Source organism: Giraffa tippelskirchi, chromosome 2, assembly GCF_054371585.1.
Source record: "Giraffa tippelskirchi isolate mGirTip1 chromosome 2, T2T-mGirTip1v1.2.pri, whole genome shotgun sequence".
NCBI lineage: Eukaryota > Metazoa > Chordata > Mammalia > Artiodactyla > Giraffidae > Giraffa > Giraffa tippelskirchi.
This window is the reverse complement of record NC_137276.1, coordinates 162,331,000-162,403,088: the sequence shown is the minus strand read 5'-3', so window position 1 is coordinate 162,403,088 and position 72,089 is coordinate 162,331,000. Positions and strand designations below refer to the sequence as shown.

At 45.0% G+C, this 72,089-nt stretch overlaps 1 long non-coding RNA gene across 1 annotated transcript; it reads left to right on the top strand.

The window, feature by feature from the left end:
- Positions 1-21,345: 21,345 nt before the first annotated feature.
- Positions 21,346-39,734, top strand: LOC145538788 (uncharacterized). Its single transcript, XR_014077247.1, has 2 exons — positions 21,346-22,780; positions 39,698-39,734. It is a non-coding gene; the product is annotated as an uncharacterized LOC145538788 (long non-coding RNA).
- Positions 39,735-72,089: the final 32,355 nt, after the last annotated feature.

The window sequence follows — 72,089 nt, the reverse complement described above, 5'->3', positions numbered from 1 at the left end:
GACTGCCTTGGGTATTGACATGGCATGGGCTTGCAGGGAGGATGGGAGTCTCTGAAATGACACCGTTTGTTCATGGGAAGATCACAGCCCTTCTCCAAACTAGTTACCCTGAGGCCAGCTGTACTTCTCTGGCTACTGATTCAGCTCAGCTTCCTTTCAGCCTGAGCTCTTCCCCTGCTTCCGTCTCTCCATCCTCAGAACCCCTCCGATGTGCCCCGACCCTTGTCTGTCCTCCCCCAGTCTCTACCTGGATTAAAGGCAAGTGTCTGGGTCTGCCAGGTTGCTGGAGCACAGGGACCACGTGCCTGCTTCCCCTCCATGCTGCCCGTGGTGTAAACAGGGGTCGAGATGGTGTCGGGTGCCTGAGCTGGGGAGGGGGTGACTGTGTTGTCCCCATCCTCGGCACACAGCAGTGGCTCTGTGAACACTGCTAAGCAGCAGGACTCGATCCCCAATAGGTGCTCAGGGTGGCTGACCCCCTGCTACCTAGATTTCCCAGGGCCCCTTATCCCAAGGGCAGGCAGGCTCTAACTCTTTGGAAAGGTGTTTGTATTTCCCCTAGGTTCCCTTGCATGCAGAGAGAAGGCTGTGTCGCTCAGCCTGTGCACTGGGTACTTCACCTTCCTCACCCGTGCTGCAGAGAGCTGGGCTCTGCGGCTACCTGGGTCACTGTGATGTGGCCCTGCGCCAAGTTCTTGCTTCTCGCCTCGCCGACAGGGGAGGCTCACAGTGCAGAGCCCAGATGGCCAGGCCCCAGCTCTCCCTGCCCCCACGTTTCCCTCCCTCTGAAGGGAAATGGAGCTCGCTGGGATTAGCCAGCCAGGGTCTCGGGAGGAGGGCTGGGGCTGTGCTGTCATAGCGAGTGCAGAGAACCAGAGCTGGGAGCAGCCACCCAGCTGTGCCCCAGGGTGAAGCAGGTGGGCGGCATCCACTCAGAGGGGCTGCTGCTGGGAACTGGCGGCTGGCACAACAGCACTAGGCAGCCCAGCCCTGACATAGGAAGGGGAGGGGAGAGTGGGAGTCTTGGGAGGAAAGGTGTCAGATCCCCCATGTGGAGTCCTTGAGCTAAAACCAGTTGTTGGAGGGACGAATCTCAATCCCCTGTCATGTAGGAATAGGTCTGTGTTGGTCCTGCCGCTGGTTCTGTCGTTGGCTGAGGGCAGCCCGCTTCCCTGTCTCTTGCCATGTGTCTCCTAAGGGTCCAGGACTCTCTCCTTCCCAGGTCAGGCTTGCACTGTGGTCTTTTCACAAAAGTCTTCACCCACCCCTGGCTCTCCTCACTTTATCCTTCATGTCCATTCTCTCATGAATCTCCTGCACATCTAAACTCCTGTTGGTACCTGCTGGTTAGAGGATCTGAACCATCACATGCATGGTGGGTGTTCCTCTACGTCTGGTTCCTTTCTGCAGCATCCATCAGTGAGAGCCACCCAGGTCCTGGATCAGGAAGGCACTGCTTCCAGTACAGCTGGTGTCCCCTTCCATATGGTAAGAAACCTTATGATGCTGGGCCTTCAGGGGTCCTCTGGTGCCACATCCAGGAGGGCTAGGGACCCTGAGGGCATTCCTGACAGGTGGTCAACTGGACTCTGCTTGACGTCTCCAGGGAGACGTCACTGTGAGTCCATTGGACGGCAATGCAAATTGCTAGAAAATTCTTCCTGTGCTGATCAGTCCACAAGCCTCCTGACTCCCTCCTCCAGTGCTACGACTGACATAGACTATTCACTCATTTCCTTCTTTTTTTGAAGGAGCAATACCTGAGGCCTGCCGTTGGATACCCACGTCAGACAGGGGAGAGGGGAGCAGACAGGGGAGTGACGGAGGCCCAGCCCAGAGCCTTTCCATCGTGCAGGGGTGCGGGCAGAGTGAACCCCGATATGGGGGGTGTGACAGAAGGTAATGACAAAGGACAAGAAATACCTCCATTGAGGTTTCTGCTGCAGCAAGTTGAGTGCCCCAGCTTTCTCCTTGGACATCCCTCCTTGAAACATACTCCTTTTGCTAAAAGCATATAAAAATCTCTCGTCTGTTGCCTTACCAGCCTGGTTTTAAGTCCCCACTCTAAATCCTAGAGACTGCATGATCTTGAGACCTCACTCAAACTCTCTATGTCTCAGTCTCGTCTCATATAAAATAGGGTAATAATACTTACTTCCCAGATCTCTTTGAGGATTAAATAATGTTTGTGAAGTGTGTTTGGTGGAGGACAATTGTTAGCTAACACATCTACACGGCCGCCCAGCTCACAGTTATGAGCTGCTGATCCTGCATGTGAGGTAGGGGCTGTATGTGTGTAGGGAACTGAAACGGTGATATCTAAAGAGAGACATCCATGTCCTAATGCCGAGAACCTGTGAATGTGACCTTACGTGGAAAAAGAGTCTTTACAGACATAATTAAAGTTCTTGGAATGAGATCATCCTAGATTATCTGGGGAGACTGTAAATCAATAACAAGTGTCCTTACACAGGACAGGAGATGTCCTCACGCAGACTACAATGAGCTGACAGAAGGAGCTGCAAGGGGCTTGGGGCTGATAAACTGTGGAGCTAAAGTGAAGATCTGCCGTGTCTCTACACTGCAAACCTTCCTGCCAGAGCAGATAGTACAAAGGCTTGCTTGCTTTTGGTATTCATATCTTTGTAACTGGAAAACCTGCATTTTGGAAGTAAAGAGAGTTGTAAAATGAATGAAACGTTATGCAACATCTGGTATGTGTAAAAAAAAACAAAAAAACAATAGCTACATGGATGTTGACAGAAGCTTGAGTTTGGAGAAAGAACACATTCATGCCCAAAGCATCAAGCCTGCTCTCCTGCCAGCCTTCTTGCTAAGCTTCAAGTTTGTGCCAGACATTGTATTAAGTACTGAGGACATAGTTGTGAATAAGCAAGACAGTCTTTCTCCTGCCTGGGCACGCAGCCTAGGAGGGGAGACGGGCATTAACTAAAATGCATACACATCATTTTGAATGACGATAGTGGTAAGTGTTATGAATCACCTTGGCACCCTCATCAAAATTCAGTGACTCTACACGTGTACTCTACTCTGTCCATTGATCTGAGTCTCTCTCCTTTCACTAAAACTACACTTGGTTTTAGTGAAAGAGTCATTTGCTGCAGGAAGATGAAGGCAGTACATCCTCCAACTTTACCCTTTCCCAAAATTGCTTTGGCTCCTCCAGTCCCTCTGTTTTCCTACCTAATTTTTAGTATCTGCTTTTAAAAATTTATTTATTTATTTATTAGCTGTGCTGGGTCTATGTTGCTGTATGCAGGTTTTTTCTATTTGCGGCAAGAGAGGGCTACTCTCTAGTTGTGCTGTGCGTAGACTTTTCAATGCAGAGGCTTCTCTTTTTGCAGGGCATGGTCTCTGAACATGCATGCTTCAGTTGTCATGGTGTGTGGGCTCAGTACTTGTGGTGCATGGGCTTAGTTGCTCTGCAACATGTGGAATCTTCCCAGACTAGGGATCGAACCTGTGGCAACTGAATTCTTAACCACTGGATCACTAGGAAGTCCTAGCATCTGCTTTTTAGATTCAATTAGCCATATATGTCAAGTGTTATGAAGGAAAGGTCTGTAGAGTGAAAGATTTTTCATAAGTGGTTTTAGCAGTCGAAGCTTTAGACCTGAATATTAGGCCACAGGTAAATGATGGAGGAGGGCAAAATTAGCTTCTTTGTGACTTTTTAAGGTTTTTCACAAGGACTCTAAGATTTTATGATCCTTTCACAAATGCTTTGAGGGAGCTGATAGTTGGATGTGGGTCAGAACTATTTAGAGCTGCCCAAACCATTCTCTGTATATTTTTGCTTCTTTTACTTGTCCTTAATAACAAAGGGGTAAGTGAAGCTGGAGACACGATGATGACTTGAAAACAGAATGTCAGGGAGAGTTGGGGAGATAGAGGCCCTCTGGTGTCTATGGCCTTAGACTGGACCACAGGATGTTAGACCGGACCACAGGATGTTTGCAGTCGCTGAGCCACTCCTATGTGGTACAACCACACAGAGCTGGAGTGCTCTGTCCAGGGTCTTAGGGGCCAGTCCTGTCTGACTGATTCAAACATGAGAGAAGGTGATGGGCCCCACATCTGGCAAGGCAGGGGATGTGCCTCTTGCCCAGGGAATCCTAACAGTCCTTACCATGCTGGGAGCTGGCAGAGGCCTCCTTGCTCTGTATTGGCATTGGCCGCACCATGGTTCAGACTGTGTACTGTTCCCCACTGGGAGGTGGGCAGGCAGGCAGACCCCAGAGGCTGCACACCACCCTCTCCAGCCCTTGGCCCTTGGGAGACATGCAGCCAGAAACCAGGGGGTTGGAAGCTCAGAATGTCCTTGGGGCCTCCCAGGGAGAGGTAAACGAGAAAGCCAAGGCCAGCACAAAGCTACCAAGTTGTCCCACTGACTGATCCAGCAGTCTAGTCCTCTGACCCCAGGGGAGGCAGGGAGGTCCTCAGACCTGCAGGATGAGATTCCTGCCCTCCAGAGTCTCACGCCTTGCTGAGAGAACGAGAGGACCTTCCCAGATAAGGGCATCTAAAACTGCTGCAACACACATAGGTGGCAGTGAGGGGCAAGGGCAGCAGACTCGGGGTTGAGACCAGCCTCTGATCCAGTCTCAGCCACTGACTGCATCCATGATCTTGGACGGTCACATAATTTCTCTAAGCCTATTTTCCTTCATTGCAAAATGGGATAGTCCCTCTGCCAGTCTTTCAGGCCAGTTGCAAATCAAAATAAATAGTAGACAGAGAAATGGGTGGATGGGCAATCCTAATTATAGTCATGAATATGGTGTTTACTGTGTGCCCGCATCAGTCTAAGCCCCTTAGATGCATGAAATCATTAAATCCCCACACCACTCTCATGATGGAGGTACGGTTACTATGCCCATGATGCAGATGAAGGAAACAGGTTCTGAAAGCTAATGGAACTTGCCAAAGGTTAAGTGGTGGGGCTGGGATTTAACACATGTCTGTCTGACTCCAGAACCCTGGCTCTGAAGCTCTTGTATCTCTGATGAGAATACTACAGGAACTGCAGTTTTTCTCCCTCTGTCCTCATTTGGCAACTGAACCTATGTGGCGAGGGCTGGGCTGGATTAGATGCTCTGCTCCTTGGAGAGCCAGCAGCAGGTAAGGCCACAGGAGAGGATGCTACCACTACCCCACTTTGTGGGCATTGCATCTGGCAGTGTACCCAGGAGGTGCAGGCAAAGCCCCTCGGGGCAGGAAGACAGCACAGACCCATGATGTGCCTCAGTGCAGTGTCTGGTGACCAGCTGTGGCTCCTCTGGTGGCGTGGGTGGTGGTGGTTGCCTCCCAAAGCTTACCTGAGCCTCATCCCTCACAGGACCAGTGCTACTGGATGGTAGAGGCTTGGAGGAGCCATGGTCTGGGAAGCCACAGGGGCGAAGGGGGCTGGAAGAGGATGCAGCACACGAAGGACTGGCAACAAGATGCAGTGACTTTGGGGCAGAAGCAGCTCTAGAGGTCTTTGAGTCTGACCCCCTTGAGCCCGAGGTTGGGGTGATCTGAGAGGGCCTGGAATGACCCATTTCCCTAAGTTATCCTCTCAACAACATGTCTCACAGGCCTGAGAGTCCATGCTCAGAGCTTTCTGCCTTGGAGTTAAATATCACTTTGTCTAGCAACTTTTCTGAAATGGGAGCTTACCTGGGGCCATGGAGTCACTACGACCTGAGTACGAGGGAGTCCAGAGCCAGTAAGGAGCAGGTAGAGGGCACCAGGCTGGGAGAAAATGTGGAAAGAAATGTTGCAGGTGTGAAATTAGGAAGAGGGGATTTCGCCAACTCACTGGACCTCATGGAGGCAACCCCCATGGAGAGCTGGACTTGCTCAGGGCCTCAGAGCTCTGCTCTGATCAGTGAGGGGAGCTGTGCTGTTGTAACAAATGACCTCCCCCCAAATTCAAATTCTTCCTTATGACACAAGTTTCTTACTATGGCACTGTCTAATGCAGGCTGGGGCTCTTTGCTTTTCCCATTCAGGGTCCCCATGTCTTCCCTCCTCACTGCCCAGGGGTCTCTGAGTGGGGAGGGAACGAGAGCACAGATGCTCAGGGACACTGGTATGTACCCAGCTTGGCAGTGGCACTCACCTCTTCCTCCCACATTCCATCGCCCAGAATGCAGTCACCAGGACACACCTGATCACAAGGGGAGACACTCTAGCTGTGTGCCCAGGAGGCAGAGGCACACTGAGATCCCACTCCTTCCTTTTAGAAATGGATCAGAGCACAGTTTGGGCTATCAGGAAGGCTCCATGGAGGAGGCAGCATTGGCTTTGGCTTGGAAAGATGGGCGTCTTCTCCCCAAGATGGGGTGGGTGCTGTGTGCAGAGGTACAGAGGGATCCATATATCTAGACTCTTCCCCACACTCACCTTTCCCCTACCAGGTGCAGCTTCCAGGGCATATGAAGACAGGACTCATCCCTGTCAGCTGACTCAGGATGGAGCAGTGTAATGTGTGAGGAATAAGGAGGGTAGTTTACCTCCAAATATGGGGAGTCCCAGGTGGTTCGACAGGTGAAGAATCCGCCTGCCAATTCAGGAGACACAGGTTCGATCCCTGGGTTGGAGAGATCCCCTTGAGTAGAAAATGGCAACCCATTCCAGTATTCTTGCTTGGAAAATTCCATGGACAGAGATACAGTCTATGGGGTCACAAAGAGTCGGACATGACTGAGCACATTACAGCACTTACCCCAAATATCTCAGACTACGTGACCTACACGAACGAGTACACATCTCATCTCTTCTCACAAGGACAAAAGGTGGTCATTTTGTGAGTCAGGGAGGTGCTTTTATAGCCAGTAATAGTCACGGAGGAAATGTAATAAAAATCTCTCCTCTCTTCATTCACTTAAATGTCATTTTCTGTAGTCATTATATAATTACTGGAATTTTTCAGTAACGTTATTAAGAAGAAATGGACCACCATTTCTCCACCACCATACAGATTCAAATGTGAGTAGTGTCTCATTAGACAGAGAGTGGAGGGATGGGGGTCATTATCACAGAGAAGACTCCAGCAAGGTACAGGGCATATTTGTCAGTTTATTTGGAACAAACGGTACCAAAACCACTGGCTGGTGCTGATGGAATGGTGTGCAGTTGCCTTCAGCGTTGGGCTCTCTTCTCAGCACCCATGCTCACACCTCTGGACACAAGCGTCACAGAGAGTGTTTCCCCTGTGCTCAGCTGATACCAGACCACTTGCAATCTGAAGCCCAGGGGCAGGGCTCCCAGAAAGGAACAAGCTGATTGCATATTTGAGAACATCTCATGCTGTGTCCTTTGCCCCAGCTCTCCCCTCTCCTAGATGACTGGAGTGGGGATCAATAGTCTTTTTCCCAGAATATCACTTAAAATGGTAGGGACTATTTCAAAAGGGCAGATCTGGGACCACTTTGAACCTCACGTGCTCAACACTTGCACAGCTGTTCCTAAGGCTCTTAAATTATTCACAAGGAACACAATGTGAATTGCTGTGGGGCTTGGGGAGCGAAACACTGTGTACAGGTGCTCAGGTTGTGCACTGCCCAACTCGGGGGGAGGGGTGCTACTCACACAGACCTCAATGTATACCAACTGCATGACTTGTAGGTGGGTGGCCCTGCTACAGAATCCTGGACATAATGGGAGGCACCCAGGAAATCCCTGTCTGGTGCTGCCAGGCTTTCTCTACTCCCACGAATCAAATGTGCTCCAGTATTCTTGTCAGTTACCAACATGAAGGCAATGGCATTTGGGTGGCAGGGCCTGGGAGCCATCAACTGGGCTTTGTGGCCTGGGCAAAGCCATGCCATTCACTGCTCCTCAGCCAAAAGTCACTCCTGGCCTACTATCATAAAAAGGTGAGTGCATGGCACAGTCTTCTCCTCCAGGAAGTGAGGACTCCTGGAGATTAGAGGAGAAACCCTCCTGAGAGATAAAAATCTGAGGCTTTTAGGGAAAGGAGAGTGTTTGAGTGGCCTAGAGGGTGAGTATTTTTGTCTGGAAAATCCCATGGACGGAGGAGCCTGGTAGGCTGCAGTCCATGGGGTCGTGACGAGTCGGACACGACTGAGCGACTTCACTTTCACTTTTCACTTTCATGCATTGGAGAAGGAAATGGCAACCCACTCCAGTGTTCTTGCCTGGAGAATCCCAGGGACAGCAGAACCTGGTGGGCTGCTGTCTCTGGGGTCACATGGAGTCGGACACGACTGAAGCAACTTAGCAGCAGCAGCAGCAGCAGCAGAGACTGAGTGGGAGGGAAAGCTGTAGCCTTTGATACAAAAGACCAGGTGTAGAGCCTGCGGACTAAGCTGGTGCCAAACTCTCAGGCTGGACAAGCAAGCTGGTGCAGAGTTTATTCTTTTACTTGTAATCATCTTACATCCATCCAGCCCTTTCTTCATGCCAGGCACTGTGTTGATGCATTGTATCATCTCATTCAATACTTAGGGGGACCCTCTGAGGAAGGTACTTCTGTGATTCCCATTCTATTTTATTGAAAAAATTTTTTGAACTTGTGGGGTTTTTTTAATTGAACATGATCCCCATTTGAGAGATGAGGAAACTGATGCATAGAGAGGTTCAGCGATTTGCCTAAGATCACACAGTGGGTGTGTGTGTGTGTGTGTGTGTGTGTGTTGAATCTAGGATTTGAAGCCAGTCTCTCTGGCCCACCACTTCATTTCCAAGCTTTATGCTCATCTAGGTTCAAAGTTAAGTGAACAAAAGGAAATGAATTTGGAGGAGGTTGATGTGAGATGGGTAGATGGATCCTGATCTAACCATATGTTTTTCAGGTCCTTGACACCCTTTCTTCCCTAACTTCTCTTCTTTCCAACTCTTCTCATGCTTTTTCAAGCCAAACCCTCCCTTCCAACTAGGCAAATCTTTAACCCCTGACTCTGGACAAGGGGGCTATTTCCCAGATCCTCACTTTTTTTCTGTCCAGCCATGCCAGATCTTCCCTCTGAGATTTGGTAGCAACTTCACTGCCTTCCAAACACCTGCCCAGCCTCACTATAGTCATTTATCTCTCCAATACTGTTGAGCACCTCTTTTTCATCAGAGACTGTTTAAAGCCCCAGGATGCAAAAACCAAGGAACCATGGGTCCTATCCTTAAATTACTGTCTAGCTTGTGAGACAGACCAGTGAACAGAACAGACACAGAAGGGAGTAGGCATCCCTCAGAAAGCAACTCTCAAGCCAGTGAACCACCTGGGGCTCTGGCTCATAGGTCTGGGTGGGGCCTGATGGTCTGCCTTTCCATCGAGCTCCCAGGTGATCCTGCTGCTGTTGAGGACCACGCTGGGCGTAACAAGACCTCCAAGGATTTTAGATACTATAAGAACGTATACCTGGTACTGAGGGGAAAGGACCAAAGATGGAATGAGAGTCTGGGAAGGGGCTGAGGCCTGAGCCAAGTCCTGACCAAAACTGAGGAAATGTGAGCTGAAATGAAATGAAATGCAGAAATGAAATAAAATGCAGTCAAAACTTCACCAAAGGGCCAGAATGGCCCTAACTTATCCACAAATAGGTATTCTGTCTACTCTGCTTTGACGTGCTCTAACAAGTGGCTGACTTCCAGAAATTGTGGGGTTAAGCTAGGAGTTAGGCTAAGGTCCCTTCCAGCTCTGACATTTTTAGGAATCTGTGATTCTCACCCAAAGCAGCAGACTAGTTTCATTTTGTGGACCAGCCCTAGAGCTTGCTGGATAGAAGAGGTCTTAGAAAGTACACAATTCGATCCCTTCACTTTGCAAATAAGAAAACAAGTCCCAAGACAGGGTGTGTGTGTGTGTGGGGCAGATCTTTCAAGATTATAAAGTAGGTCAGGTTCCAGACCCCACAGCTCACAATGCCCAGGCCTGGGCTCTTTCCTTTAGGGGCCCCTGGCCCCGTGTCCTTGGACAGCTCCAGGGTGGGGGCGGCTCCATTTCATCATGTTTCAAGTAAAATCCTCCCACTGGGAGTTGCCCCACCTTTCATGATCCTGAGCTGCCATTCAGAATGAGACAAATAAGGAAATAACTGGGAGGAGTGACCTGAGCCCTTCTGGAAGGAGCTGGCGACAATCACAGTGAGGTAGTCCTAGTCCACTGGACAGCGTTCTCACAAGGGACATCACAGCGTCCTAGTAATAATCACAAGGACGGTGGCACAAACTGCACGTCTCTCTCTCTTGCAATCTCAAGTGATCCACATGAGCGATTCAGCTTCCCTCGTGCTTTGAATGCAACAAAGAACACCTGAGCTTGAACAGCCGCCAAGCACACGGGTTGAGGGTGTGTCTGCGTTTGGTGCTGGGACCTGACACAGATGTGTGCATGCACGTGCCCCGCAGGCCCAAGCACAAGAGCACTCACGCACATGCAGCTCCCATGTATGTGATTGCAAGTAGCTGCACACACCTCGGTGTTCAGGCACGCTCAGGAAGCCAGCAGAAGGTGCTGTGCACACTAGTGCACTGCAAATTTGGAACTCTGAAAAGCAAACTAGGCAACTTTCCAGCTGAAACCCTAACCCTTTGGAAAAATAAGCCCCACCCCTCCTCCAGAGTATTAACTGGGCTCTCCTCACCCACTGTTTTAATTAATACCCGGCACAGCTGGTGGATGGAGGGGTGAAGCCTCAGTTGCATGAATGCAGAATTCCAATATGTCAACAAGCTTGGATGGCCATTGTGATCAGGATGTTTTGGTTAAATAAACAGATGCAGCAAGAAATGCCAATAAGCACAAAGCCCATCAAGTGCTCATATACAGGGAGGCAACCGCTTTCCTACTTCTGCCTTTGGCCCCTGTCCAGGCCAGCCCTGCCCTGACGGAGATTAAAAGGCCCTGCCCCTCCCCAGCTCATCCTGCCAGTAGGCTCGCCACCTGCTGACTACCTTCCCATCCATCAGGGCAAGGCGCCCTTCCCCCAAGCATCTTCTTCTGCCATCTTGCTGCTCTGGCGTCCCCCTATGGATTCTCTTGGCAACACCAGTGAGGTTAATAAGCCCCAAACACTCCATCTCCAAAGCCAAAGGAAGGTGTAATCTTCTGCATCACGGGGTGTGTGTGTGGCGGGGGGTTTGGGGGTGGGGAGATGGGAGGGACGAGAAGGTGGGCATATAAAAAATTAGTTGTATTAAATAAGATCATGAAGAAAGCTATCTGTGCTGGTTAGAAAACAAAGCAGTAGATGCTCCTTTCACTATTTCTTGGGTTGGGGGGCGGGGGTGTGGTTGGGGTGGGATGGAGAAGGAAAGACAATTATATAACATTCCTTGAGAAATTGACAGAGAGATGAGGTGACAATTTCCTCTGCTGGCCCCCAGGCGGTAGTGAATCAGTCCTGCATCACTTGTAAACTGTGAAGAGTGGCATTACCATAAATTCATGGGGAAGGAGATCTCTCCCCTGAGAAGTGGGAGAGTCTGTGTTAGGGGAAAAAATGATTCCTCTCTCCTTTCTTCACAGCACAAATTAGATCACGTCTGCCTAAAAATCCAGCTAATAGCCAATCTTCCACCCAGGTTCTCTGGGGCTCTCTCTGAGGTCTCTGGTCTTTAGGCAGTAGACTCTTTCTGGGCTTCACTGATTTTTGATGGTAACTGATAAAATTCGGTCTTTGTCTTTTTACTGAGGCAGACGCAAGACCCCAAGAGCCTCTTGGACTAGGAGGCCAGGGCATTGGTATTCAGACAAGAGATTTCAGTGGGCCTGGGCTGGTGTATGGGGTCCCAGCTCCAGGCAGTCGCATTCTCTCAGCTCTCACTGGGTAATCAGAGCTGTGCGTGAAAGGCTGGGGTGGGCTTTGAGGATCTGGGGATGCTGGGTGTCCCTAGAAAGCTTTCTTCTAATTCTTCCAGTTCCCGACTAAGTCATCACATCCTTGGGAAGACTCCTCTGACCTCCTGACCAGTTCTCATCATACCATCGACTTCTCCCTCTTGGCACTCGTGATTGTTTCAGTTTACATTAATTTGTGCAACTGTTTAATATTTCTCTTCTCAGGAACTGTGTGGTCCCTGAGGTCAGGTCAAGTGATGATTCTCACTCATCACTGTGCCAAGCCCAGTGTCTGGCACCTGGCTAATGCAACACATGTTTCTTTTTGGTTGATGACTAAATGACTGAATGAGTGAAACTCTGGACTTGATAACAAATTTTTTTGTACTTGATCTCTTAAATTAGGCCCGGGGCTGGGCTGGGCTGGGGAGAGGAAATTTCCCTGTCATTAACTCTTGGGTAAGGATTGTTCCTGGGCAGATGGGCTCAGGATGTGATGGCTATGGTTATGGGAGAAGGACCATACTTTGAGAACCACTCTTCTAGTTAAATTCTTGCTTATGTGCACAAGAAAGCATGCCCATTGATGTATCATTTATTATGGTAAAAATTAGGAAAAAACTGAAGACCATCAGTGTAGGACTGGAGAAAGAAACTGTGACATATTATACAATGGGTTATTATACAACAGTTAAGTGAATGAAACATATTTTTTTTCAACACAGATAGCTCTAGAAGGATATAAGTTGCAGCATGTTATATATAGTATGCTATGCTGTGCTTAGTTGCTCAGTTGTGTCCAACTCTTTGTGACCCCATGGGCTGTAGCCCACCAGGCTCCTCTGTCCCTGGGGATTCTCCAGGCAAGAATACTGGACTGGGTTGCCATTTCCTCCTCCAGGGAATATTCCCAACCCCGGGATCAAACTCATGTCTCCTGTGTCTCCTGCTTTGGCAAGTGGATTCTTTACCACTGAGCCACCTGGGAAGCCCATCCATCCTATGGTGGTATTTTATTTAAGCAACACCCTATTTATTGTTCACATTTCTAGGTTTTCAGTATTATTAAATAACTAGGTGATGAATATCTTAATATATCCAGTTTGTCCAGGTCAGTTCCTTCTATGCCTGGGGGTGGCAGTGTCCCTGAATTTTGGGGTCACAAGGCAAGTGACCTTATCTGTCCCACTGGGCCTGGGATGGGGTGGCTTGGGATATGAGTGACAGGTCTGTGTGGGAATGGGCTTGGGCACCAGTTCAGTTCTTGGGGCCCCAGAAGTACTGAGCCTGCTGGGTCCCCTCTCCTCCTCCATTCGTTCACTGCAGATGAGTTTACTGTGTCTCTGACGTGCAGTACCTATGTGGCCTGGAGGCAGAGATGTGAGGCAGGCAGAGATGATGAGGCCTGATCTGGATGGGAGATACATGCCCAGCCACAAATACCACAGTTTAAAGTGCAATGTGGGAGTGAACCCAAGGAGGGGCTGCAGGGGTTCTGAGCAAGGAATGGTTGGTTCTGTGCAGTGAAGGCAGCTGTTCCATCACAGTTTTTTGAATGCTGAGTTTTAAGCCAGCTTTTTCACTCTTTCACTTTCATCAAGAGGCTATTTAGTTCCTCTTTGCTTTCTGCCATAAGGGCGGTGTCATCTGCACATCTGAGGTTATTGATATTTCTCCCTGAAATCTTGATTCCAGCTTGTGCTTCATCCATCCTGGCATTTCACATGATGTACTTTGCATATAAGCAGGGTGACAGTATATACAGCCTTGACGTACTCTTTTCCCAATTTGAAACCAGTCCATTGTTCCATGTCTGGTTCTAACTGTTGCTTCTGGACTCGCATACGGGTTTCACAGGAGGCAGGTAAGATGGTCTGGTATTCCCATCTGTTTAAGAGTTTCCCACAGTTTGCTGTGATCCACACAGTCAAAGGTTTTAGCACAGTCAATGAAGCAGAAGTAGATATTTTTCTGGAATTCTCTTGCTTTTTCTATGATCCAGCGAATGTAGGCAATTTGATCTCTGGTTCTTCTGCCTTTTCTAAATCCAGCTTGAAGATCTGGAAGTTCTTGGTTCACATATTGTTGAAGCCTGGCTTGGAGAATTTTGAGCATTACTTTGCTAGCATATGAAATGAGTGCACTTGTGCAGTACTTTGAACATTCTTTGGCACTGCCCTTTGATTTAAAAAAATTTTTTTATCAGCTTCATTGAGGTACACTTTACATATCATAAAATTGAGCCATTTCAGGTATAGAATTCAATGATTTTTAGTAACTCTACCAAGTGGTATAACCATCACCATATATCAGTTTTAGAACATTTTCAAAAAAGGTCCCTCTCACCATTAACAGTTCATCCCCATTCCCATCACCACCCCTAGGTAACCACGAATCCACTTTCTCACTCTGAATTTGCAGGATTACATTTTAGAGGATCAAAACTGGATCTTATATTAAGGTAACTGCAAGAAAAGAGTAAGGGCTTCCTCAGGTGGCTCAGCGGTAAAGAATCCACCTGCAATGCAGGAGATGCAGGTTCTATCCCTGGGTCAGGAAGATCCCCTGGAGGAGGAAACGGCAACCCACTCCAGTATTCTTGCCTGGAGAATCCCCATGGACAGAGGAGCCTGGCAGGCTACAGTCCACGTGGTCACAAAAGAGTCAGACATGACTAAGTGACTGAAGATGCATGCAAGGAAAGAGTAAATCCTGGAGACACAGGTGATTTAGCTCTTCATAGCAGAAAAGCAGTTCCCTAATCTCTTAACTTTGCCATCTGGGGTGAAATTCTAAACTCTGAAGCTTGAACAGTCAAGATTTCTTCTTGCCTAGAAGCTAGCATGCTCTTTACCTTTGGTCAATAACGCTTTCCTTTCCTTGGTCCCTTGCTTTTTTGTTTTTTTAAGAGTTATGTTTTATGCGGCAGGAATTTTTAGGACTTTAAGCCTGGGAGGCAGCCTCTCAAGTAACCTGAGAGAACTGCTCCAAGAAGGCGGAGGGGAGAGCTAGGATATATCGGAGTTTCCCCAACAAAGGGCAGGTAGCAGGAACAGATTACTGTTAATTAAAGAAAACTCGAAATTTCAAGTTAAGGAATGTAGTGCTTTTGTATGTATGGCAAGATGAAAGAGTCTGGGTTCACTGAAATCATTTCCTTCCTGAATTCCCGAAGGGCTCACCAGCTCACTGTTAGCAGTGGCTGCAATCACAGATGACTAGGACATCCTTTGTTTACTGATATGTGGGCAATATTCCATTTATCAGTTCCTCCTCTTGGTCAGAAATTTAACCGATATTTGGGAGACATTTCACGTCCTTGGTCTTGGCTTTGAAAATGCACATGTCTGTGGATGGCCCGGAGATCATGGACAAGCTGGCTGAGTATCCCTAGAGGCCACCACAGAACTCCACAGAACTCTGCTCCCTCGAGGTCTGCCCTGGTCTTGCTGTGAAGGGGCTGTCCATGATCTCTGCCCACCTTAGACCCAAACACTTTTCATCCTGAGAAAGAGAGAGGTGTGAGCAGGTGATCTGTGTTCAGTCTATCTGCCTTTTTATAATCAGGTGTGCTTTGAGATGCTCTGTGCAAGATTCTTTGACATAACTTTTCTTCCCCTAATTTCAAAACTAATGCAGTCTTGATGGAGAAAGATAGCACAGTAAAACAGATGTGAGTCCCCCTCTATGATCTCAGCCTTCCTAGGTGGTGCTAGCTGTAAATGGTGCTCCTGCCAATGCTGGAGACATAAGAGATGAGGGTTGGGAAGATCCCCTGGAGGAGGGCATGGCAACCCACTCCAGTATACTTGCCTGGAGAATCCCATGGAGAGAGGAACCTGGTGGGCTACAGTCCATGGGGTCGCAAAGAGTCAGGCACACCTGAAGCGCCTTAACATACACACACATACTATGATCTCACCCGAAGATAACCACTGCTACATTTCAGCATGAGTACTTTCTGTCCCCCCGCCCCTCAACTTGTCTGGCATTTTGTTGGCTTCCATTAAATCCCCATGGCAGTGGGAGAGGTGTTTTGAATGACTGGGTACCAGCCTGGCTGTTACTGGGCAGGAAGCCCTGGCCCTCAAACTCCCATCCTGGCTGACACATGGACTGCTTTTGGAACTTTAAACCAGTTATTTAACCTTGATCTTAGTTTTTCCCTCAGACAATGAGCCAAATGCTTGACTCTGGGGAGAGAGTCCTTCTGCCTGGGGCATTATCTGCTGTGTAAAAGAAGACAGTCAACTGGAAGCTATTAATAGTTCTAAACTCTCTAAAGAGTATCTGGGCAGCAGGTTGCAACACATCTGAGATAATTCAATTTTTACAAAAGCTATTTCCATTAATCATTTATTAATGGCTCTCCCAACTGAGGCAATTAAGTAGATCTAGGATTAAAAGGAACCCATATTCATTTCACATCTGTCTAATTACCCTGAAGTTCATGGATCCTGGAAGAATGTGGAAAATGGACTCCAGTCTTTTCCTTTGTACTTTGCATTTCTCTCTGACTTTGGCTTCAGCCCCCAAAGGAGGCAGCCTCTGGGGTGTGTGTCTGAGCGTGCGTGCGTGCGTGTGTGTGTGTGTGACACCCAGTGGTCCAAGGTCCTCTGGGGTGTGTGTCTGCACATGTGTGCGTGTGCGTGTGCGCGGGTGTGTGTGTGTGTGTGTGTGTGTGTGACACCTAGTGGTCCAGGCTCAGCGAGGAAGGACACTGACTGTGAAATATGAGGAAGGCTTTGCAGGTTGAGGCAGGAGCTGGGCCAGGGCTGCTTGAGAAACAGGGAACCCAGATAGTCGAGACTGTCTTTTGGAAATTGAGAGTGAGAGGTAGAGAAACTGGGTAGCAGCTTCCTGGACTTGTTCTAGAAAAGGCAGGAGGGAGCATGCTGACCCTGAGCTGAAAAGCAGGAGACAACAGTGTAGACTGATATCACAGGGTACCTCCTGTCTGCAGGTGGTGTTAGCTACTTAGGCTAATTAATCCTCCCCAAACTCGACGAGTTAGATATCAACATCCACGTTTTGGACACAAGGAAAATAGGGCTCGAGAGGCTACGTGACTTGCTCTGAGACACACAACCGATGAGCAGCAGAGCCAAGGCTGGAGTCCAGCTGGGCTGACCTCAGTGTCTTGGCACTTCCCCTCAGCCACACAGCTGCTGTCGTGCAGCCTAGCCTGGCACTCTCCAAGATGCTGCCACGGAAGCAGAAAAGTCAAACAATGTAGATTTTCCACTGCCACGGGAATAAAGCACTCTTTCTCCCACCCCAAGGAAGAGACTGTAATTAAAGAATTCCCAGGGCTTCCAGTGGAGCTGAGAAAGGGGAATTCTTACCCAGTGTCCTTCCTTAGGGCAGGTCCTGAAGATGGGAACTGACTCCTGCTCTCCAGCAGCCTTTACCACCCAAACTCTTGGTGCAGGGAGGTTTTCTCCAGCTTGTGTGATCCTGGACACCTGTCAGCTTCCTCCAGCCTGGAGCAAAGGGTGGAGGCAGAAAGTTGTGAGCAAGTAAGGGGTCACAGGGGCAGCTGGACCCAGAAACATAGGTAGGGCTACATAGGTAGGCTTCCCTATAGGGAAACTTAGATGGTCTCTTGGATGTCCAAGTCCTAGGGCAGTGGCGTTTAAAGTGAGGGATGTAAACCCCCATCCATAGGAGACACTGCCACAGAGTCCTGAGCACTGCAGGTTTGAAAAGACTTAATGTCCAGATGCTCAGCCTCCCATGGTACTCTTTCCTAAAGCTGATCTCCCTGGGAAGTACCTGGCTTCATGCTAACCCTTCCCCCACCATAAGAAAACCCCACGTGCCACCATCCTCTGAAGGATGAGAAACCTCCCAGGCTACAAACATAATGGAGGCATCTTTTAGGGATTAATCAAGCTACCCTAAACCCTCTGGGCACAAAATCTTTCCAACTCCTATATACATTTCTGTTAAACGGTGAAGGCTGGCATTAGAAGTGGGAACTGGGGCTCAGACTGGGATATTCTGAATCCAGATATGTAGAAGAGTGCAGTGGTGGAAGTAATAACAATTTTTGTTTAAGAATTTTAACTCTTCTATTCTCTGAATGTAACTCTAATGTTTCCAGGATGGTCACGTTTTTCAAGATATACTGAAAAAAATACAGATAAAATTTTTATGTGATGTCTTTCATATTTGTGTGCATTATTCAATAAAACAGTTTAGTTACTTTTATCAAATCACCTTATAAATTATTTATTCCAGGTGCAGCCAATCTTTATCTTATTTCATCTTATAAAATGTTCAGATTTTCTACCTCTCATTTAAAGTATGCCAACTGTGGGTCAATTATTTTTTAGTGGAGTTTATCTTTTCTTTTTCATTGAATACATAGAACAGTTTGATCACAATGTGCAATGAAGTGAATGGAATTATTTCTTTAACTTATTCCCCAAATGAACACCAGAGTTCAAAGAAAAAGGTTGCTTTTTATCAAACTCCTAACTTACTAAAAAACTAATAATTTAGCCTTCACATTACAAAATTATTTATAAAATTTACAAATTAATCAGTAACCACAAATTAAGCTATGATTTTGTTTTTATAACTTATAAAATATATTAGGTTATTGGGTCAAAATCATGTAAATCTTGGCTTGACTATTTTTAGAACATTATCTTATGAGATTTCTCCCCGAATTTATTTTCCAGTAGATTGTATGGTATTCCTTGAAGTGTCCATTACTTTTCAGATAGAAAGTAAGTCTGACTGGGTTGATAGATTTAACAGTAGGAATTGGTATGACAAGTTGTGAGAGAAATATTTTTCATAGGTTGATGAAATAAATTTGCAATTTCTAGGTATTGTGAAGAGCATCCTCTCCCCTCTGGCTTCCCAGTCCTCACCTATGAGATGAACTGGGACCAAGGAGGCTGAAATGAGTGAGCTCTCCTCCTAGCTCTGATCTGCTGAGTTTCTGTGATTCTCAGGTTTGAAACTGAGACACAAGCAAAGGTGAATCTAGCCATGAAGGGAATTCACAGCAGAGCAGGAATGAAAGTCTGCTTCCCAAGCCCCTGGAGATCCACCCTCATTTCTTGACTCTTACGTGTAGCCAGCAAGGTGATTGCAGATGACTTGACAAACCCAAGAGCGACATCTTCTGTGATTCAGAAGACAGGAGTGAAGGTGTGTGATTGCTGCCCACAGGTCTCTCAAGTGAATCCCGGGCAGCAATGCCTCCCACCCCCAACACTCCTAGAAACCCTGTACCCTGTGATGGGCACTGTTCCACTAATCCCTGGGGAAGGGGGCACTGACTCAGGGGCTGGCAGAGTCAGGACAGTGCCTGAGGATGAGAGAGCTGGAGACCATCACCCAAGGAAGCACAAAGGGTAGGAGGCATGCCTGTTCCCACTGTGTGTCAAATGGGGAAGTACAAGCCCAGGGAAGCCAAATGACTCACCCCAAATTGTCCACCTAGAGCCTTAGTTTCAGCTGCTGGCTCAGGGCTCTTTCCTATTATCATGTGGCCTGTGGGGTGCAAGCTGGGATTGGCAAATTGGTGCCATTTAGCTGTGTTTTTGTTTGAATATCTAGTGCAGAGAAGAAATTTGCAAATATAGCTGGAAGAAGCTCCTATTCTTGGGAAACCCCATACAAATGACCACAGCTGGAGAGGATGGCCTTTCAGGCCTACTGATCCCAGGGCCCTCAGCTGCCCTGTTCCTCCTGGAAGGGCCTTGCAGGAAACTCTGTCAGACTAACACTGAGAGGTGGTGGCTGCAAAGCCTCTGAGTTTCGTGAGGTTTCTGTTCAGTCAGACCCTTGACATTAAGAGAGGAGACCTGAGCACTGTTTCTGACCTAGGTGTGTGATTCAGTGATGAGGCTTGGTTTCCTTCTCTGGGGATGGGATTGGGGAGGGGTACTGGTGGACTAAATGGTCTTTAAGGTCCCTGTGACCCAGTCCTACGGGAAAGGGAAAAGTATTCTGGATTAGAATTGTTTTGATCTCAGCAAGCTTTGAAGCCCAACATTCTCAAAAAGAGGGCTTCCCTGGTGGCTCAGTCGGTAAAGAATCTATCTGCAATGCAGGAGACCCGGTTTTGATACCTGGGTTGAGATGACCCCCCCTGGAGGAGGGCATGGCAACCCACTCCAGTATTCTTGCCTGGAGAATCCCATGGACAGAGGAGCCTGGCGGGCTACAGCCCATAGGGTTGCAAAGAGTTGGACACAACTGAAGCGATTTGGCATGCATGAAGAGAAAGAAGGAATACTTACATAACCCTAGAATTACATTACACATGTTGTCTACATATTTTTTCCACAAATCCGGGAGGAAGAAAAACAGTAGAGGGCAGAATTATGCTCAGGACCTTGGGGTGGAAGTTGGACTGTATTCTTGACTCTTTTGTTACTTGAATTCCTCTTAAGAGTTTGCTTCTTCAGCTGGGTCCTGGCTCAGCTCTGGTTGACTGAACAACTAGGCACTTCATAAACAGAATCTCCATTAGATCTTTTTGTGCTCTGGTTGGTTTTATTCTCTTGAGCTTCTTGGCTTCTGTCCAGAGGGACAGGCAAGCTGTCTTCCGGTGTCTCCAGGGCTGTTGTGTGGTGGAGATGTTGCACACGGTTTGCTGTACCTGGTGAGGAATTCGACCAGACGAGGTCCTGACTCACCCTGATTCTAGACAACTCAGTTCTGAGGAGCTTTGCCTCAGCCATATTAGTCAGGGCTCTTTCGGTAGAACGTGACAGAAACCCAACTCACACTTGCTTTAATACAAAGTGGAATGTTGGACTCAGGAAACTGGGAAAAACAGGGGTCAAATGGCCATGAGGTGTCTGGAACGCAGACTCAATGACGTCAGCTCTCCCTCACCAGTGCCCGACCACTTTTCTCTCTTTGTAATTTGTCTTCATTTTTTTTTTTTCCCTACTACAAATAGAAATATTTGGCATGGGAGTGGGGGAAGAGGAGAGGCATGACTGCAGACAACCCAGTTGAAATCACTCCTGTTAGTGGCCCTAAAAGAAAGAACCTCAGTGTACACAAGTCTCAGGAGAGGCTATAACTGGCTGGCTTAGGCCACATGCCCACCTCTGGGACCAACACCATATCCAGGCCAGGTTAGGGCAGCAGGGTTGTAGCCACTGGCAGTCAAATGGAATCCCATGGAACAGTCGTGTGTGTGTGTGTGTGCATGGAACAGTCGTGTGTGTGTGTGTGTGTGTGTGTGTGTGTGTGTGTGTGTGGCAGTTTTGTAAATGAAGGGGTATTGTTATCAGAGTGGGGTCAGAGGGATATTGTGAGAGATCAAAACAATAGGAATCCACTTCCCAGGTTGAGCAATGGTAAAGAATCCCCCTGCCAATGCAGGAGTCTGTAAGAGATGCAGGTTTGATCCCTGAGTCCTGGAGATCCCCTGGAGGAGGAAATGGGCAACCCACTCCAGTATTGTTGCCTGGAAAATTCCATGGACAGAGGAGCCTGATAGGCTGCAGTCCATGAGGTCACAAAGAGCCGGGACATGACTGAGCACAGCACGCACACACACACACAGAGATATTGTAACAAGAACAGAGAGAACTTGATAGACAGAACCGTTGGGTATAAAATTAACTAGATAACTGAAAAAGGAGACTCCCCCCCCCGCCCCCGCCCAAGGAGGATAGAAGTGGCAACTTCAGGAATCAGCCACCGCTCCCCTGGCTGAAGGAGCAAAGCACGGAGGAGGAGCTCTGCAGAGCTGGAACTCTACTTGGGAGGAAGGACGGCCGCGTGCCTGGGACCAGACCTCCCCAGTAGGGGCGCCAGCTGGCTGTTAACATTGTCTCTTGGCGGTCAGGGTGGGGTGAAACGGGTTCTGCAGGAGCTGGAAAAGCTGCAAACTGGAGTCAGCTGCTGTTCCAGTTTGGCCTTGCCTGGGGCCGGGGTAAGAATAGCGGTGGGATGGTGCTCACGGAAACAGGAAGCCTGCAGGAAGCAGACGGGGAACAAACAGGAAAGAGTAAGCCGGCTCTCCGCCTCCAGCCCGTAGGCGCCTTCTTGCGCCCCCTATCGCCATAGCTTACACAGCGCCAGCCGGCAAAGCCAAGTGAGGGCGCAGAATCCTGGCTCCGGCCCCTAACAGTGACTTGACAACTGACCCCGGTGTCTTACTGCAGGCGTTCTGGGTGCTGTGGCTTCCAGAGTAGCAATTTGTGTCCCTCAGGAGGCTGTGAACTCCTAGAGGTCAGGGGCATGCCTGATGTATCTGTGTCCTTCTCAGGGCCTGGAACCCTGCCTGGGCTGAGCTGGCCCTAGTAAGTGTGTGGCGAGGAGGCCAGGGTAAGTGGGTCCTGGGGCAACTCTGCAGCCTGCCCTGCTCAGCCTTTAGAGTTCCTTCCTGTCTTACCTGGGGGTGTGATTCTAGGTTCTCCCTGGAGTCCTGCATGGGCCAGGGAGGGAGCGAGTTAAACACCAACTGTGACCAGCTTGGGGTAGGCTCTGCCCAGCCTGGTTGATGTGCCCACCTCCCCCGCTCCCCACCAATTTCTCATTATCACCTACTTTCTAATAAAGTCAGAAGTAGGGTCCCCGCCTCACCATGAGTTAGATATGTGGCTTTGGGCAGGTTATTGGACCATTCTGAGCCCCAGTTTTCCCTAGAACTCCCCCTTCAGTCCTTTATTCTCAGCACCAAGAAGCAAGAGGAAAGTCATGGTCCTCTCCATCCATGTATATCTCCTCTTCCTCCAGTTCCCCTCCCCCATCCTGGTTCTTAAAAGGAGTGATAATTCAACATCATAATTAGGCTTTGAGATGCAGTCAGTATCAACAAGACAGAGATCTGTTTAACTGAGAGAAAGGCAAATATCCAGGACAACTGGGACTTGCTGGGCAGGGCTCCTGGGATCTCTGCAGGATGAAGCAGGGCCCCATGGTGAGGAGAGGGGAGAAGCTGAGGTGGAGGAGGGGCTCTGCATCAACCCTAAGGAAGCAGGACAGGTGAGCACCATCTCCTGGCTCCCAGTGAATTCCAGATCCTCTGAACATTTGAACCAGACTTCTCAGGTGAAGACCTGAGCCTCCTAGCCTCCAGCTGCTATAGGGCAGGACAGCAGGGGGACAGGCCCCATGAGGGTAAAGGACCCGCAAAGACTTGACAGGGCCATGTGGGAAATGGGAATGGGCCAGTGCCCAATACAGAGAAAGCACTCCCATAATAAGTGGTAGCTTTAGCTCCATTATAGCCCCTATCATGCCTGGCCTCTATTAAAGATTTCTGTGTACAAGTTTATCTCCCTCACTAATCTCTAGTTCTTTCAAGGTAGAAGCTGTGTCTAATTTTTCTCTGGTGGTATTGTGCCCAGAGGATTTGGAGGGTGTGTCTGCAGACCACAGTGAAGGCTAGATGAGTGTTAGGAGGGCCTGCCATGGCGGTGTGGCCTAGGTCAGGGCTGAGCAGTGAGGCTGTGAGCTGAGGCAGGGGCATAAGTGGTGGCAGACTTGACATTTCCCAGAGAGGGACCCTGGCAGGCAGGTGGAGGGGGTCAAAGTACAGGGCCCTCTTTCTCAGCCAAAGGAGAGATCAACGAGCCAGGTATCCCAAAGGGAGGCTAATTGCTCCTGAGGACTGATGGGGCTTCCGGGATCCGCTTGACATCATCCCAGCCAGAGAGCACCTGCTTCCTTAAGAACTGCAGTTTCCTTTGTTGAAGGCAGCCCCCAGATGAGGAATGGTTTGGGCTGTGCTTTTCCTTTCTTTTCTTTTTTGGAATGAGCCACTCTTGGGGAAGATTCCAGTGCCTGGTGACTTTGAAACACTGAGGCTGGGATGGGGACCGACATTTTCCAGAGCAGCCCCTCAGCACGGTCAGCACCTGTCTCCCTCCATGTGCTCGGCTGTGCGTCTATCTGCCACGCTTAGCGCTGGTGGACAGGTTTGCTGATTGGCCACTCTCTGGAGGGCCCTTCTTTGGAACTGGGCAGTGGGGCTGGTGGGTGGAGAGGTTTCTGAATCCAGGCTGCTGACCTTGTTCCTGTGGTCCAGACACAAAGCAGGGGGTGGACATGCCTTTCCTTCCCTGCTTAATAATCATCCCTGCTGGGCCCCCTCAACTTGAAAATGGGGCACAGTACCTGTAATGAATGATGACTCAGGAGTCAGCCTGCTCATGTCTGAATCCTGACTTCGTGTCACCCTGGGCAAGTCAGTTCTCCTGTTGAAGCCTCAGTTTTCTCATCTGCAAATTAACTATCCCAGAAAGTTATGTGAAGCTTAAATTAGATAATTAGGATGAGAAGTTTAAGCACAGGGCCTGGTACTTGATAAGCAGTGATGGAGTATAGTTTTTATTAGTAGTAGTTCATTTCCTGTGGCTGCTATAACAACTTACAATAAACTGTGTGGCTTAAAATACCCGGTCACATTTCTGGTGTACAAGGCTGAAATCAAGGTGTCAGCAGGGCCGTGCTCCCCACTGGAAGTTCTAGGAAAGAATCTGCTCCTTGCCTTTTCCTTGGCTGCCACCATTCCTTGGTTTGTGGCTCCTTCACTCCAGTCTTCAAGGCTGGCCTCTTCACATCTCTCTATATGATCTGTCTTTGCCTGGCCTTTTCCATATGTGTGTGGTCAAAACTCCCTCTGCCTCCCACTTATAAAGAGGGATGTGATGCAGTGGAGGTCCATCCAGATAATCCAGGATAGGTTCCCCTTCTTATGACCCTTAGTTTAGTCACATCTGCAAAGAATCTTTTTTTTTTTTTTTACCCATGTAAGTAACATTCACAGCTTCCAGGGATCATAATCTTTGGGGGGCCACTTTTCACTTTAACAAAGAGGGACAGGCTAGAGCGTGGGGGAGAGACTTTGATGTCACTGGTCACTGTCCTACGACAGGCTCCCTGTAAGCAGACCCTGGCTGAGGATTCGTGTGCACCAGGTTTACTAGCGAAGTTCTCCCAAGAGGAACTAAGAAGAGTGGGAAAAGCAGGTCAGAGAAGCGAAAGGAGCTAGTCATGTCAAATTGGAAGCCCCAGTCTCAGGCTATTCCCACGGGGAGATTTAAGAAGAAAAACCTCTGATGAAATGGACTCTCACTTTTATCCAATCCTATTTCCTTCCTTTCCCTTCCTGAGGAAATTATTGTCGTAAATTTGATAGGTTCCTTCTTGTCCACCTCAAAAATGTTTATAACATATGTATGTGCCCATAAGCAATGTAATATCTTATTTTTAAAAATTTGTAATAATATAAAGAAATTATATCGATTTTATACATCTTTCTAGCTCCTTTGCTTTTTTTCACTAAGTGTAGGGTTTGGGGGATCTGTCATATAATATGTGTATTTTTCAATTTAAATAAAAACTGCAGAGCTGTCCTCCAAATGGCCTTGCTAATTTATCCCTTGACATGTAGCATATATGTTCCTATTCCCTCACATCCTCAAAAAGATGTGTATTAGACCTTTGAATTTTTTCCAAAGCAAAGGGAATGAAATGATATCATGATGTTTTCATTTGTTCTTTCATGAATGCTTGGGAAGTTGAGCATCTTTTCAGATGTTCATTGAGTTTCCTCTTCTGTGATTACCCCTTCATATGTCTTACCTTGCTTTCTATTGGTCTGACTATCTTTCTCGTTGAGTTGTAGAAGGTCTTCATATACTCTGGAAACTACTTTTTTTCCATTATAGATATAAAATAATTTCTAATCTGTTACTTTTTGTGATGATATTTTAAATATTTAGATTTTCATTTATCTGAATTTATTTTGGTACATATTATGGGACAGAAACCTAATTTTATTATTTTACAACAGAAACTATTGTCCCAACATCATATAGATGTAGTTTCTAGGCTCTCCAGTCAGTTAGTTTCATCTGTTTTTCATTGCTGTACAAATACCACCCTATTTTCATGATTACAACTTTGTCTTTAGAGCCTATTGGTTAAATCATGTCCCTTACCTCTTGTTGTTGCTCTTTATAAATGTGTTGGCTTTTCTTGATGGGATTGTGAGATGAAGGCTAGAAATCTTGAGCCATTTTACTCCCAGAGGGATGTCAGCCTTAGTGTGAAGCTGATACTATGGAAGAGAGCAGACATGGGAAGATACTGAATCTTTGATGACATTGTTGCTGAATCACCTACTCTGATCCTGCCTCTAGAGGTTCTATTTATCTGAGCTAGTAAATCTACTTTGTTGTCAACTAATTTAAGTGAATTTTTCAATAACTTGTAACCACAGTTTTCTCTTTCACTTGGCATGTCTTTTTCTGTTGAATTGTTTTCCAATTGTGTCATTATGTTTGGTGCACTTCTTATAAACTGCATTTATTTGGATATTGAAAGTGTAGTCTGAATGTCTATCTTTTAATGCTGCTGCTGCTGCTGCTAAGTAGCTTCAGTCATGTCCAACTCTATGTGACCCCATAGACGGCAGCCCACCAGGCTCCAGGCAAGAACAGGCAGTGTTAACTCTTCTGATTTGTGTGATTACTGTGATTATTTGGACTTAATATATAAAATGTTTTGCATTTTCCATATATCATTTCTTTGCTTACCTTTTCCCTGCTTTCTGTGAGACTGATTGGTTTTTCTTCTCTCGTTTGCCCTCTAACTGGTTCCAAATAGGAAAAGGAGTACATCAAGGCTGTATATTGTCACTCTGCTTATTTAACCTATATGCAGAGTACATCATTAGAAACACTGGGCTGGAAGAAACACAAGCTGGAATCAAGACTGCCGGCAGAAATATCAATAACCTCAGATATGCCGATGACACCACCCTTATGGCAGAAAGTGGAGAAGAACTAAAGAGCCTCTTGATGAAAGTGAAAGAGGAGAGTGAAAAAGTTGGCTTAAAGCTCAACATTCAGAAAACTAAGATCATGGCATCTGGTCCCATCACTTCATGGGAAATAGATGGGGAAACAGTGGAAACAGTGTCAGACTTTATTTTTTTGGGCTCCAAAATTACTGCCGATGGTGATTGCAGCCATGAAATTAAAAGATGCTTACTCCTTGGAAGGAAGGTTATGACCAACCTAGATAGCATATTGAAAAGCAGAGACATTACTTTGCCAACAAAGGTCCGTCTATTCAAGGCTATGGTTTTTCCAGTAGTCATGTATGGATATGAGAGTTGGACAGTGAAGAAAGCTGAGCGCTGAAGAATTGATGCTTTTGAACTGTGGTGTTGGAAGAGACTCTTGAGAGTCCCTTGGACTGCAAGGAGATCCAACCAGTCCATCCTAAAGGAGATCAGTCCTGGTTGTTCATTGGAAGGACTGATGTTAAAGCTGAAACTCCAATACTTTGGCCACTTCATGTGAAGAGTTGACTCATTGGAAAAGACCCTAATGCTGGGAAGGATTGGGGTCAGGAGGAGAAGGGGATGACAGAGGATGAGATGGTTGGATGGCATCACTGACTCAATGGACATGGGTTTGGGTAAACTCCGGGAGTTGGTGATGGGCAGGGAGGCCTGGCGTGCTGTGATTCATGGGGTTGCAAAGAGTCGGACACGACTGAGCGACTGAACTGAACTGAACTGATTTATGGTTATGTATTTTGTTTCTGGCCTTTAGACTTTTCCTATTTTTTAAAATATACTTTATTTAGTTTTGGCTGGGCTGGGTCTTTGTTGCTTTGTAAGGGCTTTCTATAGTTGTGTTGAGCAGGGGCTACTGGTCATTATGGTGCTCTTCTCATTGTGGTAGCTTCTCTTGATGTGCAGCACAGGCTCCAGAGTGCGGGCACAGTAGCTGTGGTGCACAGGTTCTAGGTGCTCAGGCTCAGTAGTTGTGGTGCACAGGTTCTAGATGCTTGGGCTCAGTAGTTGTGGTGCGCAGGTTCTAGGTGCTTGGGCTCAGTAGTTGTGGTGCACAGGTTCTAGGTGCTTGGGCACAGTAGCTGTGGTGCACAGATTCTGGGTGCTCAGGCTCAGTAGTTGTGGTGCACAGGCTCTAGAGTGTGGGCTCAGTAGCTGTGGTGCATGGGCTTAGTTGCTCTGAGGCTTGTGAGATCTTCCCTGACCAGGAATCAAGCCTGTGTCCCCTGCTTTGGCAGGCGGATTCTTATCCACTGCATCACCAGGGACGTCCCCTAGTTTTTAATATACATACTTCACTTTATATTTTTCTAACAAAACCTGAGGTTAATCAATATCTTTGTCCTCCTCCTGGATAAAATTAAGGATTTTATTCACTATAGTTTTATCTCCCCCAACACAGGTTCCTGTTACTGTTTCCAACATTTTGATGCTCCCATGTTTTTAAACCTCCTCAAACTGATGATGATGATTCAATACTTATTTAGATCGTAATGATTTCTTTGCTTCCCCTTACCTTTGAAACTAATGTTTTTAGCCATTCCTTTTTCTGAGATGATTTTCTCTATTTTGCCTCACTCTTAAATGATGTTAAATTGGGTATAGATTCCGAGGAGTAACTCATAGCCTCAAGGTATCTGGATTTAGTAAGCTCCATTTCACCAAATTCTACCCCTCCTAGGAATGATTCTTTGGTCATTTTATCAAAGGGACATGCTAAAATATATGAAAATTTGTAAAATAAATGAACATTTGTATACCCTTGAGTACACTGATAGCCTTAAATCTAAATATGTTGAGAGAGGAGAGATATATTCCACACTAGAATCCCCTTGGATGATGCTTTTTCTTAACACTTTGAAGATATAATTCATTGTTTTATGGTGTCTATGATGATGGATACTCTGTTGCTTATCTGATAACCATTATCTTGTAAGTATCTGTAATTTCACTAAATTAGCATTTTTGATTTTTTTCTTTGTAGATAACATGTTTATTTATCCTGTTTGGGGTTTAGTGTGGTTATTCAATGTAAGGCCATATGTCTCTCCTAATTTCTGGAGAAACCTTAGCCATTATTTCCTTAAATAGCATCTCTTTTCTAGTCTGTGTGTTCTTTACTTTTGAAACTCTTATTAGAGATATATATTGTGGCTTCTCAACGTTTACATCTCTTAAATCCTCTCTCAGATTTTATAGCTCTGTGATTTTGTTAGCTCTGTTGTCCTATTCACAAATTCCTCCTTCAACTGTATCTAGTAATTGTTTAATCTGATCACTGATTTTTTAAAATTATGTATTATATTGTTCAATTCTGTAATTTTCTATTTGGTACCTGTCTCAATCCTTCTATTTATCTTTTATAATAATCTGGGGGTTTTTTGCCTTATAAATCTAATCATTTTAAAATTTCTTTACATTCTACAAGCATACCTATTTTGAAGACCCCTTTAGACTTCTATATAATTTTTAGTTTCTCACTTGTGTTTGTTTAATGTATCTGCTGATTATTCCTCATAGACTTGCTTGCAAAGTTTGCAATTTGGCGGGTGAGAAATTGTTTTATATGGGGGTCCATTCTATGCTTCAATTGTGGAAATGTTCCTGTGGTATGATATTGAAATTACCTCTGCCATGTCTAAAGGATAAATAGTTTCTGGATCAGCTTTTATGTGAGTTTCTAGGCTCAAGACATTCATATCATACTGATTATATAAGAATACCTGTCCACATATAACACACAGACTAGGGGTTTAGCTATTTCATGGGTGACTATTTTCATCACAATTCAAGTCAAGTGGCCCACTTTTGTGCCTAATATTTGGGTCAGCAAGCAGAATTTTTCTTCTAATCCCAGTTCCAAGTAAAGAAGCCCTTCCTTGACTCCCGGCTTCATTTAAGCAGCTTAGTTGCAATATCTCTGCTATTTGCAAGACTGCAGCTTTTATATCCCTCCGTAGGTGAGAATTAAAATTACAGCCTCTCTAAAGACTGTATGATTCCATTTACATGGAATTCTGTAAAAGGCAAAAATATTGGGACAGAGACATATCAGTGGTTGCCAGAGACAATAGGTGGTGGAACAGATTAACTGCAAAGGGGAGACGGGAGTTTAGTGGGTGATGAAACTGACTTATGCTTCACTGGCATAGTGGTTACATAACTGAACACATGTGTCAAAACTCATAGTACTGTATATTTAAGAGGATGAATTTTACTGCATGTAAATTATACCTTATTTACATTTTAAAAAGACACAAGATTGCATATTCAATTCAATGTAATTGTTGATAAATCAAACACACACACACACAGAAACAACAACTCAGCCTCTAAGGCATTTGCTTAGATGGGTTCGCCCACTGGTCATCAACTGAGTCTCCTCTTCACTCAAACATCCACAGATTTATCTAGCTTCTAATCTTGGTTTTAGATTTAATTTTCAGTACTTTACCTAGCAGGTCCATGGGTTTGGAGCAGGAAGGGAACTCACCACACCAGCTCAGATCACTCCCTTGACTGGAAGTCAGGCGCTCCGTCATGCCTGCTTCAGGCCACTGCGCTGCTGGACATGAATTCCCCTAATGGGCCTCAGTACCCAGAAAAAATAATGCATTTTCCAAGTAAGCAGCATGGACCATCCTGGATGGCCAGGATTGCTCTGCTCTGTCAGTCTAGGTGCTGGGTATTTGTCTTCCCCTTTCTTCCCCAGGGTTCTGCCTCCGATGTCCTTAAAGTGCACTGTGTCCCCATGGGTAGGGTCCTTCCTGCAGCTGGTGAGGACCAGATTGCCCCAGAGCGATGCTGTTATAGTTGGTGCAGCATCCATCTGTGCTCAATGCCTAACAAGCCCCTAGGGCTTGACTCAGTGTCCACGAGGCATCAGCACTGACATCTGCTTCAAGTGCATACTAGGTGCTCAACAATTTGAGCAAATAATGGCATTGCAATTGGCAAAATTAGGAGCTGTGTCACTGAAAATAACTCAAAGAGGTAGTATAACTTCTGTTTTAATTATCCACATTGGCTCATGAAATTAGCTAAAGCTACTAAGATCCAAAATTGATTAAGAGTGCTGCTGCTACTGCTGCTAAGTCGCTTCAGTCATGTCCGACTCTGTGCGACCCCATAGATGGCAGCCTACTGGGCTCCTCCATCCATGGGATTTTCCAGGCAAGAGTACTGGAGTGGGGTGCCATTGCCTTCTCCAGATTAAGAGTGAAGTGGTTAGAAAGTTACAAATCCTTGTCTATATCACTGAAGATGCACTTTCCAAGCCTCGTGTAAAGATAAATGGAATCATTTTTTAAAAATCATTAGAAAGTATACAACTAATATATCATTTCTTCAAATTTTTTAAAGCATCATTAAATTTTTAGATCAATGCAACATTATGGCTTTTATAAAACACACACATTTACTCCTGCTTCATTGACTACGCGAAGCCTTTGACTATGTGGATCAGAACAAATTGTGGAAAATTCTTAAAGAGATGGAAATAACAGACCACCTTACCTGTCTCCTGAGAACCTGTATGCAGGTCAAGAAGCAACAGTTAGAACCTTACATGGAACAACTGACTGGTTCCAAATTGGGAAAGAAGTACGACAAGGCTGTGTATTGTCACCCTGCTTATTTAACTTCTATGCAGAGTACATCATGTGACATACCAAGCTGGATGAAGCACAAGCTGGAAGCAAGATTGCCAGGAGAAATATCAACAATCTCAGATATGCAGATGATACCCCTCTAATGAAAGAAAGTGAAGAGGAACTAAAGAGCCTCTTGATGAGGGTGAAAGAAGAGAGTGAAAAGCTGGCTTAAAACTCAACATTCAAAAAACTAAGATTGTGGCATGTGGTCCCATCACTTCATAGCAATAGAAGGGGAAAGAGTGGAAGAAGCAGTGACAGATTTTTTTCTTGGGCTCCAAAACACTGTGGACAGTGACTGCAGCCATGAAATTAAAAGACACTTGCTCCTTGGAAGGAAAGCTGTGACAAACCTAGACAGTGTATTAAAAAGCAGAGACATCACTTTGCCAACAAAGGCTCATACAGTCAAAGCTATAGTTTTTCCAGTAGTCATGTATGGATGTGAGAGTTGGATCATAAAGAAGCCTGCGTGCCAAAGAGTTGATGCTTTTGAATTGTGGTGCTAGAGAAGACTCTTGAGAGTCCCTTGAACTAAAGGAGATCAAGCCAGTCAACCCTAAAGGAAATTAACTGTGAATATTCATCGGAAGAATTGATGCTGAAACTGAAACTCCAATATTTTGGGCACCTGATGTGAAGAGCCGACTTACTGGAAAACACCTTGGTGCTGGGAGAAATTGAAGGCAAAAGGAGAAGAGTGAGGCAGAGGATGAGATGGTTAGATACTGTCACCAGCTCAATGGACATAGTTTGAGCAAACTCTGAGATAGTGAAGGACAGGGAAACCTGGCATGCTGCAGCCTGTGGGGTCACAAAGAGTTGGACACAACTTAGTGACTGAACAACACAACAATAAAACACGCAGTGACATATGAGAGAGAGGGGAAAAGTGGGTAGGGTAAGGGGGAGAATCTTAGAATGTGAAGAACCTGCTAGGGATGATCCAGTATGGCCCTCTGATTTTATTGCCAGGGAAATGAGGCTCAAAAAAAGGAGAGAAACCTATCCAAGGTCACACAGCTGACCAGAAGACCAGTATAGTGGGCCAATAGAGCTCAGGTCTCCCAAGTCCTAGTTTAGGGCTTGTCCAACTGGGCATCCCTACCTCAAGGCAGATGGGGTTTGCTGGGGGAGCCTCAGGACAGCATCCTTCAGACTTTCTGGATCATGGGTAAGAAATAGGTAAGGATGAAGGCATGGCAGGCACCAGCAAGCATATGGCATGAAACAGAGGCTCCTTCTCTTAGCTGCTCCTTTAACACAGCCAGAAGAAGAAGACATCAGGCCCTGAATGCCTGAAGTGCACTGATGCTCTCAGGAAATGACATTGGGACCCAGGTCACTGCACTCACTGATGAAGGGAAGTGTTAGTTGCTCAGTCATGTCTGACTCTTTGAGACTCCATGGACTGTAGTCTTGCAGTATCCTCTGTCCATGAGGTTTCCCAGGCAAGGATACTTGAGTGGGTAGCTCTTCCCTTCTCCAGGGGATCTTCCCACCCAGGGATTGAAGTCAGGTCTCCCTCATTGCAGGCAGATTCTTTACCGTCTGAGCCACCAGGGAAGCCCATGCTCACTGATGAGGCTGCTTTAATAAAGACATGGCTGACTGAAGGGAAAGTCTGCACTCTCCCTGAATGTGGACCTGAGTGATTGGCACAGCCTGATGTGTACTTCAGTGCTGCCCTTCATATGTGTATGGATTCATCTCCTCTAGTCATTCAGGAGCCCTTCCAGGTTGGAGAGGGATGTGAGGGTAGTAAGACGAGTGATCTGCCCCAGCTGTGAGAGTGTTACGTCACTGACATTGTTCAAAATCACCAGTGTCTGGTGAAAGGAAAAGGCAGACTGACCTTTAGTCAGTGCTATCAGCATTTTAAATTCTCTGCAGACAATGCACTCCACCTTCTTTCTGTATCCAGGGAGGATGCTCTCACTGCCACCAGCTCCTGAATATCACTGTGCAGAACCCCCTTTGTAGATCTCTGCGTGGTTATCTACTGAGTGCAGGGCTGGTCACATGGCCACCCCTGGTTGAAAGGGCATCTGGGAAAGGAAGTACAGTAAGTCCCCTACATATGAATTTTCAAGTTGTGAACTTTCAAAGATGGGAACTTGTGTTCCATGAGCCTCAGGCGTGAAGGAAATTGCAGTTTGTCCTCTGTCTCCTATTGCTGACGATCCTTCAGCTCTACCATCTCCCACCTCCTCTCCCTCCTCCAGTCAGTGACTCTTCTTGCCTGTTCACTCATGCCAGCCCCTGTAAGCCAGCTGTTGTACTGTACTACTGTACTTTTCAAGGTACTGCACTGTAAGATTAAAAGTGTTTTCTTCATTTTGGTGTGTATTTGTTTTTTTATATTATTATTAGTGTGAAAAGTATTGTAAACCTATTCCAGTACAGTACTATATAGCCGATAGTGTTAGTTGAGTACCTAGGCTAACTTTGTTGGACTTAAGAACAAATTGGACTTATGAATGTGCTCTCAGAAATAGGAACTCGTTTGTATGTAGGAGATTTACTGTATTGACTAGTTCCAGCCTCTCCAGTGGAAGATGGTGAGGGAGGGGTCTTGTTAGTTGCCATACCCTTCAAGCCCTATTCCCCTAAAGGGCGAGGCACTAGCTCTACCAGCTGGAAGGCAGGGCCCAGCTATGGCTCAGCATCTTGAGTTTTCTTTCCTGTCAGTGAAGACCACTGGGCCCTACCAGAGCCAGCAATATTGGACAACTGTTGCCAAGCCACCCCCTCCACCTTGACAGAGCCAGGGGGCACAGGTGCTGAAAAGGCAGACCCATAGAGATGAGGCATGAGGACATATGTTCTGCGTACCTTGAGGCTCTGAATGGTTGTAGAGATGGATCCATCCAATGGATGATAATTCATATTTAAGTTTAAGAGTGTTTGAAAGAAGTTGATGCTAACATAAACATCATCCAAAATGTCCGTGACTACTAAAAAATCCCGATAGAAAAGCCGATATTTGATTGTTGCCATTGGAATATGTTTTTCTATGTCCTTACCATAAGTTACTAAAATCTAACATTCCCATGAGTGATGCTAAGTATTCCCATTGAACATTCCAATAAGTCAAATTAGATTAATTTGGCGAAAGGTTTGCTTGGCAAGTTGAGTTCTGCGAATTGGCTCCCAATGAATTTGTTGCTTAGCCTTCTGTGAACTGGCATCTGCTGGGTTGACCTAGACTCACCTTTTGGATGGAGATGGGAGGGCTGGAGTTACTGAGTCAGAGTCCTGGGGATGAGAGCAGACACTGTGTTTAGAGAGTGGAGCTGGGACCCAGGCCCTGAATGGTCCTGGTGTTACTGCAGCTGCCAGGGTGAATGTGCACAGTGTCAGCTTGGCCGAAGTGAATTTGTTGTTCAACTTCCAAAGGATATTGTTGGACAAATTTACTGCAGAGGGCATTTTGGTGATGATAATTGGAGCCACTTTGAAGGGTTTAGAAGCCTTGAGAGTCTTTTTCCTTCTCAGGAAGAAAAGGGCTGATGCTTAAGACTCCCAGGGGATGCTTAGGAGATTATTTGCAAAGGTGTTGAGGACCTAAATCTGGGCAAGATGACCAGATGCCAGAAAGGGCCAGAGTGAAAAGGAGGTGAGTGAGACAGCTGCACCCATTTATAGTAGCTGATCTTGGAAGAAAAGGTGTGGAGTTGTGCCAACTGCTAGCCTGCTAAGAGGTGTCCTGAGAGCACCTGTGAGGGCGGTAGGATGAGTAGGGGTCCTGGAGCAAGCAAAATCCAACTTTATGGCGCATCTCCAAAGGACATAGTCACACTCAGCCCTTGTTAGAATCTCAATAGTGGATGTGAAAAATTGTGTCCTGTTTGTTCATTTTGCAAATGATGACAAAATGTTAGGTATGTGTACAGGAGTGGGGTGGCTGGGGTGCAGTTGTTGGGTAAAAGAGGATGATTTGTCAGTTCTAGAGCATTGCTAAACTGGTCCATTTCTAAAAACAAAATACATATTTGTTGATTGATTTGACTATTAGTTACAGTTTTGTCTGCCAATTCATACAACTACTTGAGTACAGAATAAGACATGCTTAATCATTGTTGACATTTTTTCTTAGTGAGTGTTGGCAGAGGTTAGAAGTTTTATAAATATTTTTTCCGGGTAAGGAGGCTTTTCCCATCTGGGGATAGGGAGTTGCTTCAGTGTAAAGAATCTAAGAACTTGGACAACACAGGCTTATGGTGTGCAGTAATGGGCTAAGCAAGGGTTTTATTAGATTACTGTGTCTGAGGAATTGGAGAATATTCAAGGCCCTTGAGGGGGAGATCATGGTGCTATCTGGATGCCTGGGGCCACTTGTGTCCTGGCCAGACCTGCGATCCTGAGCTGTTAATCCAAGGCCTTCACACTTGGCATTTAGTAGTTATTAATCAAGCTTCTTTGTTGCAACAGTGGAAAGCCATTTTGTTAATTTAATCCAAAAAAGAGACTTCTGAGCTTAAAAAGTAGGCCAGAACAGAGAAGACTAGCAGTGCTCAGTTTCACAGCCAAACGGCAGCCCAGAACCAGGCTGGGGAAGATGCTATTGTCACATCTGCTGGGAAACACAGAGCTTTAGCTGGCATCCCTCCTGGCCCACCACCGTCACCACCCCAGGATGCTGAGCATGCATGACTGTTGGCTGTGCTTCTACTGCTGCCTCCCCTTCCCCAGCACTAGTGATCACAGCCACAGATTCTGCCGTCGCCAGAATGCTTTTTCTGTTGACCCTATTGTTTTTCATCATCAGATCCTGGCTCATGTCTGGGACACTTGAATCTGATTGGCTGAATCCAAATCATGTACTCCTGTCCTTGCTACAAGGGAGGCTGGAAAAACACAAATCTAGCCTTCTTGGCTCCACAGTGGAGGAGGGCTCTGCTTCCTATCGTGACTCATAAGGTGGTAAATTCACAAGCATGGGGGAAGTGTTCCAGATGCCAGGCCGTCAAAACAACAGCAATTACCAGACAAATGTCCTCCACAGTTAGTTCCTGCCTGAAGAATGATGTTTTAAAAGAAAAATACCTGGAAAGCATGTGGAAATTTGACCTGGGATGACTGATTTGTTGAGAGATCAAAGGAATGTCTACAAAAAAATGTCAAGTGGAAAATAACATCAAAGCAGAAGGAAATACAACTTAATAATAAGAAGACAATACAAAGCAATTGCACTCATCTCACGTGCTAGTAAAGTAATGCTCAAAATTCTCTAAGCCAGGCTTCAACAATACATGAACCGTGAACTTCCAGATGTTCAAGCTGGTTTTAGAAAAGGCAGAGGAACCAGAGATCAAATTGCTAGCATCCGGTGGATCATCGAAAAAGCAAGAGAGTTCCAGAAAAACATCTATTTCTGCTTTATTGACTCTGCCAAAGCCTTTGACTGTGTGGATCACAATAAACTGTGGAAAATTCTGAAAGAGATGGGAATACCAGACCATCTGACCTGTCTCGTGAGAAACCTGTATGCAGGTCAGGAAGCAACAGCTAGAACTGGACATGGAACAACAGACTGGTTCCAAATAGGAAAAGGAGTACTTCAACACAGTATATTGTCATCCTGCTTATTTAACTTATATGCAGAGTACATCATGAGAAACGCTGGGCTGGAAGAAACACAAGCTGGAATCAAGATTGCCGGGAGAAATATCAATAAGCTCAGGTATGCAGATGACACCACCCTTATGGCAGAAAGTGAAGAAGAACTAAAGAGCCTCTTGATGAGGGTGAAAGAGGAGAGTGAAAAAGTTGGCTTAAAGCTCAACATTCAGAAAACTAAGATCATGGCATGTGGTCCCATCACTTCATGGGAAATAGATGGGGAAACAGTGCAAACTGTGTCAGACTTTATTTTTTGGGGCTCCAAAATCACTGCAGATGGTGATTGCAGCCATGAAATTAAAAGATGCTTACTCCTTGGAAGGAAGGTTATGACCAACCTAGATAGCATATTGAAAAGCGAGACATTACTCTGCCAACAAAGGTCTGTCTATTCAAGGCTATGGTTTTTCCAGTAGTCATGTATGGATGTGAGAGTTGAACGGTGAAGAAAGCGGAGCACTGAAGAATTGATGCTTTTGAACTGTGGTGTTGGAGAAGACTCTTGAGAGTCCCTTGGACTGCAAGAAGATCCAACCAGTCCACCCTAAGGAGATCAGTCCTGGGTGTTCATTGGAAGGACTGATATTGAAGCTGAAACTCCAATACTTTGGCCACCTCATGCGAAGAGTTGACTCATTGGAAAAGACCCTAAAGCTGGGAAGTATTGGGGGCAGGAGGAGAAGGGGACGACAGAGGATGAGATGGTTGGATGGCATCACCGACTCAATGGACATGGGTTTGGGTAAACTCCGGGAGTTGGTGATGGACAGGGAGGCCTGGCGTGCTGCGATTCATGGGGTCGCAAAGAGTCGGACACGACTGAGCGACTGAACTGAAATGAACTGAATACAAAGCAAAAGTAGGCAAAGGACTTAAACAGACATTTTCCCCTCAAAAGATATCCAAATGGCCAATAAGCATGAAAAGATGTAATTAGCCATTAGGAAAAAGAAAATCTAAACCATGAATTTGAGCTCACTGGGATGACTATAATTAAAAAGACAGGTAATACCAAGTGTTGGTGAGAATGTAGAGAAACTGGAACTCTGATACATTACTCATGGGAATGTAAAACTGGGCAGTCATTTTGGAAAATGGACTGACATTTCCTCAAGTGGTTACACATAGGGTTACCATAGAACCCAGCAATTCTATTACTTAGGTATATACCCAGGAGAAATGAAAACATATGTCCATGTGAAAACTTGTATATGAATGCTTATAGCGTCGTTTTTCATAATAGTCAAAAGGTAGAAACAATCCAAATGTCTTTCAATTGATAAATGGATAAGCAAAATAAGATACATCTATACCATGGAGTAGTATTCAGCCATAAAATGAAATGAAGTGCTGATTTATGTTACAACTTGGATGTACCCTAAAAACATTATGTTAAATGAAAGAAGCCAGTCACAGAGACCACACATTATATTGATTCCAGTCCAGAATAGGCAAATCTATACAGAAGTAGCAGATTTCTGGCTGCTTAGGGCTGAAAGTAAGGGTTGGAGAGTGATAGCTTAAGTGTACAACATTTTTTTTTGATATGATGAAAATGTCCTAAAATTGACTGTGTTGTCAGGTACACATACTTGTGAATAGCTAAAAATCATCAAGTTGTATACTTCTAATGAGTGAATTTTGTGGTAGGTGAATTATATCTCAATAAAGCTGTTATTAAAGAAAATAGTTGCTCATTATAGAAAAGTAGAAAGAAGTGGAAAAGTGGAACTTTACCCAGTGATAACATTTGGGGATATTTCTTTTCACTCCTTTCCTGGGCAAAGTTTAAAAATTTTTCTTTTACGTATTTTTGAAGACAATCATATTTAATTTTATCTTGATTTTTTTGTTTAGTGTAAATATTTTCCATTATTACTCTCAATAAACCTTTTTTAAAATGACTGTATCATATTTCACCAAGTGGATGTTTTGTAAGCTCCTTGAACATTCCCCTGCTGTTGAACATTTAAATTATCTCCACTTTTTCATGATCATAAATATGGTTTGATGAACATCTTTGTTTGTAAAGTTTACTCAAGGTTTAATTTTATTTATTAGTATTATTATTTTTAATTGTAGTATAGTTGTACAATATTATATAAATTACAGGTGTGCAATATAGTGGTTCACAGTTTGTAATGGTTGCTGCTGCTGCTGCTGCTGCTGCTAGGTCACTTCAGTTGTGTCCGACTCTGTGCGACCCCATAGACGGCAGCCCACCAGGCTCCGCCGTCCCTGGGATTCTCCAGGCAAGAACACTGGAGTGGGTTGCCATTTCCTTCTCCAACGCATGAAAGTGAAAAGGGAAGGTGAAGTCGCTCAGTCGTGTCCGACTCTTAGTGACCCCATGGACTGCAGCCTACCAGGCTCCTCTGTCCATGGGATTTTCCAGGCAAGAGTACTGGAGTGGTTGTAATGGTTATACCCCGTTTATAGTTATTATAAAATATTGGCTATATTCCCCCAATTCTACAATATATCCTTGCAGCTTATTTTATACCTAATATTTTGTACCTCTTCAGATTTTCAGTTGTTTGTTAGGATAGATTCAGATGGTGGGATTACTGAGTTAAAGAGTTTGAATCCTTTCAAGGCTTCTGATACTTAGTACTAAGTTGCTACACGAATGAGATAAACCAATTTATTTCTAAAAAGATGTTTTAAGAGAAAGGAATCCCATGCCCCACTCCCTTATGCCCTAAACTTGGTGCTCTTCTCTTCTGATCCCCTGCTGTTTTCTTGGAAATGGATTTGCACTGTAACATATGCAGTCAATACTAGGGTTTTGTTTTTTTTTTTTTCTATCAGGGCTCCTGAGTTGATTTCTATCTGGTAACATTCAAAATGACATATGGGATTTTTTAAAGCAAAAATGCATAAACAGCAAGGAGAGGAAGCAACAGCAACAAAATTTGGAAGCTGAGCAGCAGTTAGAAGCAGATACATTAAAAGTGAGTACTAAGTCAGAAGTGGGGAAATTTGCAAAACAACCCCATTTGGGGTTGTTTCTGTGTGATAATCAGGAACAGAGCACCTGGTCTGTAAGTGAGAGCAAAGTAGCATTCAAAAGAGGAGGACTGGTTGCAAGTCGATTTAAAAAGCAGATAGATCCCAAGACCATGTCCCCCAACTCCATGCAGAGACATATTCGGTACCCTTTCTGAGAGTGCTGTTCTATCTCAGGAAAGGGTAACACAGAGGGTGCTGGATTGGGGCTCCCCAGCCCTGATGATGGCAAGGGTGCTGAACTAAAAACAGGAGGAGTTTGTGAAAGTTTAGTAGTAGGGTAGTGTTAGTTGCTCAGTTGTGTCTGATTCTTCATGACCACATGGACTGCAGCCTGCCTGGCTCCTCTGTCCATGGGATTCTTCAGGCAAGAATACTGGAGTGGGTTGCTATTCCCTTCTCCAGGGGATCTTCCCAACCCAGGGATCGAATTTGCGTTGCCTCCATGGCAGGCAGATTCTTTACCATCTGAGCTATTAGATGATGTCTATTGAGACACCCAGCTTCCAGAACATGGGCAGCCAAGTGAATACACTCTAGGCTGGAGGGTGGTAAATCTTCTCCAGGGCCTGGCCAACAGAAAATCCCTAAAGACAACAAATCAGAAACTTTGCATGAAGTATCCTGGCCAGATTACCTTTCAGTAAAGCCCTCAGCCAACAAGCCGCACATACATTCAGCACTTTGTGTCAGCATTTTTATGCTTCACCCTAGATATGATCAACAGTGAAGGAATATTTAATCTTCTCATTGAGGACCAGGGTATGTTTCACCATGTATCCAAGTCATTTACAGCTCTTTGTGATGTTTTATGTTTTACTGATGGCTTGCACATTCATTATTAAGTTTATTTCTACATATTTCTCATGTTTGCTGTCATATGTGAAAGGAACTTTCCTCCAAGTAGCTCCTAACTGGTTGTTGGCTATGTATGTATGAAAGTTATGACTTTTTGTGTTTCCTTTGCATGTACCACATTTTTGAGCTTTCTTATTAATGTTAAAATTTTTCAGCTGAATCTTGGATTTCTGAGTCAACAATTACACAATCTACAAATTATGGTAACTGTCTCTTTTCTATAGCTGCACTTCTAATCTCTAGTTTATATGCCTTGGTCCCCAAGTTTAAATGAATGTTAATTAGTACTGACAATAGTTGACATTCTTGGCCTTGATTTAATGAGATTGCTTCTAAGGGTCTTGGCTTTAAGTATTATGTAAGAAGCTTGTTGAAGAAAGATATCTTTATCATATAAAGGGAATTTTTTTTTCTTTTTCAGGAATTGATGTGAATTTTATCAAATATCTTAATATTACACATTGATCTGTGCATGTGGTTTTTCCTTTGACTTACTGATGTGGTCTATTGAATGAATAAGATTAATACTATTCCTTGAGTAACCATCTTTGAAATTGACCAGTTAGACATAGCAGCAGAATCATGAGAGGACACAGGCCCCCTGGGTGTCCATCCTTAGCAGGCAGCACCCCTGCAGACCCTCCATCCCTGTCTACTTCTGCCTGGTCCAGTAGTCCCCTAAGATTCCCCAGAAGATGGGGCAGTCATTTAGATCCCTTGCCATGAAAAGTGTGGCTCATAGACCTGAAGCTTCAGCATCACCAGGGAGCTTATTCAAAATGCAGAATCTCAGATCCCACCCAGACCTACTGAATCAGAATCTGACATTTATTTAATAAGACCCTCCCAGGAGATGTGTATGACCATGTAAGTCTTAAGAACATGGCTCCAATATAGCAGTGCAATGGCTTCTTGTAGTTTCACTTCTAATAGGGAAGCCCTCTAGTCCCACCCAAGAGCCACTGAGAGAAGTTCTAGGGTATTCCTCTGTGTGTATTCAAGAGAAAGACAAACAGAGACAGAGGTAAACAGAGAGCAGGCCTGAGATGAGCACACATGTGCATAAACCTTTTCAGCATCCCTGGGCTCTGGTTCCTCCTCTGTGAGCCAAGCTCTCAGGTGCTTGAGTTGAGAAAGGGCATGTCCCTGAGGTAGTGCGAGGAGGAGAGCAGAGGGAGAGAGAGAGAGAGATGGGGAGAGAGAAATAGCTTTTCCTAGGGGGTCCGCCTGATAGTTTGCTTTAACCAACTACAGATGGTGATTTCTAAAGTGCCTGACTCTTTGGGGAAGGGATGCTGGCTGGTTAATTAACTCCAAATTTGATGGTTAGCAGCTGCTGGAGGCAGAATTTCCTCTAGTTTTCTTGGGACACTGCATCTGGTTAAGAAGACATAGGATCGAGGCTGTGTGTGTGTTCTCTGGAAACTGTCCCAGCCTCTCTGCATTTGTTTCCTTGTTTGTGGACCAGAGACAGACATCCCTACCTCTAACCTAGGCTTTGGGTGGTGATGGTGGGGGTTGAATAGTGAGGAAAAATTAGAAATTCCTGTAGAGTGTCATGAACTCCATAAAGTTGGTGGTGAATAAAAAGTGCCCTTGACATGAATCCTAACCACAGGATGCAGGGTCCTCATCTCCTAACAATTTCCCATGTTTCTCCAGAAAACTCCAAATGGAACCAGGGAAAATGGACTAGTAAAACAGAGAGTGCAGCTGTCTTTTCAACTAACACTCCAGGTTCATGTAAGAAAGAGCCATGGTGCAAAACAGCTTTTTAACTTTGGAATATAGATTGAGTTGACTTCAAAGAAGCTTGCATATCAAAAGCATTTTGCTATTAAATTTTACAAGGGAGACCAGGAGCCATCATCTGAGACAGTACTAGGAAGAGTGACTTGATGGTGCAGCTCTGATAATACCAGAGAAGGGAAAGATCAAAGAGTGTGATTAATCAGATGCTTTACAGACAGGAGAGAAATGGAGAGGCATAGGAGAAACATTTCTGCCAAAGAATCTCAAACCTGGGAAAGACTATTTGAAGAAGTAAATGAGAAAGGGAATAACATTTCTTCTACTTCTGCCACCAGCCAGGCACTGTGCTTAATGCTGTAAAGCCACATTGCTCTAACGTTAATGTGCTCATGAATTAGTTAAGTGACAGAGTTGGCTTCAAGTTTGATGTGTTAGACTCTTGAGTCACACCCAAATACAACACTCTGCCTTAGGTTCACACATAAAGAAGTTCTCAAATTTTAACTTAATTTTAAATCACTGCCTCTTGTTTAAATGCAGATTCTGATTCAGAACGTTTGGGATGAGTCCCAAGATTCTGTAGTTTTAACAAGTTCCCAGGTGATGCTGATACTGCGGGTTCATGGACCACAGTTACAAAAGCAAAACCTTTGAGAATGTCTATTCTAATTATTCTCAACCTTAAATGCATACCAGCGTTACCTGGGGTTCCCATGTCCAGGTAGTTTTCGAAAGTTCTCTAGTTTAATGTTGGTTGTCAGCCTTTAGAATTACCTCCTCAACAACACGTGGAACACTTATACTTAAAGCACAGAGTACAAATGTTACAGACCTAGAAATTATTAAAAAATATATAACAAAATTGAAAGACAGAAGTGGAGAAATCCCAGATTTTAAAGCAGATTACCGATAGTGATAAGAGAATCCACTGGAAGAACTAAAAAGAACCATATAACTAAATTGTTAGTTTGTATTCTAGACCAATATTTGGGGGAACTGCGTAGAGAGATAGCACACACAAAAAAGAAAGAACATGGAATTTGGAATCAGATAGCTATGGAACCTAACACTTGTCAATGCTTTTTAGTGACAGTGTGGCAGTGAGCAAGGCAAATACCTTAACCTCTCTGAGTTCCTATTTGCCTCCTCTGAAAGCAGGATTAATAATTGCTAGCTTATCGTGTCATTACAAGTGAAACACTTCCTAGAAGAACCGGCCAGCGCAGTGCCTGGCATTTAATAAGTATTGAATAAATGGCAGATGTCATTAGGGAGGGCTTGTGAGAGAGAACAAGCCAGATCCCCATGATATCCCTCCATCCTGAGATTCCTCTGGGAATCTTTGGGAGCAGAGATTGTACCTGTGTACTGAGCTCAGAGTCTTGTCCGAAAGCCAGGGGATTCCAAGTCCTGAGTCTTCCATTCCATTCCTACTGTGGGGACCACAAGGTCAAGGGTAGGGTGCCCTCTTTCCCACTTTGCCAACTGGATGCTCAGGATTATCTGGGTCACACTGTGAGTCAGGGATCAAACAGGAGAGAGGGCCAGCTGCCAGGAGAGAGACAACATGATCTAGAATACGCCTTCATAGGAGCGTTAGGAGGCTGGGAAAATTACTGCGAACTAAGACCTCTGAAACTCTTGGCCACTAGCAGTACCCAAAGGGGCAAGCCAGAATATAGCAGCTTTCCCACTCAGCACCCCTGGGACGTGCAGATTTCCAGCTCAGCCAGTAATCTTCTGGCCAACTGCCCAGCGGGCAGTGTGGAGGGCACCCAAGGCCATGACATGATGGCGCATTCTCAGCCTTGGGCGTCACGGCACAGCCCTGATGGATTCTCCAGCCCAGACACCCAGGCAGACGCCATGCTCTCCCAGGGCCATGACCACAAGCCATTTATAAAGGCAGCTTCCACATAATCACGCCACAGTCCTTGCAAGGACATGACCTGCCACAGAGCCAGAAATCTACACCCCACATGCTCTGCCTTAGAGCAAATATTATAGATGAAGAGATGACGTGATGTTTTTTTCCCTTCTAAAGGATTTAACTGTGAGTAGCTGAGTTCCAAAGGGCTTCCCAGGTAGCTCAGTGGTAAAGAATCCACCTGCCACAAGAGATGCAGGCTTGATCCCTGCGTCAGGAAGATCCCCTGGAGAAGGAAATGGTGACCCATTCTAGTGTTCTTGCCTGGGAAATCCCAAGGACAGAAGAGCCTGGCAGGCTACAGTCCATACGGTTGTAAGAATCAGACATGACTTAGCAACTAAACCACCTGTGATGAGGGTCCAAGGCCAACTTCAGCTCCCTTCCCCATCCAGCGTGACATAGCTCACCCTTCTCCTGTGTGGCTCTCTCAGCTGCCCTGAGAATCAGGGGGGAATATTGTTTGTGAGTGTCATGAGAATCCAAGCCAAACTATCTGAAAGAGAGAAAGAAAGAAGCTAAAGAAAGCCCAACCACCACTCCAGGGTGCACACACCCACATGGGACACAGCAAACTGACCCCCATGAGGGTTCTTTTCTGGCACAGAAAGAAGGCTGTTCTCATGCATCTGAGCTCTGATTAGCTGGAGTTGACCCAGATCAACGAGGGTGAGGGAGACAGGCGCTGCTTCCTCCTCGTCAGGCAGATACTCCAGGAAGACTTCTGACAGCCCTCCTCTGTGCAGGGACTGGCTGGGAGCTCGGCACCTAGACTTGCCCAGGTCAGTCATTTTGTAAGGAGACGTCAAGTATGAGCAAGAGGAAGGGAGATACTGGATATCTCATCCACCAGGGGCCTTTCTGGTCCCCCCCAAAATCTTACTGGATGGAGGTCTGCTGGACTAATGAGGTTTATTCTAGCATCTCCAAAGGACAGGATCCAGCAAGAGCCCCCTGGACCAAGACAGAGGAAAAGTCTTTTCATCCACCTCTCTTATATTTGCAGGATACTAATTTCCACATCATCATATTTATAAACATGAGAGTTTCTTCTCCAAGATTTCTAAGGACTAACAAATGTTGAGTTCAGTTCAGTCACTCAGTCATGTCCGACTCTTTGTGACCCCATGAATTGCAGCACGCCAGGCCTCTCTGTCCATCACCAACTCCCGGAGTCTATCCAAACCCATGTCCATCGAGTCAGTGATGCCATCCAACCATCCCATCCTCTGTCATCCCTTTCCCCTCCTGCCCCCAATCCTACCCATCATTAGGGTCTTTTCCAATGAGTCAACTCTTCGCATGAGGTGGCCAAAGTATTGGAGCTTCAGCTTCAACATCAGTCCTTCCAATGAACAACCAGGACTGATCTCCTTTAGGATGGATTGATTGGATCTCCTTGCAGTCCAAGGGACTCTCAAGAGTCTTCTCCAACACCACAGTTCAAAAGCATCAATTCTGCGGCGCTCAGCTTTCTTCACCGACCAACTCTCACATCCATACATGACTACTGGAAAAACCATAGCCTTGACTAGACGGACTTTTGTTGGCAAAGTAATGTCTCTGCTTTTAAATATGCTATCTAGGTTGGCCATAACCTTCCTTCCAAGGAGTAAGCGTCTTTTAATTTCATGGCTGCAATCACCATCTGCAGTGATTTTGGAGCCCCCAAAAATAAAGTCTGACACTGTTTCCACTGTTTCCCCATCTATTTCCCATGAAGTGATGGGACCAGATGCCATGATCTTAGTTTTCTGAATGTTGAGCTTTAAGCCAACATTTTCACTCTCCTCTTTCACTTTCATCAAGAGGCTCTTTAGTTCTTCTTCACTTTCTGCCATAAGGGTGGTGTCATCTGCATATCTGAGGTTATTGATATTTCTCCTGGCAATCTTGATTCCAGCTTGTGTTTCTTCCAGCCCAGCGTTTCTCATGATGTACTCTGCATCTAAGTTAAATAAGCAGGGTGACAATATACAGCCATGACGTACTCCTTTTCCTATTTGGAACCAGTCTGTTATTCCATGTCCAGTTCTAACTGTTGCTTCCTGACCTGCATACAGGTTTCTCAAGAGACAGGTCAGGTGGTCTGGTATTCCCATCTCTTTCAGAATTTTCCACAATTTATTGTGATCCACACAGTCAAAGGCTTTGGCAGAGTCAATAAAGCAGAAATAGATGTTTTTCTGGAACTCTCTTGCTTTTTCGATGATCCACCGGATGTTGGCAATTTGATCTCTGGCTCCTCTGCCTTTTCTAAAACCAGCTTGAACATCTGGAAGTTCATGGTTCACGTATTGCTGAAGCCTGGCTTGGAGAATTTTGAGCATTACTTTACTAGCATGTGAGATGAGTGTAATTGTGCTGTAGTTTTGAGCATTCTTTGGCATTGCCTTTCTTTGGGATTGGAATGAAAACTGACCTTTTCCAGTCCTGTGGCCACTGCTGAGTTTTCCAAATTTGCTGGCATATCGAGTGCAGCACTTTCACAGCATCATCTTTGAGGATTTGAAATAGCTCAACTGGAATTCCATCACCTCCACTAGCTTTGTTCGTAGTGATGCTTTCTAAGGCCCACTTGACTTCACATTCCAGGATGTCTGCCTCTAGGTGAGTGACCACACCATCGTGATTATCTGGGTTGTGAAGATCTTTTTTGTACAGTTCTTCTGTGTATTCTTGCCACCTCTTCTTAATATCTTCTGCTTCTGTTAGGTCCATACCGTTTCTGTCCTTTATGGAGCCTATCTTTGCATTAAATGTTCCCTTGGTATCTCTAATTTTCTTGAAGAGATCTCTAGTCTTTCCCAATCTGTTGTTTTCCTCTATTTCTTCGCATTGATCGCTGAAGAAGGCTTTCTTATCTCTCCTTGCTATTCTTTGGAACTCTGCATTCAGATGGGAATATCTTCCCTTTTCTCCTTTGCTTTTCGCTTCTCTTCTCTTCCTAGCTATCTGTAAGGCCTCCTTAGACAGCCATTTTACTTTTTTGCATTTCTTTTCCATGGGAATTGTCTTGATCCCTGTCTCCTGTACAATGTCACAAATCTCTGTCCATAGTTCATCAGGCACTCTGTCTATCAGGTCTAGTCCCTTAAATCTATTGTCACTTCTACTGTATACTCATAAGGGATTTGATCTAGGTCACACCTGAATGGACTAGTGGTTTTCCCTACTTTCTTCAATTTAAGTCTGAATTTGGCAATAAGCAGTTCATGATCTGAGCCACAGTCTGCTCCCAGTCTTGTTTTTGCTGACTGTATATAGAGCATATTAAAAACTCATGATTCAAAGTGCATTGGTTAATTATATATAATAAAGTCAGCAAGCATTACATATCGAAATTAGGTGATGGTCTAGAATAATTATTAGGCTAGAAATGCAAAATAGCATCACACACATACTAAATGTTTGTTAAATAAAATAGCTCACAGATGTTTTCAATAGACAAAGAGGAATGTCCCCCAACCCCCCACATCAGTTGGTTTACATGTAAGTACTTCCATCAGCTGGGAAGAGAAGAGAAGCGAAAAGCAAAGGAGAAAAAGAAAAATATTCCCATCTGAATGCAGAGTTCCAAAGAATAGCAAGGAGAGATAAGAAAGCCTTCCTCAGTGATCATTGCAAAGAAATAGAGGAAAACAACAGATTGGGAAAGACTAGAGATCTCTTCAAGAAAATTAAAGATACCAAAGGAAAATTTCATGCAAAGATAGGCTCGATAAAGGACAGAAACGGTATGGACCTAACAGAAGCAGAAGATATTAAGAAGAGGTGGCAAGAATACACAGAAGAACTGTACAAAAAAGATCTTCACAACCCAGATAATCACGATGGTGTGGTCACTCACCTAGAGGCAGACATCCTGGAATGTGAAGTCAAGTGGGCCTTAGAAAGCATCACTACGAACAAAGCTAGTGGAGGTGATGGAATTCCAGTTGAGCTATTTCAAATCCTCAAAGATGATGCTGTGAAAGTGCTGCACTCGATATGCCAGCAAATTTGGAAAACTCAGCAGTGGCCACAGGACTGGAAAAGTTCAGTTTTCATTCCAATCCCAAAGAAAGGCAATGCCAAAGAATGCTCAAACTACCACACAATTGCACTCATCTCACATGCTAGTCGGAGAAGGCAATGGCACCCCACTCCAGTACTCTTGCCTGGAAAATCCCATGGATGGAGGAGCCTGGTAGGCTACAGTCCATGGGGTCGCTAAGAGTCGGACATGACTGAGCGACTTCACTTTCACTTTTCCCTTTCATGCACTGGAGAAGGAAATGGCAACCCACTCCAGTATTCTTGCCTGGAGAATCCCAGGGACGGCGGAGCCTGGTGGGCTGCCATCTATGGGGTTGCACAGAGTCGGACACAACTGAAGCGACTTAGCAGCAGCAGCAGCAGCACATGCTAGTAAAGTAATGCTCAAAATTCTCCAAGCCAGGCTTCAGCAATACGTGAACCATGAACTTCCAGATGTTCAAGCTGGTTTTAGAAAAGACAGAGGAACCAGAGATCAAATTGCCAACATCCGGTGGATCATCGAAAAAGCAAGAGAGTTCCAGAAAAACATCTATTTCTGCTTTATTGACTCTGCCAAAGCCTTTGACTGTGTGGATCACAATAAACTGTGGAAAATTCTGAAAGAGATGGGAATACCAGACCACCTGACCTGCCTTTTGAGAAATCTGTATGCAGGTCAGGAAGCAACAGTTAGAACTGGACATGGAACAACAGACTGATTCCAAATAGGAAAAGGAGTACGTCAAGGCTGTATATTGTCACCCTGCTTATTTAACTTATATGCAGAGTACATCATGAGAAACGCAGGGCTGGAAGAAATACAAGCTGGAATCAAGATTGCCGGCAGAAATATCAATAACCTCAGATATGCGGATGACACCACCCTTATGGCAGAAAGTGAAGAAGAACTAAAGAGCCTCTTGATGAAGGTGAAAGAGGAGAGTGAAAAAGTTGGCTTAAAGCTCAGCATTCAGAAAACTAAGATCATGGCATCTGGTCCCATCACTTCATGGGAAATAGATGGGGAAACAGTGGAAACAGTGTCAGACTTTATTTTTTTGGGCTCCAGAATCACTGCAGACGATGATTGCAGCCATGAAATTAAAAGACGCTTACTCCTTGGAAGGAAGGTTATGGCCAACCTAGATAGCATATTTAAAAGCAGAGACATTACTTTGCCAACAAAAGTCCGTCTAGTCAAGGCTATGGTTTTTCCAGTAGTCATGTATGGATGTGAGAGTTGGTCGGTGAAGAAAGCTGAGCGCCGCAGAATTGATGCTTTTGAACTGTGGTGTTGGAGAAGACTCTTGAGAGTCCCTTGGACTGCAAGGAGATCCAATCAATCCATCCTAAAGGAGATCGATCTTGGGTGTTCATTGGAAGGACTGATGTTGAAGCTGAAGCTTCAATACTTTGGCCACCTCATGCAAAGAGTTGACTCATTGGAAAAGACCCTAATGCTGGGTAGGATCGGGGGTGGGAGGAGAAGGGGATGACAGAGGATGAGATGGTTGGATGGCATCACCTACTCGATGGACTTGGGTTTGGATAGACTCCGGGAGTTGGTGATGGACAGAGAGGCCTGGCGTGCTGCAATTCATGGGGTCGCAAAGAGTCGGACACGACTGAGCGACTGAACTGAACTGAACTGAACTTCCATCAGGGTTCTTTTCTATTAATATAATATTCTGTCGTTTTCTGCTGTCCCCCCAGCACCTGTTACAGTCCCAGACACACAGTGTGTGCTCACTAAAATGTATGTTTAAATGAATGCCTACTGAAATGTGTCTGTGTCGCTGTCATTCTGCTTTGCTAGGCCATCCCCTCCTTGAGGAAAAGGCCTGTATGGTCATCTTCTCTGGTTTACCAGTTCCTAGCTATGTGCCTCGGAGAAGGCAATGGCAACCCACTCCAGTACTCTTGCCTGGAAAATCCCATGGATGGAGGAGCCTGGTGGGCTGCAGTCCATGGAATCACGAAGAGTCACACACGACTGAGTGACTTCACTTTCACTTTTCAGTTTCATGCATTGGAGAAGGAAATGGCAACCCACTCCAGTGATCTCGCCTGGAGAATCCCAGGGATAGGGGAGCCTGGTGGGCTGCTCTCTATGGGGTCACACAGAGTAGGACATGACTGAAGCGACTTAGCAGCAGCAGCAGCAACAGCTAAGTGCCTGACACTTAATCATAACTCAAATTTTTTTTTGCTGAGTACATAAATAGTGTGACTAATAGAAGTATGGTAGGGAAGGCAATTCCTAGACCAGAGGCCTGTACAGAATTTCTATGTCGGAAAGCCTTGGGGTGGAAAACCATCGTGAATCTCCAGTAATTTGTCTTGAACTGATACTTGCCAATGAAATTAAAAGATGCTTGCTCCTTGGAAGAAAAGCTATGACCAATCTAGATAGCATATTAAAAATCAGAGACATTACTTTGCTGACAAAGATCTGTCTGGTCAAAGCTATGATTTTTCCAGTAGTCACGTATGAGAGTTGGACTATAAAGAAAGCTGAGCACTGAAGAATTGATTCTTTTGAACTGTGGTGTTGGAGAAGACCATTGAGAGTCCCTTGGATAGCAAGGGGATCAAACCAGTCAATCCTAAAAGAAATCTGTCCTGAATATTCATTGGCAGGACTGATGCTGAAGCTGAAACTCCAATACTTTGGCCACCTGATGCAAAGAACTGACTCATTGGAAAAGACCCTGATTCTGAGAAAGAGTGAAGGCAGGAGAAGGGGATGACAGAGGATGAGACAGTTGGATGGCATCACCAACTCAATGGACATAAGTTTGAGTAAACTTCAGGAGTTGGTGATGGACAGGGAAGCCTGACATGCTGCAGTCCATGGGGTTGCAAAGAGTCGGATGCAACTGAGCGACTGAACTGAATTGAACTGATACTTGCCAAATGGATGTTCTTTTTACTTAGTGTATATTTATTTGAGGTAAACAATGGAAATTGATAGGGCGTAAAGACTGCTCAGGTCTCCTTTGGCTGTGCCATCATCAGGCTGAAGGGATTCCACTGGGCGCTGAAGGCTGGAAGCCCGTGGGAGTAGGAGGAGAGGCGTGCGGGGAGAGCAACCTCTCCACACCCATTTCTTGACCCACAGGCCTGCAGCAGGGGCTACAAGGAGAGTGTACTCCAGAGGCTGTGGCCTGTTCCTTAGGATACTCACAAGAAAACAGAGGAAACAAGATAAATCCACCGTGAAAAATCAAATGCCACTGAGATGGTGAGACGAGACAATACAAATAGATAGGATATGGGCAGTGTTAGAGGTCACCTCTGAGGCCAAGAAGAAACTTGGCAGAAGGCCTCTGCTCTGAATTGAGGCCATTTGTTATCTGTTTGGATTTCAGCACCATAGACCCATAAATAGAGATGGATGTCAAGAGAGAAAAAGGGATAAATATAAGTTATAAATGGAGTTGAAATAAATAGAAGAGGTGATTGATGAGAGAGACTAGAAAACCAAAAGGCATGTGAGAAAATAGATGAATGAGAAATTATGGAAAGTGAGGGAGTGGAGCGGCGAGAAGTGATTAGAGAGAGTTTCCAGCCTGTCTTGAGGCCAACTTCCCTATCCCTTTAGATCAGCACTGCTCCTCACATATCTTCCCACGCTTGATGGAGTTTCAGGGAAGCAAGGACCCTGTGCCAGTCTGGCCCAAAAGCCCCCTACTCCTCACAGCCCTGGCCTCCGGAGAGCCCTACAGATCCTGGCTTCCTGGCCTGAGACCTAGAGTGATGGAGCCACTCTAGTGTGGACCCCTCTCTGTTCTGCTTGATGCTTCCTCTTTCATCCTTCCTTCCTCCAGCTCTGCTCCTACCACCACCTGCAATCCTGAAATGCCCACTCATTGGATCTCAATCAAGGAGCCAGATCATTCTCTGCCTTTTCTGCAAAAGGTAAAGATGGGATGTCCAAGATTGAAAGCAGGACCTGACAGGACCAAGCTGCCCTCCAGAGGGAAAGTGACATGGTGTATTATGGGGAAAGTGTACAGGAGAGTTAAAAGGCTCTGTAAGTGCAAAGACAGTTGTGGGGTTGGAATTTTCTTCCCCAACTGCTGTCAAAACAGTAACGTACTCAAATGAAAAGAATGACAGTAAATAGGTATTTATTTCTTCAGATGGAAATTTGCACAAAGTCCCAAATTAAATTAACCAGAGACCTTGAGTACTGTGGAAACTGGAATTCAGTGAGGGTTTGAGAAGTGTCTTTTCAGGTAGAATTGAGAGAGGCCAGGAGGGAAGTCAGGCGACCCCATACTATGCACTGGGAGTAACCTAACAATTCAAGCCCCTCCCTGGCTACAATTGTTCTGCCTTTCAAATGAAGAGACTGGTCAGTAAATCATCTTGAGTCCTCTCTGTTTTACTGTTCTAGCCCAGAACAAAGAAAGCGGATAAAAAAAGTGACTCCAGCCCAAATCTGTTGATACAAGGATGATTGGGCTCAAGTGGGGGTCAAATGGGCACTTTATGCCAATGGTGCCGGTTCATTAGAACGATGTTGATAACCCAGTGGGTGCAGTTCTGATTGTCCTCAAGTCCAAACCGGGGGCAAGAGAGGACTGGGCAAACAGAAGTGAGGCAGAGAGATGGGAATACAGATAGACCAGAGTAGTCAGGCAGAAAATAGGTAATTTTGCACCAAACTCTTTCCTCTCTATGGGAACACAGGCACATGGGCAGCTTGTCCCTCGCTAGGGTCTCCCACCATCTCGTTTGAGTCCCACCCCCTTGTGATTGGAGCTCTGATGCAGGAGATAGATGGGCTCCAGGTTAGACGTTTACAACTGGCCTCCTGTTTACATTTCATGGGGCACAAAGTAGTGGGCTTCAGGCTGGATACTTACAACTGTTAGCATTTCCTGAGACAAGAGATAGGTGGGCTCCAGTTAAGACATTTACAATCAGCATCCTGTTTGTCCTCTGAAATGGAAGTAACAACAGAAACAGAGTAAATAGCCAGTGTTTATCTCTTGTAAACACCTTAAGGTAATAGTCATGGCAATTGTCAAGGTAATAGTCATGGCAAGAACAAAGAAGGGTAAAACCCTATTTGAGTAAAGGATTAAGGGACCTCTACTCCCCGTCTCCTGACTTTTTGGGACAAGGAAGAGACTACACATGTACAGAAAGAATCCTTGTGGGTCATAAGTCAAGGGATAACTCCAGCCATAATAACTCTTGCTCCTCCCAGAAACCTTCACTTTGAGATCCATCTTGGCTGAGAGGTGCATACACACCCAGGGGAGGGTTCCAGGGTAGCTCAGGTGTGGAAAAAGAAACTAGATAATTGACCTGAAGGAAGACAAAAACCGGGAAGAAGTGACCTGTATAAATGACTTAACTACCTTTTACTGCACTCCTCCTCATTAGAGGGGACACGCACACCCTTTCTCTCCTGATGTGCATCGCTGCCTTGTTTCTATCTTAACTAAACAAACCATTCCTCTGTGTCCTCTCTCTTCCATTTCAGAGGACAAACACAACATAACTTGTTGTGTTATGTCTCTAGTAATAAACTTTGTACCTGCATTTACAGTTTCTGCCTCCGTGATCAATGCATTTTTCACTCGGGGCAAAGATCTAGGGAAAAAAGCTTCTAGCCTCTAGCCCTTGCTAGTCTAGTGGCTAGGATTCTTGGTTTTTATCCCAGGTTCAATTCCTGGGCAGGGAATAAAGATCTCATGAACTTCATGCCACTGCTCACGGCTGCCTCGCCAAGATCAGTTCTATTTCTAGTATCAGTTTATTAGACTATACATATTTACAAAAAGCTACACAAAGATCTTACACTTTCAAAAGAACTTCTATTACAACTGCATTTACAATAATTTGAGAAATAGTAGTGCTTTTATATCTAAGAAGTATTTATTTAAATTTCAGGCAGAGTGATAAGCACTCAGCATACAGTGATGAAGGAAACGGACCTCCCAGTCTTGCTGACACAATGTTAATAAAATAATCACAGAGATAATTAAGATTTCAACGGTGTCAATTGCCTCTGAGGAGCAGAACATGGGGCAATGTGGGTGTATATCGGGAGATTTGCCTGAATGGAGGGCAGGAAAGACTTCCCCAAGGAAATCCCAAAGAGCTGAAAGCTGAAGGAAGAGCATTAAGAGATAATTAGGTGAAGAGATGAGTGAATTTCAGAGAGAGGAGCTAGCACAGGCACAAAAGCCCGTGTCATCATCCTCTTTGCCCCTCTTTCTCCTGAACTATTAACCATGACTCTGTGAAGGCAGGATCTGCTTCTGGTTATCTCTAAGTTCAGTGGAGGATCCAGTTCTTGCAGGCACTCAATAAATCCTTGAATCGAATTAAACTCATTATTACTTCCCAGTTAGACCCACCCACCCATTCCGGATTTTGCTGACCCCGGGGCAGCCTGCCCTGCCCTCCTGAGCTTGGGCACAGGGGACTCTCAAGGTCTGCACCATTATGAGCCATGTTTCAAGCGGTTTGTGCAGCCTCGGCCCTTCTGGCCTGTGGTAGATACTGTCTGCAGGCTGGCGTCAATATTTGCCAGTCATGCTGCAGGCAGAGCCGAAGCAGTGCGCTCTTTAGAGGCTGCCCTTGCAAATGGTGACCAAATGATGCCATCTGGGAAAAGGCTTTGCTTAACCAAGCCCAGTACGGAGAAGGCAATGGCACCCCACTCCAGTACTCTTGCCTGGAAAATCCCATGGATGGAGGAGCCTGGTAGGCTACAGTCCATGGGGTCGCTAAGAGTTGGACATGACTGAGCGACTTCACTTTCACTTTTCCCTTTCATGTACTGGAGAAGGAAATGGCAACCCACTCCAGTATTCTTGCCTGGAGAATCCCAGGGATGGCAGAGCCTGGTGAGCTGCCGTCTATGGGGTCGCACAGAGTCGGACACGACTGAAGCGACTTAGCAGCAGCAGCAGCAACCAAGCCCAGAGCAGCTTCTGCTGTGAGCAGATCCTCTGACCACTGACAGGGGTGTGTCTCCCGCCACCTCCACCTCAGGTTTAGACAGAGCACCAGAGTCCCAGGGATGCTGGAGAGAGAGGCATCAGAGTTGGCCTGGTCCTGCTGCAAATGAAAATCTTCTGTTACTAAGCATTTGCACCTGGTGGCTGAGGATACAAGGGCCCTGTCTGCCGCAGAGGCCTGTACAAGTCAACCAGTCAGTGGAGCTGGGTGAAAAAGCACAGCTTACTTTTCCCTTGACTGGGGAAGGGAGGGAGCAGGTCGGAGCTTGTCCTTTTTGCTCTGAGCCCTCCGGGGATGCCACGAGGTGCAGCTGTCTCTAACCTGCTGGAGACAGCAGGGCCCCCTTCACCTTGGAGAGGTAGGGAAGGTACCATGATGGGATGGGGGAAGGAATACGTACCCTGGGTTCACACAAGAATCCCAGGTTCCCGCAGGCCTATTTGCTCCCACCGGTAACAGTGTGCTCAGCCCATGTCACCTGACAGCACCTAGTAACTCAGGACTGTGATCAAGACTTGAATCCACCAGAATCCACAGATGGCCTGTACTCCTCTGATCCAGGGCAGCCCAACCTCCAGTTCCTCCCTATGAGCTGCTGCGGAGCCCCAGGCTGCAGCATCCAGGCGCTTCGGGTAATGGAACATCATCTCTCTCAAACTCCCTTCAGGCACCTACCCCTCAGCCAAGCTGGACCACGCCCTCCTTCGCAGCCTATTCCTGCCCCTTTGCTCCTGCCACCTAGAGACCCTTTCCACTCTATTCCAGCATGGTCCAGTTCTATCAGCCCCAATTCGCTTTCTCCACAAGACCTGCTGGGATGGATCTCTAGAGTTAGAAGGAACGTTTCCCATTTCTCAGCTCTTAATGACATTTCTTACCCCCGGCCTGCCTCATGGCTACTCGTGCACTTGTCTGATCAGCCTCTGGGCTGATTTCTGAGAACCAGAAGCTTGTGTCATCACCCATCTTGCCTCTCCCTCCGTCTCCTCTGCACCCAGAACCAGCACAGTGTCTGGGCCATGCCGACCACCAGCTATTGTTGGGGTGAGCACTCGGGGTACAGTTGGCCCAGAGATCTCCTGAAATTCAAGAAACTTGCTTAGGACAGTTACAGAAGTCCTGCCCTGCAGACTTGAAGTCCTACTCCCAGAGAAGATGGAGGCTTTCTTGCCTGCAGGCGGGCAGATTTGGGGGTGATATGCAACGCTGGCTGGGCTGTCAACCCTCCTCAGCAGTCATAATTAATCCCTGGAAAGGCTATGCTTAGGTCATTTTTCAGGGAAAATGTATCACCCAGGCCAAGGCTGGCTCTTGGCAGAGGCGGGAGCTACAGAAGCCAAGGGCATTTGTCAGGAAGGCAGCCATCATAGGAAGTCTTTTACTGTTGCTTCTCTGGGGGACTAGCAGCTCTAAGCTCCCACATTCAGCCTCCTTTGCTTTCCCTTTTGATTGAAAATCCTCATTTTGGGCAGATGCTGGACCTCAAATTACCCTTCTGAAGTCTGATGGGAGAGCAGGGAGCAACACTGAGGAGGGGGAGCAGCTGGCCTGGAGGATGAAGCTGAGGGACAGGGCTCTTCATCCTTTCCTCTTGTAAAGTCCTTCCTTCCCCTGCCAGTTCCCAGGGCATTTGAGTGATGCAGGCACCCAAGATACTGATAGCCTTCCATGCTCAGGCGCCAAGTTCTGCACTCTAACATCTCATTTTAATACTGTCTGCAATACTGTCAGAGAAGGCAATGGCACCCCACTCCAGTACTCTTGCCTGGAAAATCCCATGGACAGAGGAGCCTGGTAGGCTACAGTCCATGGGGTCGCTAAGAGTCAGACACGACTGAGCGACTTCACTTTCACTTTTCCCTTTCATGCACTGGAGAAGGAAATGGCAGCCCACTCCAGTGTTCTTGCCTGGAGAATCCCAGGGACGGGGGAGCCTGGTGAGCTGCCGTCTATGGGGTCGCACAGAGTCGGACACAACTGAAGCGACTTAGCAGCAGCAGCGGTAGCAATATTGTCAATTCATTTCTCATTTCATCACCATTTAATAATCAGAAAATCAGAGGCACAGAGAGGTTAAGTAATTTGTCTAAGATCACACAGTTAATAAGTAGGATTTGAACCTAGGACTATCAATTTCAAAGTCAGTATTTATTCTGCTGTTTCTGCCCAGTATTCAAAACTCCACTGATGGCAGTTGGAAAAAACGCATGTGTAGCCCTGAACAAGTCACCTCAGCCTCCTGGGCCTGCTTGCTCATCAATAGAAAGGAGGTGATATTGGTAAGTAATTGCAGTGAGAATTCATGAAGGGAATTTTGCAGAGTGCTTGGAGGAGTGAGGGACAGAAAATAATTGCATAAAGGCATTGCAGGCAGGGGCAGGTACCAGCGTCCAGAGGTGCTGAGATTTTCCCAGGGGCCACGGTGGAAAAGTAAAATGTGATGGCAGGGCCATAGCCAGAGTCAGGGCCTGCGAGCTGGCACACTGATAACCGAGGCCTTGGCTAGAGCAGCTGATGGTGTCAGTGGGTGTTCCTCCTTGTCTCCCAAGACTTGGTGTTCCATTACTTATAAGTAACCGAATTAGGCAATAAAATAAGCAAGTCCAAGTCTCATTAACATTTCTAAGGAGAGAGAATCACTTTTGTGGTTGAAGCTCCCAGCTCCCTGTGGCTTTTACCCAGCATTTCACAGCTTTATTCAGCTTCTGTCAAACCCAGCTGCTGGCTCCTTTTTCCCGTGTCCCTGTCCCAGGCCTGGAATTCCATTTTGAATTCCTGGGTGAGGCAGCCAGCACACCAACAACAGACAGTGGTTCATTTGGAAAAGATCTGATCTGGTCCGCCACCATCCTCCTGCCCCTGGGGCTCAAATTTGGGTTTGGTGAGTAGAAATGTTTCCTTAAGCCTGAATGGACAAATAGACATAGGCTAATTAACTCGAAGCTTTTCTAGGTGACCACTTGGTTCTAATAGCAAAGACTGATGCCTGGAGAATTTTTAGAGCTCTGTGTCAGAGGTGACCCCAGACTTCATGGAGTTTGACTGCTGTTCTGTTTTCTGTCCTCTTCCCAGGAAGTGGTTGTCAAGCTTCTCCTTGGATGCCTTCACTGATAGAGAACTCCCTACATCTCTAGGCCAGCTCAGATGGAGATGGCAGCTTTCCAGTGTTTTCACAGCCAGACCCTAACTGCTCCAGCAGAAACCCCCTACCATGGAAATCAGAATTTGAGAACTAGGATCACCTGCTCAGTGAATCCCAAGCCAGGGGCTCAGCAGTCAGGTCATATGTGTCAGCTCTGAGGGGTCCTTGGAGACGAGCTGGTCTGACTGCCTTATTTTATGGAGATGGCCGCAGGCCCCCTAAGAAACATCATCGGTGGTAGTTCCTCTCTCCTTCCAAAGACAGCTGAGAGCGATTGAATGTTTATTCTGTCCAGGAACACTGATGAATGCTTGCAGCTGCATAATTTCATTTAGCTGCTATTAGGTGCTTATAGGGCTTCCCTGATAGCTCAGCTGGTAAAGAATCTGCCTGTAATGCAGGAGACCCTGGTTCGATTCCCGGGTGGGGAAGATCCCCTGGAGAAAGGGTAAGCTACCCATTCCAGCATTCTTGGGCTTCCCTGGTGGCTCATATGGTAAAGAATCTGCCTGCAATGCGGGAGACCTGGGTTTGATCCCTAGGTTGGGAAGATCCCCTGAAGGAGGGCATGGCAACCCACTCCAGTATTCTTGCCTGGAGAATCCCCATGGACAGAGGAGCCTGGTGGGCTATAGTCCATGGGGTCGAAAAGAGTCGGACGCGACTAAGCACAGCACAGGTGCTTGTAAGATGGGAATTCTTCATTTGCCAAGTGAGGTGACCAAGATTCAAGATTTGTCCAAAAATCACAGCAGTGAATTAATGGCTGAGCCAGGACTCGAACCTAGGCTTGTCTGAATTCAAAGCCCATTTTCTCAGCTGCTTCTTGTAGTCTTTCAGTGCTTGCCCAGCTTCACAGAAATTAAGAGTGTTGGGTTTTCTTCTGTGGAAGAAATTGATTAGGATTAATTATTAAGGATTTAAAGATTCATGGTAGGCTTTGAGTTCATGTAAAATGCTGAGGTTGGGTCCAAGCAAGTAAGAAAATTAGAAGAAAATGTGTCATCAAATGAAAGAAATCTGGTTTAATCAATAATTTGCTGCTTGTCCGCACATGTAGCCAGTTCTGCTGCAGCCAGTTCACATGCATAGTTATAGTCTGGAGGCTTGAAGGGTACCTGTTATTCTCATCAGGAGAGTAATTTGTTTTATTTCCTGACTCACATCATCTCCAGGTGAGATCGTAAGAAGCTGGATATGCCTAATATTTCGTTTACAAGCACAGAGTTCCCAAAAGGTTTAAAAAAGATGGAGCAAGAAATTACTGTTTAGCTGGAAAAGAAGTTAACGTGATCTTATTGAAAACAATGGAAAGAACTTTTCTGCCATGATTTCAAATTAATTTTCCCTAAGGTTAAGAATTCCGTTAAATCAAAGCTAAAACTTGAAATTTAACTGAGAATTGCTCGATTGTGGAGAGACAGACTTTGGGGGCTTGAGTTTCTCAGTGCTGACTTCAGTTTCACAGCAGCCCCAGCACTTGTCAAAGCTCTCCTGTCCCCTCCAGGAGAAGGCAGAGGCGAAGCTGGCAGAGCTTCTGTATTTCCATCTGCTTTCTCAAACACAATCTGCCAAGCTGGAAGGTGGGGGTGTCTGATTAGCCTGGAAGCCATTTGGCTAGAGAATTCTTCACGTTGCCCGGAAGTCAGATTGCCTCTTGCTGTTGACTTTTCTGCTGCTCTCTGATGGGGCTGCCTTTCAGGAGAGAGGAGCTGCAGAACACCGAAATCTCCCTTTTGCCTCCTCTGACTGCCTTGGAGAGAGCCTTTCACCAAAGTCCCATGTCACTTTGCTCACGAGGCTGGTGCTGCTGGGCTGCAGGCAAAGCAGCTCTGCCAAAGGGCTGGGATGCCGTAATGCCATTCTGGCAATTTGGAAACAGATTCATCAGGTTGGTGCAGGCCATGTATTTTATGCTGTTCTTGAACTAAAGAGATTCCTCCCCACCTCCCAGCCCCATGGAAGTGTGTGGGGGCACAGAAGACCTCTAATCCTTTAGACGTAGGATGGTTTCCTGCCCCTCCTCAGAAGCAGAGGTTTTCATCTTATACCCTCCCCCAACTTATAGTGGATTCCCTGGGGCGACAAGACATGCCTTTCTCTGCCAGTGGCTTAACCTCAGGGCAAAAGGTTCTGAACTGGCTTTCTGTTTTGTTCCTGTATCATCAGCTCCTCTACCTCCATGCACCACTGAGGGGCCTTTCTCCTACTATCTCACCTGACTCAATTTTCTTGAGAGCACCTGGTACAGGTTCTTGGAGCAGAGTCTAGATGAGAACTCCTCTTGTGTCTGCAGTTTCTCTTGGGTCCGCAACACCCGGACTAGCTCACACTCAATCTCCAGTGAGTTGTTTGAAATTTTAGCTGAATTCTTACACCCGTTGTGTCTTCCACCCATGCCACAGACGAATGAGTGCCCCTGACATCTCTTCTCTGAAGGCCCCATCTTTTTGTAGATTTCAGGCTACACAGTTGCTCTGAAACCTCAGGTCTTTGATGGACTCATGAAAAGTTATAATCTTGAAGTTAGACTGGCTTTTTGTTGTTTTATGGTGGGACTAATATTCTTTTCATCTTCTCAGCACAACTCAACAGTCTCAGCCCCTCTAGAGTTTATGCTCTGCTCCCCCACCCCTCATCTGCATGTTCCATGGGCAGGGACCATGTCTATTATTGATGTACCCTCAGTGGCTGGCGTGAAGTGGGCATCACTCAGTGTTCATGGAGGGAACTGGGCTCTGCAGCTGGCAGCCAGGGGACCAGTGATGCAGCTGGAGTTATTGACAAAGAGAAGGTGCTCCAGGTTGGACCAAGACCATTGCAGAATCATACTTGAAACTTTTGTGCCTCAGACTCTTATATCTGTATCCATTTATACTCACCCTCCCTCATCCCTCACTCATGCTCTTCTCTCCAAAGTGGAAGTGAAAGTGTTAGTTGCTCAGTTATGTCTGACTGTTTGCAACCCCATGGACTGTAGCCAGCCAGGCTGCTCTGTCCATGGAATTCTCCAGGCAAGAACACTAGAGTGGGTAGCCATTCCCTTCTCCAGGGTAATCTTCCCTACCCAGGGATTGAACCCAAGTCTCCTGTATTGCAGGCAGATTCTTTACTGTCTGACCTACCAGGGAAGCCCACCCTTCTCCAAAGTTAGGGTGTAATTTGAGGTCTTATCCCTCAGAAAGGAAAGCATGTCTCTTACCCAGAGCCTGTTGCCAAGTGTTGAGAACGCAGAGAATTTTGATTTATTTATCCACCAAGTGTTTATGGAGATCCTTCTTTGTGCCAGGCACTTTTTGGTGCTTCTTGATTATGAGTCCATTCTTGCAACTGGGTCCCTGGGTGTATTGGGATAATACAACTCCTGTGATGAACAGCTTCAACATTTCAGAGCCTTAATGCAATAGACATTCATAGTCCAATGCAGGCATTCGTGGGCAGGCTTTCATGAGCCCTTCTTTTTTATTTTGAACTCTTCCCACTGCCAGAGCTTCTTACTCAGCTGGTGGATGATTAAAGAGACCATGGAGGAGACGCTTCTACTTCTTAACCATAACAACACAGAAATCAAATTTGTCGGCTCTATTATTACCCTTGTTGATGACAATTAGTCACATTGTCCCCTCATAGATGTTAAGAGAGGCTAAAAAATATAGTCTTTAACAGAGAATCTGCTTTGTAGCATTCATTCTATGCTCTAGATAGGGAACTTCAATTTTGGGTGATGTTTGCTGTCTTAGAGAGATTGGATGGACAATGGGACCCATCAATTGATTCCAGCAAGGATTGAGTCTTGAAAAGACTCCACAGAAACACTTCCCAACCATCCTGAGCTAGAAGATACTTGGAGTGTGACTAGTGGTAAAGAACTCACCTGCCAATTCAGAAGACGCAAGAGACACGGGTTCGATCCCTGGGTCAGGAAGATCCCCTGGAGGAGAAAATGGCACCCCACTCCAGTATTCTTGCCTAGGAAATTCCATGGACAGAGGAGCCTGGTGGGCTATGGTCCATGGGGTCGCAAAGGGTCGGACATGACTAAGCACACACAGCACAGAGCACGCACTTGGGAGATTTAGAGTGTGAGAAGGTGAGACTTAGGGAGTGAGCAGGAAGATACCCAAGGTGTAAGCCAGGGAGACTGGGGAGGGAGAGCTGACCATTTCCTAGGATTTGGCTAGGACATGTGCTTGTTTGCCATATGAAGTGCAAATTCTTCTATCTGGAATTTAAGAGCCTTCACAGTCTTGTCCCAACATACTTACCTAGGCTTCTTCCACTTACTCCTCTGCTTGTCCCCTATGCCTGGGTTACACTGCACCCCCACCCCCACCATTGCCATCATTCTTACAGATCGGATCAATATTCATTCATTCATTCATCCTTTATTAAACACTGTACCACTCTCTAGAGAGGAGCACAAGGACGAGTAATTCTTTACCCTCGGGAAATTATGCTGCTTATGTTCTCTGGCCTTTTCAAAATGAGCCTTTGCTGAGAACTTGAAATGCTGATACCAGAAACTTCCTTCCTTGGGCAAATACCCTTTTACTGCCATACCTTTCTCTGAGTCAATACTTACCATAGACTCTCTGATCTGGTTCTGGCATCTACACAATGCAGAGCCCCTTCCACAGCTTTCCCACCATAGCCAGCTAGCATTGGCTGGACATATGCCAAGGTCAGAGGCTTCATTTCTTCCTGAGACACCTGGTATTAACAACAAAACCCTGTTTCCTTTTGGTCGTAGCTGGATCCTCAGGGGCAAAACATGGTACAAATTGCCTCTTTGTCCACAGGGGAGGTCCTTGAAGGTTTGTTGGGTCCTTCCTTCAGAAAGGCCTCTTACCAGACAACATCTTCTCTGTCTGAGACCTCACCCTTGCCCAGCTTCATCAAGTGCACCATGTAGATCCTCCCACTCCCTGGCCCCCAGATCACTTGCTCATTGCTATCCTCACATGCATCCCTTCACAGATCCATGACCACACGCCAGGTGATAACAAGGCACTGCATTAAAATAAAGCCTGGGGACTTTCCTGGTGGTCCAGTGGCTAAGACTCTTCACTCCCAATGCAGGGAGCCTGGGTTCAATCCCTGGTCAGGAAATGAGATTCCACATGCTGCAACTAAAGATCCCAAATGCTGCAAATTAGAACCTGGTATAGCCCAATGAATAAATAAACATTTAAAAATAAAATAAAGCCTGACTCAATCAGATGAGTCCAACAGTAGGCAGGAGAAGACTGTGAAAGTTGCCTTGCACAGACTTTGCCCTCTCTCAATAACTTTTGCAAAGATCTTGTATACATTTGGTTATATTTTGAGATGGGCTTGCAAAGGATTAAATTCAGTGTTCTAGAAGTTTTAAAGTTGCCTTCCTCCCTTCACTTTATCATTCAGAGCATTCTCCAAATGACATTCTTTGGGGGGTGAAAATAGTCTGAAACTTCATGAAATATGCTTTTTAGTTGTTGTAGGCAATAAAAATTGATTCTAATTTCCACGGGAAGATGTGTGTGAGCAGCATTCTAGAAGCCTTTTGCTGTGCCTTTGGTTTCTCTTTGTGTCCCACTTGAGTAATTTCTTCACATCCTTCTGTCCCTGAGCTTAGAAACCTGGTAAATAGCAAGCCCTGGAGAGAGCCAGAGAGCCAGCAACATCCTGGAAATATGAGGCCACGAGGTTAAGCACAGAAACTGCTCTCTTTCCAGGAAGGAGTGACTGAATCAGAGCAACGACCTTGGCTTCCAATTAGTCCTCGTCCAAGTTTTCCCACTCTTTCCTCTCTGCCCCACACCTTCGCACTGCAGGCTGTGGGGTGGGGGCTGGGATTACCCACCACCCCACCCCAGCCCCAGCTCTATTGCACAAGCCCATCCTGCCTTTGGCATGTGCCTCGGGACTCTCTGTGTCCACAAAGCTAGGTTGAGTCAAGTTTCCTCTCCAGCTCTGAGAAGAATGCCATCAGGAAGCTCAACTATTTCGAGAATGTCGAATATAGTATTTTAATGGAACCATTTTCCATGTCCCTCTAGAAAAAGGATGTAGAGTTTGTTGTTGGTCTATCTGCAAATGAGTCTTGTTCACACTACAGCGCTTTCCTGATTTCGACACAGCAAACTCTGGGTACTTTTCTCTATCACGAAGAGATTTTGGCTGTGGTTCTCTCTCCACAGGTGTAGTTCAGTGAGACCGGCTGTTGAAATGTAGGCGGTGTTCTTAGGAAAGGGGCCTGCCCTTGGAATTAATCCTGCAATTACAGTGCCAAGCCAAGCTATGGCAAAACATTAAGCAGGGTGTTGACGTTTATTTCTAGATATCGTGCCTGGTCCTAAAATGAAACCATGATGCTAGCAGCAGGGCAGGAGAAACTAGTGCCTCCTGTGCTATTTGGCTGCCATACAAGTGGATAAAGTTTTCGACAACATTTTATTTTGGGTTGGTGTTCTTCCCATGATAAACACCAAACCAGTCAGCAGCAATAATGAGTTCTCGGCAATAGAGACTGTTGCCATGAGAAAAATTCCTCAATTTTCTTTGTCCAGGATGGGCTGTTGGATTCTCTTCTTTGTTGGGGTAGGTTTATATTCACCACAATAAAGATAAATAAAATAAGCAATTAAAACAGCAAAGTTGAGAGCATAATTCATATCCCTGGGCTACTGTGCTCCAAATACTTCACTCCTTTGGAATTAAAAAAAAAAAATCTTTGTGTAACAGTCACTGGCTTTTCCAGATGAAACTGGGCTACACAAACATACTTTGAGTATGTGTGATTTCACTTAAAACACGCGTACTGGCTCAGAGACCTATTGCAAAACCTGATGAATTCAGGGAAATGAATAATCCTTACTCTTGGATCACTTTGTGAAAGAGCGTTCAGCCTTCTTTGAAGCCAGAGAAGAAATGCTTTTTAGACCCAAAGCTTCCTGTGTAGTGCTGAGCCCCTCATGTTATTCCACTGAGGGGAAGTAGAGGCAAGGGAAGGGAATGTCGTGGAGAGAAACCACGTCACTGGACCAAGGTTTAGGGTTCTTTAAGATGCACTTTCCTGTGTCTTGCCCTGGTTCACTACCAGCCTTTCCGCCTGCCCTCTCCTTGGTGGGTCAGAGTGTGGGGGAACCGGATGGACTGGGAGAAGGGGAGGTGAGAATGTGAACTTGCGTCCTTGCATCTGGCAGGCGTGTTTGGGTGTAGGTTTTACACATGAGGAAGAGGTTGTTAACATTTCTTTGATTTTGAAAACGCCTTTGACCCCAGCTGCACAGAAACTTGCTTTACTAGCTTGGAAGACAAATAGGACGACATCTGTTTGTAATGTTCCTACTAATCACTGTAGCCACCCCCACAGCCAAGTATTCAAGAAGTCCTGTCCTTCTCAGGACTTCCCACCTGGTAACACCAGGAATTCTCAGCCCACAGGGCCCTGGAACGGGCTGAAGAGTGGAAAGAAGGACAAATCAATAAGGTTCTGCTTGAGAAGACACTGAGGCTCCTCTGTGGTCTTATGCTTTAACCACCACCTGTCAGGTGCGGGATGAGGACTCCAAACTTGTATGGGGCACTCAGGGTCCTGACTCCACACCCAAGTTTCCCCACCCCTCCAGGAGGAGCTTGGGGGGACAGGATGGATCTACTTGGAGCCCTTTCCTGCCACCTGGCCCCAGAGCCAATCAATCACCTGAGGCCATGCTTCTAACCATGTGGATCCTCAGAAGGATGGAGTCAGGGCTGCTTTGGGGTTTTCCTCCCTGGAGCTTCCTTGACCTCTGCAGTTTTAGCAGCACCTTCACGAGGAAGGCGGTGGGGTGGTAGAGGGACAGGTTTATCCCTGGTTTGGAAAATCTCCTAGTCTGTGAATAATTCTAGGTTTAACCCCTCCCCACCCCCAAGTAAAATTCTATGGCCATGGTAGGAAGGTTTCACAAGGCACAAGGAGACTGTGTCACTTAGTAGAGAGTTTGAGGTTTGTGGCAAGTGCTCAGAAGCCTCAATTTATTCCTAAGGAATCTAATTCCACCTGGGAAATCTGAACCAAGTCAAGGACACACCGGTCAGCAGTAACATTAGTTTTAGGGTCTATACACTTAGGCACGTGCAACTAACTCAAAGTATATATAACCTGCTTTTCAAACAGTGTTTGTAACTCCTCCTTTTAGTGTAGATAACTTACTCTGACTGCTACTTTCCCCCTGCAAAGTCTTATCTTAATATTTTCAATCCTACAGAAAAATTTTCAAATACAATTATGATCTGAGTAGTTTTCTGTAATGCTTCAAGAAAAGAAAATTCAGACTATTGCATTGAACACCCACATATCCTTCAGCTAGATTTACCAGCTTTAATGTTGTGTCATATTAGCTTTATCTCTGTCTCTCTGCACACATACATTTATATATTAAAATATGTATATATGTGAGTATGTTTACACCTTTAAGGTAGTTTAACCATGTGAGAGTATGTCACAGACACCACGATTCTTCACTCTTTAATACCATGTGAATAAAAATAGAACATTCCCCTACATAACCACAGTCACTCTAAGGAAACTTAACAAGGATACAAAACTGTGATCAGATATATAGTTCCTATTCAAGTTTCTCCAGTGGCCATGATAACTGGATTTAAAAATTTCTAGGATACAATTGGGAATCATACACTACATTTTGTTGCCATGTCTTTTTAGTCTATTTTCAGTTGGAATAGTCCCTACAACTTTAAAAAATATCTTTTATGACACTGATGTTTTTGAGGAGTCTAGGTAAGCTGTTTCACAGACTTGGATGTTTGGAATGTTTCTGATTGTTTCCACATGATTTATGGTAAGCATTTTCAACAGGAATAGTACACAAATGTTTACTTCCATTGTATCTCTTGAGGGGCCAGCACAGGGTGCCTGTCTCATTATAGGGGATGTGAAATCTGATTGTTCAGTTAAGGTCATGTCAGCCAGATTTCTCCTCTGTGACTACTATACATTTCAGTTGGAAAGAGTATGTTGAGAGAACTTTCTAAATAATAATAACTTAAAAAAAAATGCTTTTAGCTACTGGCTAACATAACAGTCCACTTTATCTCTTCTCTTCCCTTTAGTTTCCTGACAGGATTTCAGAGTCATCCAAAGCACTTCTCTGGCAGAAAGGCACTAGTCCGTTTATATAGTTGCCCACCGTTGATAACCAGCTGGTTGCTTGTCCACAATGACTCTACGACTCTCATTGGATGAAAGGTCCTCATTCCCCTCATTGGTTCAAAGGTGTTCTCTGATTAAGCTGGGCCAATCGGCCAGCCTAGAGGGAGCCTGTGCTGACTTTTCCTGTGTCCCTCTGGGCAGGAGGTGCCAGAGAGAACATCTTTTTAAGGGTCATACACATACTTGTTTTCTCCCTTAGACAACACAAATGACTGGATCAAAATACAGCTCGTCTTCCCAATTGATCTCATAAACATGACACAAGCCTAAATATAGCTAAAAATACACTAACAAAATAGAGGAGTTTCAAAATGAGGGAGATTATAATGTAGGAAAAGACTGGATTGGGAGTTAGGAGAGCTACATTCAAGTCCCAGCTCTTTGATTTTCAAGCTGTGTAATTTTAAGCAACTCCTTCACCTCTCTGAATATCAGGATGATTAGCTCCAGAAATAAAATCATATTTATGTCTGTCTGTTAATGCATCAAGTAAAAGAAACCAGATGAATTTTCACAGAAACCGGATGACTCTTTAGGGGATATAATAACATTTGCTGTGGGTGGTCCTGAGGGACACCTCAAAGAAACAATTATATCTGTCCCAGTTATGCTTTGGTAACAAGCTATTCCCCAATCTCAGAGACTCAACACAATCAAAATTTCTCTTTCTTATATGTCCATTACCGGCTTTCTATGGCTCCAGGTTAGTCACAGCAGTGAAACCCTGATTTAAGGATGGCTAGATGTTAGAGGGGGGCAGGAAGTCTGTTAGGCAGGGACTGTAATACCTGTCACATAGATTTCACAGGCTTCTTGTGGGGACTGAGCATGATGTCGTGTGCAAAAAGACTTTGGGCTAGACAAATATGAGATCTGATTATGTCACTGCCACTAGACTTGGGGCTCCTTAGGAGTAGGGAATAGAGTTTATTCATCTTTCTCCCAGTGCTTCACCCATGGTAGCATATAATAGAATCTGAATAAATACTGATGGAATGAATGATGAAATGAGGACACATAGAAGAAAAATTTAATTAGGGTAAGAAAACAAAGGTCCCAATCTATATGTGATAGTGATGGATAAATTCTTTTTATCCATGAAGTCTGCATGGTCTTGATTGACAAAAGTGATCAAGGAAGAAAAATTACAAACCAACACCTCATATAAAAATGAATGTAATAGCCCCAAAGAAGGTGCCTGTCTTACAGTAATGGAGTAGCACGTATTGAACCAGCCCTCCTGAAGACAACAATGATAAGCTCTGAAGAAAATAAAAAAACAGCTAGCTGAAGGCATTTAAGAGCAGACAGAAACTAGAGGGGAATCAACATTTAGCAAAAAGAGATGTCATAGGGTGAGCCCCCTTTTTAAAAATGTTTTTTAACTATGTAATGAAAGAGTTTTGGAGAAAAAGTAAGTAAAGGTAAAATAAAATATTTAATTCTTCTTATTCTTAATTGATAGAAAAGATAACTATTTTCTTAAGAAGTAGTAACAATGTATTGGGTGAACATAGCTTATTGATAAGTAAAATGAATGACAGCAATGTGGGAGGGATGAGAGAGAGGACTTGGAAACACTGTTACAAGGTACCTACACTACAAGTAACGTGGTATAGTGTTATCTAAAAATATACTTAGGTTAGTTTTAACATATGTGTTGCAAACTCTAGGGCAACCACTAAAATTTTTCATAAAGTATATTTTTTATGCTTCTGCTGCTGCTAAGTCACTCCAGTCGTGTCCGACTCTGTGTGACCCCATAGACGGCAGCCCACCATGCTCCCCTGTCCCTGGGATTCTCCAGGCAAAAACACTGGAGTGGGTTGCCATTTCCTTCTCCAATATGCTAAGAGAGGAGAAAAGATGAAATCACATTAAATGTTCATTTACAACCAGAAAAGGCAGAAGAAGAGAGGGAAATTATAAAGCAAAGAATAAATGTGATGAACAGAAAATCATGACACATATGGTAAGTATTAATCCAACTATGTCAATAATTGCTTTATACATGAATGGTCTAAATATACCAATTAAAAGACATATTGTCAGACTGAATAAAAGAACAACACAACTATATACTACCTACAAGAAACCTATTTTAAATATAAAGACTCGGATACATTAAGCATGAGGGGGAGGAGGAAGAAATACCATGCTAAAACAAATCAGGAAAAAAACTGGAACAACTATATTAATTTCAAACAAAGCTCACTTCAGAATGAAAAAAATTATCAAAGATAAAGAACGACATTACAGAATGATAAAGGGACCAATTTTCCAAGAAGGTATAACAATTCTAAATGGATATGCATCTAACAACAAATATGAAATATGTGAGTCAAAACCAGATATAACTCTAGGAGAAGTAGACAAAATTTACTAGTATAGTTGGAGACTTCAATATACCTCTTTCAGGAATTGATAAATCAAGCAGACAGAAAATCAGTAAGAATATAGTTGAACTGAATGGCATTATCAATCAACTTGATCTTATTGACATTTCTAAAATACTCCATCCCCAAACAGCAGAATACATATTCTTCTGAAGCTTACAGGAACATTCATGAAGATAGATCATATCCTGGGCTATAAAACACACATTAATAAATTTAAGGAAATATAAATCATATAAAGCATATTCTCAGACTACAAAAGTATTAAACTAAAAATCAATAATAGATAGCTGGAAAATCTCCAAATATTTGGAGATTAAGCAAAACACCTCTGATAACACATGGGTCAAAGAAAAAGTCTCAAGAGAAATATTTTTAGCTAAACAAAAATAAAAATACAACTGATCAAAACTTTCAGGATGCAGTGAAAGCAGTGTTTATAGGAAAATTTATAGCATTGAATGCATATATTAGAAAAGAAGAAAGATTTAAAATCAGTAATCTAAACTTCTACTTTAGGAAACTAGAGAAAGGAAAATAATTTAAACCTAAAGCAAGAATAGAACAATAATAAAAATTAGAGCAGAAATAAATAAAATTAAAAGCAGGGTAAAATAGAGAAAAATCAATAAACTCAAGGTCCATTTTCTTTTTTAAAAGATCAGTGAGACCTATAAAACTCTAGGAAGACTAACCAGGAGAAAAAGAGAAAGACACAAATTACCAATATTAGAAATAAAAGAAGGCCCATCTACTGATCCTATAGACATTAAAGGATAATAAAGGAATATTATGAACTACTCTGTGTCCACCAATTTAACAACTTAGATGAAATGAACTGATTCCTTGCAAGACACAGACTACTAAAACTCATACAAGAAGAAATAGATAGTCTGAGTAGGCCTGTATCTATTAAGGAAACTGAGTAAAAAACTAATAACCTTCTTCCCCAAAAGCATCAGGGCTGTAAGATTTTACTAGTGAACTCAACCAAACATTTAAAGAAGAAATTATACATATTCTCCACCATCTCTTCCAGAAAATATGAATTCAATTATACAATACTATGGAATATGTTAATAATAAAAGAAACTGGGTGTGGGGTTTATGAAAACTCTCTACACTATCTTTATGGCTTTTCTATAAATAAAAAATTATTCTAAAATTTAAAAAAGTAAAATGTGGAAAGTAAAAATTATCAACCCAGAATTCTATATCCAGTAAAAAATATCCTTCAATGATAGAGAGAAAAAATAAAGTCGTTTTCAGAAAAAGGAAAACTAGGATAATTCATTACTAGCAAATCTGCACTCCAAGCAATACTAAAAGACTAAAGGAAAATAGCACCAGATGGAAGATCAGATCTTCAAGAAGATAAAAAGAGTATCAGAAATAGTAGTTTTGGGGAATTCCCTGGTAGTCCATTTGTTAGGACTTGGCACTTTGACTCTGGTGACCTAGTTAACCTGGGAACCAAGGATTCTGCAGATCTGGGGAACCAGATTCTGCAAGTCACATGGTGTACCCACTCCCCCAACAAAGAAGGGAATAAATAGTAACTTTGTGGGTGTATACTTTTAAAGTTATCTTTTTTCTCTTAATTTCTTTAAAATCTATTTTACAGTTTAGAGCAAAAGTTATAACATTGCATTGTGGGGCTTTTAGAGTAATGAAAAGTGTAACACTTATCAGAAGTAGAGTAAAAATTGTAAGTTAAAATGCTATAGTTAAAAGATATGTGTTAAAAGATAGCATATAAGATATACATTAAAATGAATATAGAATTAGAAGGTTCTTACATTTTTACATGAAATGACTTAATATTAACTCTAAGGAGAATGTTAAAAGCTAAGGATTATCATTGAAATGTCCAGAGCAACCACTTAAAGACAATGCAAAGACCTGTAACTAAAAGT